Here is a 72,089-nt window from a genome sequence, read left to right as displayed (position 1 = left end):
ATAAATGTTTTTCAAAGAGAAAATAAATCTCAAAATACAGGGGAAAAGTTCTTTTGGCTGTAATTCTTATTTTCTCCTGTCTGCACTGTTGAAAAGACCTGTTTTTCAGGAACATACTGACCAGTATGTGGATTAACATAGCAAAGAAAGAGCAACCCCTGCCAAGTTAGCTCTGGCAGAAAGCTGCCACCATGCCTCTGCTACAAGGGTGAGCCAAAGGGCCCCACAGGTGTCTTATTCCACTTGGGGCTCCAGGGGGTGAAGGCTTGAGTCTGTCCACTTAGGAGATGGATTTGATAGAGGTCCTGTTGAATTTCTCTTTGCCTGGCAGTTGAGATCAATTAGGATCTGTTCAATAGAGATAGTCCTTGGGTAACAAACAGTGTGGGGAGTGCAGCAGGGAATTTGTAGGTGACCCATTAACAAACCCCTATTGTGTCCTGTTGGGAGAAAGCACTAGTTTTCTAACATGCAAAGGGCACTGACAGCCTTCGATAGTCAGATTTATTTGAAGGAAGTGGTGTGATTAGCTATTTAATTTGGAGGAGAGTTCTTGAGGAGATAGCTTGCAAATTGTTGAATCAATTAACTTTTCATAAGAAAACTGAGCTTTGTAAATTTAATGAAATCAATGGGCAGCTACAATGTTTTTTTTCAAAAAGACTTTCTTCTAAGTAAAAACCAATTTCTAAAAATCATTATACATACTTAATATTCCAATAAGAGCTCCACTGACATGCAACTGTTTGAAATCGACGTGTTTGCCTCTTGGCTACTTTATCATCTAGTGAAATACTGGGAAAGGTATTTCTTTACTTTCCTTAGGGTGTCTGCCTCACATATTTTGAAATGGATTCAAAGGCTAGGGAGAAATTTGTTTTCCACTGAAAACAGAAAAAGAATGTAATGCTCTGCCTAGTAGGATTGGAGCCAAAGAAGATCCTGCTTGAAAAGCTTAGTTACTATTACCTTAGATAGGAAGGTTTAAAAGTGAATTGACAGAAATAATCTATCAATTTAAATTGTTGTCCTTCACTATCACCTCCCTAAAATCTACCTGCTTTCTGCAGGTACTGCTCACTTCTCAGATGCAAATCGTCCAGGAAGCTGGCAGGCAGTGGAAGGCTCAGCTGAAGCCCAATCATAAATTCATGGCACTTTAAATGATTTCAGCAGCATTGCGTCTCCTGTTGTGTTTATTGCACAGTGTAAGCTGTGTTGTGTGGCTAAGACTGAAAATGCTAAATGGAAAAAATTGAGAGCTCAAAACTTCACTATTTTCCGTTTCTTTTTCTGCCACTTCTCTGTTTTCTGCTGAAACTGAGATTTTACAACAAGAATATAACAATAGGACAGTGGAGAAGACTTTTTCATTTTGCATTCCTCAAATGATTCTACTAAGTGAAGACTAAAGAAAATAGTTTCCTGTCTTAAGAGCAGGAACTTGATTGCTGTATCTAGCCTTCTTGAGTTATTCAATTTTTGAGTAAAAAATATGCTAAAATGATTTCTTGCATGGGCTAATTCATAATTATAACAACTATGGAAATAAACAGTTCTGTTTAATTTATGCTAAGAGTAAAGGCCTCAGTGGCAGATAGCTATCAGAAATACACCATCACTCTGGTAGAAACAATTACAGATTTTCTGAAAGTACATGAGAGCAATTTATGTGCATTAGTCCGTCCTTTCTTAATTTAAGGTTTATGATCCTTGTAATATCAAGATATATGAATCTCAAGGATTATGCATGTCCTCAGAGAAAAATTCTCAATAATCAATCAAGTGTAACTATTAATTATAATAAATAATGCAAGTAGAACTTATGGCAAAAGGCTGGGTCAGTAACTGAATAAAATGGACAAGGTTTCTACTTAGTTTATTTAATATGCAGAAATATAATAACAAGGAATTTACTATAAAGAATTCCAAGTCCATCTGATATGAGAATGAGAACAAGAACCTTATTTGCACAATGCCCTTCCTTAAGGAAAAGGTTTGTTTGTTTTAGCTGGGGTAGAGTTAATTTTCTTCTTAGTAGCTACCACAAGGCCAGGTTTTGGAATTGCACTGAAAATAGTGTTGATAAAACAGAGATATTTTTGTTAGTGCTGAGCAGTTCTTGCACAGACCCAAGGCCTTTTCTGCTTTTTGTGGGAAGGCTGGGATGCACAATGAGCTGGGAGGGGACATGGCTGGGGCAGCTGACCTTGACTGTCCCAAGGGATATTCCATACCCTGTGGCATCATGCCCAGCTGTGGGGAGAAGAAGAGGGAAGGACATGTTCAGAGAGATGGCGTTTGTCTTCCCATGTTTCTGTTACATGTGATGAAGCCCAGGTCTCCTAGAACCGTCTCAACAGTTGCCTGCCTGTGGAATGTGGTGAATTAACTCCTTTTTTTGCTTTGCTTCTGCACATGGATTTTGCTTTACCTGTTAAAATGCCTGCATCTCAACCCATGAGTTTTCTCACTTTTGACCTTCTGAATCTCTTCTCAATCTCAGGAGGTGAAGAGTGCAAGTGGCTGTGCCAGCTGAGCTTAAACCATAACAGAGGGTCATAGATAATTGAGATAATTTTGTCCTTAGACTTGGTCTGCCTCTAGCATGTCTGGCATCAAATGATGTCATAACCCTTTGCTTTGCTACTTGGTGTTACTGGTTATAAAGTGAACTTTAACATCTTCTTGTAGCATGTGGTCTGTGTTAGCCCTGAGGTTCATTTTCCTGTGTCATTTAGCTTGCATTCAAATGATGATGATGATGATGATGGGGCTTGTCATATTAGAATGTGTGTCTTCATAATAGAATAACTCTGCACACCATTCATAATGGCAAAAAATTGCAAACTTCATTGTATAATTTGTGTTCTTTGCCAACCACCTCCTGTTTTTGCATGGAATACTTAAAAACTCTTTCAATAGAAGTACATGCTAAAAAGACCCACAGTGCTGCAACATTACAATGTCAATAGTAGTGTGAGCATGAAAGATAGCTCACACCATTGTCTACACACTTTAATTAGAACAAAGCCTCAAGATACCTGTCCAGAATTTCTTGTGCATTAAACAACAATGCCTCATATACCAGTGGCAACAGATGATACACCTGATATATCAGAGCTGGGGGAAGAATCCCTAGATGAAGTCTTTACTGAGACCCATGAATTACAGTTGGTACCTAAATGAAATAATATTTGCCATTATTTTTAGTTTCCTGGTTGATCCCAAAACTAAATTTAGATGGTCTCCTTCTGCATGTAATAACAATTTTCAAGTAAATAAAGATCTGAATGAGAAGTGAGCACATTTTCTAAATATCAAAGGGTGTCTTTCTAGCTTATTAGTAATCTTTCCAACCTCTTTAGTCTCATGTGCCTTCCCTTACATACTGTGACTGGAACAGAGACATTGTCATAGCCATCACGAACTTGCAATGCTAAGTGTGCTTTAAAACACCTGTCGATTCATGGCAGTCACAAATGCCTTTTTATTGTTTTATTTATTTTCTAATAGATTTAAGCAACCTGAATAAAGATTTAAATTCTCTTATTTCTTGCTTTTCACTGAATGACCTGTAAACCACATCCCACCAAGGATAACGCATTTAGAGGCAAAATCACCTAGTACAGTAATATAAAAGCATGATGTCACCTTCCTTCTCCATGTGCTATGCTCTAAGGAGGTCACAGTGGAAAGCTTTGCATTAAGACTGAATCTCATGGGAGTCCTTTTATGCTGGCCATTTTAGACAGATTGGGAAATTTATCTCCTTTGTAATGGAGAAGGTTTTTTGGCCATTGGTGCCCTGGAAAGATGGCTTGTCTGGAGACTTTTCTCTCACAGAAGTGCAGCATGTCAGGCAGAGTTTGCACCTAGCACATGGAATTGGCAGATTCTAATTCTGTTTTATCTATGGACATGAAAACTGACTGAATCATGATTATTTCTCTTTTGCTCCCTGTGTCAGTTGTTTAATGGATACTATACTAGTCCCTGTTTTGATGCAGAGTATTTTCATGGCAATTTATATTTTTATGGAATTTTGTTTTCTGGCTATGTGAAATCATCTGTATTATTTCACTGAAGAGCATAACTGACATTTTCGTAATCCATGCAGATATAAATTAATGCTTTTAAAGCTGGCAGTATCATGTATATGCATAAATATTTTAAGTATGTAGAAAGTAAAACCTGGGAGTTCCATCTAAAGATATATATTGGCCTTCTGGGGCTAATATTCCAGGCTTCATCTACAAAATAGCAGTCTATTGATCTTGAGTCCTTTTTGAAATCTGATTTTTCACTTGCCAAAGCAGAACCACTGTTCTGTTTTATTTATAGACTCCTGGGAAGGCCACAAAAACATAACCGGGGGGGGGGGGGGAAAACGAAAAAAGAAAGGAAAACCTTTCTACTTGGAAGTCCCATTTAGTTAGCATTCCCACTTTCCTCCTGTTCAGATACAAATCAGTGTCACTATTTGTTTATTAAAAACATAAGCAAAAAATCACTATTTTGAAACATTGATTTCAAAGTAAGGTTTCTTCATGTCTTCTGGAAATACACAAGCATAGATATGATACTTTCTAAACTGAAAATAAAAACCTGAATTTTCAAACTGTGTTTGAGAAGAAAGAGTAGTCAAAAGTGACCTGAGCTTAAATTTGTTCATATCTATAACTTTTGTGTTACAAAACCAAGAAATGTAGGAGCTTTCATCTTTGTGAGGTACATGTCTTTCATTTTCTTGTGAGGAAATCTAATTGTTGTCTTCAGTTCACAGCCAATCTATTCTTTACTTGTTGCCTAAGTGTATTCTGGATTAATCAAACATTTGGGAGTTAGATTAATTAATTTTTTTGAGGCCCTTTCAGAATTCAATTGGTAAGTAGTGTTTTGTATTCCTTGAAATATTTCGTGCTTTGGGATCTATGTTGAAAGGGTTTAAAATGATCATTCAGCATGCTAAAGAATTATCTTTTTACACACTTTGTCCTTAAGTTTTGTGTATGCACAAATATATGGGTCAGAATCTGCACTCATTATATACATAGACATGACATAGGCATATGCATATGCATATTCATACACATACACATACACATGTAAGTTATTTGCTCAAAATCCTTAATTGAACCAGTAGCAAAACCAAGAAAAGAACTAATGTTTCCTAGTTTTAATAGCACTTCTCTCTTCAGTGAACTACACATAATAACCTCTGACTTAGCTTCAATTTTTGTTATTAAACAGACAGTATTGAACAAGATTACTCAGTCTAAATTAGATCAGATTCTCTAACATGTCCTGTCATTAGATGCTATTGCAGAAATAGTTAGTTGCACTTTTATCCACAAAGATGATTGAAAGTGTACAGATATTAAACACTCATGAATGTTTCATAATGGAAAGAAGAGATAAGTCTTCTTTCAAAACATTTATTGTAGTAAAGCGGTGGTTTTTTAAAAAAATCTGATTCTCTTAATAATTCTTAATCCAGTATGTATCTGACTTGATTTAATATTAAGCAAATTATAGACTCAGTGTTTTAGCTGATAGATTCTACTAGCTCTCTGTTTGGTTTTAAAGCATGTTCCAAGGTTTCTGAAGTGATATGACTGATACACCTTTACTGTTATTTTTAAATCTCCACCCCACTGCAACATCTAAAGCATGTAAGTGAATACATTTACTCTAATAGGCACTTTTAGCAGATAATAGGTTTGACATGATGTCCTTAAGTAGAAAATGTTCAGAGTTGGTTATTCAACAACATGACCTCCTGAGACACAATTTGAAAGCAACATTTTTACCCTAGTTGAACATACATTCATAATTTAGCTTTTTTTTCCCCTACAAATGCTAATGCTATTTTTAAATAATCTGACACAGTAAAATTATTTAGTCTGAATTGCTCTGCATATGTATTAGAGCTAACCCCCAGGTTAGGTTGCTTTAAATGTCTAATAATCCTTATGGAAAGAGCTCTATAAATATTAGTTTTGGAAAATTGATTTTATCATAGTGTCATAGAACGTTTTGGGTTGTAAGGGATCTTAGAAAGCATCTTTTTCCAACCTCTGTACAATGGGTAGAGACACCTTCCACTAGATTGCTTAAAGGCCCACCCTGCCCGGCCTTGTACGCTTCCAGGGATGCTGCATCCACAGCTTCCCTGGGTAACTTGTTCCACAATCTCATAACCCTGACAGAAAAGGATTTCTTACTAACATTAATCTAAACCTACCTTCGATCAGCTTGAAGCTGTTACCCCATCTCCTGCCAGTCCTTGTCCTTCAACTTCAGGCAAAAGCTTTCTTAGCCAGCTTGGCAAGCCTGTCGCTCAAGATATTCTTTCCTTTCTCTTACGGATGGATCCCATCAATCTCCAGTAGAAATGTGGTGTTTTGTAACACTGTTCTCAAAGTGAGTCCCATGGTCTAAGTAGTCAAACTGAGAAAATAAGTAAAAGTTTTCCACAGATTATTTTATAACTACATTGCACTGTGGATTGCTCTTCACTTATTCACAGGCAAAATGTTGCTTTTCCCAGTTTATTCTTTAGGTTTGGTTTAGAGGTAGAAATTTCTGCCACTTCACCCACTGCCAATACAGGGTTTTCATTGAATAATTTGTCCATCAATATGTTTAATTGATTAGAAATCCATCATGACATGTAGAATGCTAGGACTACTGTAATCAAAGTTTGCTAATTCAGTATCTGGCTTAACATACAGTTGAAATAATCATTTGGTTAAATTCTTTGCCTTTCTTAATAGGGATTTTGCTTTTAAAGAAACCTAGAAATCGTGTCCTTGTCCTAGGCATACAGTAGTCTAAATTTGCTTATTCATAGCTAGTGTGAGAAATGATGGCAGAATAGCTACACAGGTATTGAATAATTACCCAAAGGTCATGGGCAGGATTGTGCAGACTACACCACTTTGTGATCATTATACCATTATTGACGATAACTGGTCATAACCTATGGTAACAAAGAAGAGAAAGTCGCCAGATTTTCTCTGTGTGTGTGAGTATGTGGATATGCATCCAAATCTGTACCATAGATCATAACTCTTTAGCGAGAAAAAAAATAGTGCTTTTTCAGTGTTTTCTGTTTCTTTTCACTGATAAAGGTGTAAAAAATTAAATAGAACCTAACAGTTTCTTTTCATATCAATTTAAAACACAGGATAAATTTGCCCTTTAACAATGGCCTTAAGAACAGTAGAAAAACAACACAAAAATAATAATTTGAGAACATTTACCTGACAGAAAATTGATTATTTTTTCTAAAATATGAGAAAAATCTAATGTCAAGGAATTTCCTGAAAAAAATGGTGTTTTGTACCATTTTGTGTGTTAAAAAATCAGTACCAAACATGAAGTGACCAGGTTTTCAAAGGAATAACGAGGATACATGCCAAGAATGGATTTAGTCTGTGGTGTAGGGTTTATCTGGAGGTAGATAGGCTAATGTGGAGGGGTATAAGAAGATGAGTTATGGCATGAGGAATGTATGGGTTTCTCTCATCACCTTCCCTAACCAAGTCCCCACTTCCCTTCAATTTCCCTCCAGTTTAATATTGAAACAAGGTTATTTTAATGAAAGGAATGAACATACAATATATTTTCTAGTTTCCTTTCTTGTTTTAATATATTTATATGATTTGTGTTCCTGTAGCATTTCCTAGTTCAAACTCTTGGCTTTTATTTTTTATTTGGGCTCAGTGGCTTTTTTCCCAGATTTTTATTCCAGTTACTTTGATTTCTCTCTCCTACTTTTTCCAAGTTATCCATCAAAACCTTTCTGAGTAGGTTTGTTTCTCTGTTCTTTTTCATCATAATGTTCCTTCACTGTTCTTTGCTCTTCTTCAGCTTAGCTATGATTTTCATTCCTCATCCACATGCTTGATTTACTTTCCACCTCAAACTTGCAATCACCCACATACGTAGTTTGATTTCATTCACCATTCTATCTCCTTCCTCCTCTTCTCAGGCACCCATTAATTCATGCCTCATTCTGCCTCACACTTCCAGTTAATTATTCAATCCATTTTAAGAATCTGGGGGAAATTCAAAAAGAGTAAATGTAAAAAGTAGGCATAAATAGCAAGAAGAAAGATGCAGGCTGTGAAAAGTGTGGAAGTGAACTGCTGAGAAAGTGATGGTCCAAGAGACAGAAAAGGAAATCTGGATGGAGGAATTCTTGGGGTGTCAGGAAAGCTGTTACTATTTGGGTGAGTGTTTGTGGGGAAACAGATGGTGGAGAGTTTTGGAGAATAGATAGATGGAGTAGAAAATTGCTGTTCTTAAGAAATTCAGTCTTCTCTTACATGACCTTGATGTGTGATCTCTGTGTGGCTGAGCAAGTTCAAAAGCCTTTATTTTAATAGTTATAGAATTCTGGCTTTTACCTCAGAACTTTTAAAGGGGTGATTTTTAGAAAACTGCCACAGCTGCCATGGGGCACACCAGGAGAGCCACCATTCTGTTCATCATCCAATGTAGAGGTTATTTATGAGTGGATGTTCCCTTGGACTGGAACAGAAACTAGTATTATTGTACATCACAGCAAATAACGATGATTTACAAATCTTACTGCAATTTGAGCTCAAAATCTATAATCACCATCACTTATTGCATCCTAAAAGAGTCTTAGCGAAGCTGGCTTGGAAGATTGCATCTTGCATGATAGAAAATCATATATAACAGCAAAATATACATAAAAACAAGGCAAGTATCATGGAAAAAGACTCAATTGTTGAACATTAAATAGATAAAAATTACATATATCATCTAAATATATAAAGAGTAAAGAAAGATACAATTATCTTTATAGGTAACATGATGTGCAAAATTTCACTGAGATAAATGGCAATAGTAAGGATAGGTAGTATTTAAATTTAATAAAAAATCCTGAAGTTGCTAAAGCATAAATTTGTTTTTAATGAGTCTTAGCAAAAGCTGTGCATATTTACATTCAGCATTAATTTGATGAATGGAATCTTGTAGAGAAATCTGGGACCACAAGATGGCAGAATTCCCATTCAAACCTGACCACAGAACTGCACAGGGAATTGTAAAAGTTTACTGTGAACTTTGTTTATTTCTGTAGCTATAATACGGCACTCCTGCTAGAAATTTCCCTTTAATTTTGCATAGCGCAGGAACTTATGAGAAGTCTGGTTTTGTGTATCATCTTTTTAAAATATTTTTGAGCCATGTTACTTTCTCTCATGGGTTATACTGCTATTTTTCTATGACAAGAATTATCCTACAGGAGATAATATTTTAAAAAATAAATTTGGCTCTTCAAAATAAGTGGTATCAGTCCATGTTGTTCCAGTAGACTGAGAAATATCGGGAAGGCATATAAATTTCCTGAAATTTGCAGAAAATATTTCTATGGATGCTGTGCTGCAGACAGTTTGAAGAGTATTTAAGAACTTCCATTTCCATGTGCAGACCTTTTCTTCTCTCCACTGGGGAATTCAAGACACTTTTGTTTGACACTTTTCAAAACATTTCTTTTAAAGCATAGTCCACCAAGGTGGAATTTTTAAGGTTTAGTGTTGGCTGACGTCTCCACCCAGGGAAACAAATATGAAAATTCCATAGATTTTTGGGATGAGAATTAAAGGATTGTGTTTTTCTGTTGTGACTCACATCGATGTTTGATAAAAATATCCAGAAATCTCAATTTTCATTTAAAATAAATTTTTCTAGGCCTGACAACTGTGATGGAAAACACTTGGAAAATAAATTGATAAATTACCTAAGGCAACAAACCAAAAAGATTCACATAGTTTTGTTTTTAAAAAATATTTATTCTAAATTCAGTCGATTTTTTTTTAGTGGCCTGACTCATAAGAATTTACCATAGGCTGTTATAGACATCAATGATGTGTGTTTAAAAAAAGTCTGGATGTGGCACTTGGTGCCATAGTCTAGTTGAGATGTTAGGGCGTGGGATGGACTTGATGATCTTGAAGGTCTCTTCCAACATAGTCATTCTGTGAATTCTGTGAATTTTTCCAGTGATATCCAATGAGTTTAGGCCAAAGCTGGGGTTTTTAAAAAAACTTCGAAGTACATTTTTAGAACACACAGTAATTTTTCTACCTTTTGTTTAAAAACAACTACACTTAAAATAACTACAAATGATAATGCATTGATTATAGATGGAAAAAAAAATCATTATTCATATGAATACATGTATATTCCTCTTAAAAGGAGAAAATTCACTCAATTGCACAATAAAAATACAGATAAAATTACTTTGAAAATCCGTCGTGTGGAGAGATCTAAAATAATGACCTTTAAAAATTTACACTAAATTTTTAACTTATGAAATCAAAGTGTTGGCGTAATTTTTTCTTTCATTTTTAGATTGTGGACATTTATATTACTATATGTAATAACTATAATAATAAGAATGCTGAGTTCTTTGAGCAGTGCATGACTGTCTTTAATATCACCCATACCACATAAAGCACAACTCTAATCTGAGATATTCCAAGTTGATATCTTGATACATTGCTTTAATGTGAGTGCATGGTTATTGCATAATACCCATGCATTTTAATAAACTACAGTGGAAGAGAGTTAAATGCCAGGTTGATTAGGATAAATGACACACCAATACTTTTATAAAAACAAATCCCCCAGTGCAAATTATTCAAGCTGAATTATTTAATTTAATACAATCAATAGAATTTAATACAATTGTTGAGTATTAGGAAGATGGCAATATCTGATTTAGGCATTCTCTTTTTCAGGTAATTTTATTTTATGCTTCACATGTGCAAAACTCAATGCATTTGTAAAGATGCAAAAAGCAACTTAGAAACAAGCTGTGCTCTAACAGCACCTTCAGGGTTCTGATCGGCCACTGGAAGAAGAATCCAACCCAAACTATACTCGAATTTTGGCTCAGGTTTTGAGCCAGGCAGTGATACTGGATCAGAATTTCAGTAAACAAGTGTTATAATTTTGTCCTTTAGTTCTTTCCATGAAAATGGGTATTCCATTAACACTTTGGTTCCAAATGAGTGCCAAGGAGCAAAACAGACAGCTGAGCTATCTTGTAGCTACTGCTGAGTAATCTTTGTACCCACACTATAAAATCATCATTAGTTTCCATTGCTTGTCAGTGGCAGTTTTAGTTCCTGTACAGATGCCAGTGTTTACCACAGTAGTAGCTAAGATACTGGTTTTTTCAAAGTACAAAAAAAAAGCAAAATAAGTTATTTTTCCCAGACAGGTCTCATTAAAACTCCCTGAGTGCCTGGGTGCAATCAGAACACCAAACGCATTGGACTGTGACTGATTAAATCATCTTCAAAATTTTTCATGGTTTTTGAAAATTGTATTCTGGAATATTTACCATAGGCTCATTTCAGTAACTGACATGTATGTTAAGAATCCTCATTAAACTAGGAACTGAACTGCAACAGGTAAGAAAATGGTTTGGCTTAATATCTGTTATCAAATATGATTTCCTGTGATGTACACCTATTTCGTTCACTCACAGAAATATGAAACTGCATTCAGAAACTGTCATAGGTATTAGTGTATATCTGTGTATGTGTTTATGTATGTGCACAAACTACTTTTAAATTGTAGTTATCTTCACTGTACTTCTCAGTATTTCCAGTTAAATCAGAATCAATGTAGGAATGTGACTCTTAGACATACAAAATATCTTTATCATCTTTTACATGATGTGATTTTAAATTAGCATCTCTTTTTCTGCATGCTGATGTGAGATGTTCCTCAAGGAATTAGGTCATTCCTAAGAAAACTAATGGTATGGAAAACCACTTTAAAATAATATTAATTCTTGATTCAGGTATCTACTGAAAAAATTTGTACTTCATTTAACTTAACATGTGAAAATCAAAGGTTTATGAGACTGTGTGTAGGTAGCTCTTGTTTATCTTGTTTACTTACTATTATTCTCTCAATGGAAAAAATATTTACATAATGTGTTCTTTCTGGGAACAGTAAAAATTCCAGGAACACTTGGAAGATTAATCTTAAATTCAATTTCTTTATTTAATACACTATTTCCAAAAGCTGGTCTGGAGGAATACCTGGAGTTTGCACATGACATCTAAGATGAATTATGATTCTCTGCAATAGCTGTTACTGTTTTTCAACCAAATTATGCAAGGATAAGGGAAAGATTTTGCTAATTAAATGGCAATAACTGTGAAATTATCTGCATTGCCTCTTTCAAAATGCAGAGAAAACATACAGGCAGATCAGGGACAAAAGCTTTAGTGTACAAGAGAAGCCATTCCAGATCAGACTAACAGCTTGCTTATGCTATTATTCCATCTGACAATGGCCGTTACCAGATGCTTTAGAGGGAAGTGCAAGAATCCCTGCAGTGAGCACTTATGAAATACTCTGCCTGTAGAGGAAATTTCTTGTTAATCTCTGTCAGTGATGATTGGTTTATATCCTAGAGCATGGTGGCTTGAAGGTTAAGTATAAAATAACTGTAGGACAAGTACGACTTGTACTACTGTAAAAGAGGCTGTGTTTTCCTGAGATACTTCAGTTTTATAATGTGATAACAGGCGCTGGCCAAATGACGTTAAGCAACTTCCTCAGAATGTTTCAGCATTTATTGTGGAGACCGGATAATGAAGGAGATCTGGGATAAACACAAGGGATTAAGTCTGTGTGATTTACAAAGAATTAGTGAAAACAGGCATGTCTTCTTTTTTTTCTTTTTTCTTTTTTTTTTCCTTTTTGTAATCTTGCATACATGTAGTGGTACTATGGAAAATCTCACCAAATTTTGGTAGAATAATCATAAATATTTTAACACTAGATTTTGCATTAATAATATTTTCTGTTCTCAGGTCACATTTCTGCCTTCTGTGAAACGATTCTTTTCCTTATAGCCTTCAGGCAAAGACTGAATGTTCTAATTTTAAAAGAAGAGTGGAAAGAAAAAAATTTCAAACTTTCTTTACCTATCGTAAAGGTGTAAATCCAAACAAATCTCCTTCTCCTGCCTCCTTCCTTTTATGTGACTTGGTGGTAAAAAAAAAAAAAAGCTAAGCTTCTAAATAATTTTGAATGTCTAATCTCCCTAGGTCATGAGAAGATGTCTTCCAGTGAAGAATGAGGATGTTATTGTGCTCAGCTCTCCATACCTCTAATCTACCAGCTGGAAGTTGCCATTCCCACATTACCATTCCCATTCTCTGCTGGTCAAAGGAGTCTGAGAGCTTTGCCTTATCCACTTCAGGCAAAGTCAGTTCTCTTTTCAGGCTGCCTTCATCAGCTGTTTATTACTACTGTGACTCCTTATGGGGTTCTCATATGATGCATTATGCCCAGAAGCTGCAGAACTGGCAGGCTCTCAGGAACAGACAGGAGGAAACTCTTAGGGCTGTTCATAACTTCAATTATCACTGTTCTTTGCTAGATGAACATCTGTCTGCAGCCTACAAATGAGCTCTGTATAATCACTCTGCTAAGAACACAGCTATTTTTATGCTTGTGTTTTTGTGCGCTGCTCATGAACTTTTCATCTCCTTGCTAGCCTGGTTATCTTAATGCTACTGGATATCTTGAACTTGGCCCACTTTTGTACAGTTCAGATTTTGCGTAACTTCACTGGAGATCTCAGCTCAGTCCAACATTTAAGAGCTCTGGGTGTTACTCAAGCAAGGCATTTTATAATATCCTTCTGGGACGAAATAGCCTCAAAGCAGCTGGATATAAATACCTGTATGAATCATGTGACTGAATATAAAAGCATGATTTCTAACAGTAAGACTAATGACTGAGTTACATCCTCTCTAAGTGCCAATGATGTAGTTCGTATAACGTGAATTATTCCTGCAGCAACTGAAATATTGGCCCACATTGTGTAATGTTTCTCTGATAGAACTCTGGTCTAACATCTGGGAAAAAAAACCCTTAAAATCCTGCTTTTTAACAATGTTTGTTGCTAAACAATACTGGTGAAATGGCTATAAATTTATATCAAACTTGTGATTTTTTGTGAAATGTATGGAAATATCATTAGTGTGTAAGCCTAACAATACCAGGTGACATTAACTGTTTTATTAAAGGCCGGGCATTGAGCTTTATGGCTTTATTTTTTAATGCCAAAATGATAATTCATTGTGCTCTAGAGAGAAATGCCTAATAAGGTCCTGATAATTCTCAACTATTTACTGTCATCTCAGAAAGCACATCAACCCAGTATTCATGAAAGTTCTTCAGGAACTGGGGGCCAATCCCTCAGAGCATCTGTATTAATTTAAACTCAAACTTGCCAGCTGAAGTTCCTAGACTGATCAAACTACTTTGTTGTAAAACAGAGCCAGTGCCTGGAGATGCACTTAGAAACAGATTGCAGAAAAGCATAGGTCATAGGATGCATGAGCAATGATCCTTATTTGGTACAGATTGCTAGATAAAGCTACCTTGAGACTGCCAGAAATAATAAGGGTGTTCCCTGTGAATTAGGATAGATATTTAATTTGGGTAGGAGATGACTTCACCAAGTATCTCTAGCAAAAACACCTTTGCAGAGTAATCATTGCTCTTACTTTTGTGAGTTTACTTCTTATCGAGTAATCTCGAATATCAAAGGAAAGCCCTTTGTGAAACAAAGTGATGAGCATAAATATAGGAACAAATACAAAGATTTAAGTAGACCACTATACTGTCAGTGACCAATAGATAAAGCTTTGAGAGAGAATAACAGAACAGGCCAAGCAGAAAGTAAAATCTCCCTGCTACTGTTTCTGACTTTTGTCAAACCATAACTCCAAGACTTCGTGAGCGAGAAACAGGCTTTTTTGGTTACACAGAACAGCCTTGGATGAATTTTTTCTTCCATTTGACATTTTCTACAGTTTAATTATGTGCTTTGTGAAAAGTGTTTCCTTTTGTTTGTTTTAAACCTGACACTTGATAACTAAGTCACCTAAGTTCCTTCATGATGGGAACAAGGGAACAGTTTTCTGTATACTTTATTCAAGTCAATATTTTATAAGTATTCATCATATTAATCTCATGGGTGTTTCTTTTCATCTCTCTACTTTAAATAAAAACTTTTAATCCTCCTAGGTACACTTTTCTGTATCTTCTTTAGTTCTCCAGAGTCCATTTTCAGATGTGGGGAAGTAGGACTACGTTCAATATTCAGTAGCACTTATTTTGGATTCCTTATCCAACTATGTCTACCATTCTGCTGCTTTCATGATCTCTTATGAGTATTGAGCTGAAGCTTGTATAGATGAGTTAAAGACTCCCAAAACTGTTTTGAGTGAACATGGCTAATTTAGACTCATCATAGTAATAGCTGATTTGTACTAATGGCTGTTGATAATCCTTGGATATTTTCCAAGTCCAAACAGTCTTTATGATAACCTTCCATAGCTTGTTGCAGCTGGCTTTTGTTTTCATAATGCTAAATAATTTAGCATTTTCAGCAAAATTGGTCATCTTTTCATCAGTATCCCCAGAGCCTGCTACAAACTCTGAATAAAACAAATATCTGTATGTTTGCTGATGTTTTCTAGAAAATTCCCTTTGCAGAATAATTTTTTTAAAACTTCTTTTTCTTTATGTCCTTACATTCCTCAAGAAATCAAGTATCTTACAAAATATTTTTCCTATTATTTCAAGTACCTTGCTGTCTATAAGAACCCTTGCTGAGGAATTTTGTTAAAACCGTTTTGAAAATTCAAGTAAATAATGTCACCCACTTCTCCCATGTTATTATGCTCTTCAATTTCTCAAAGAGCTCCAGTAAATTTGTTAGGCATGATAATACACTACAAAAGCTGAGTTAATTCTTCTCATTATACCACATTTATTTGTCTACTCCTTTTTTTTAATATTTAGTTTCCTTTTTTTAAGAGGTCAGATTAACTCATGCATATTTTCTTCTATTCCAACTGAAGCCTCTCAGAAGAACTGAAGAACTGACTTCTTTAACTATTAATTCTCTCAGCACTGAGGTCACTTTCAGTAGTATTAACCATCTGACAGCTTCATATTTGATATTTTTAGCTCATAGGTGAATATCATCTTGTTGTGGTGATTTGTTACTATTAATTTTATTGATTTGTTCTAAGGTTTTTTTTCACTGAGAGTCCAATTGCAAATCATTCCTATAATTCTCCCTCTGCAAAAAAGTTTCCCCTGTGGAAACCAGTCTAACCTCATCTGTAGAGAACATCAATACAAAAAATTTATTTAACCCATTCAGCTTTGGCCATATCTTCTTTTACAGCTCTTCAATCACTTGTTGGTCCTATAGAGTCTTTGTCAGGATACTTCTTTTTATATATTCATAAAGAGTTCCCTGAATATTTTTACATGTTTTTATGATTATGTCTTTATTTTTCATTCTTTATTTTTATTTCTTTTATTTCTATATTTTTATTTTACATTCTTTCTACTTTCTACACTTTCACAAAAATTTAAATTTCTGAAAGTTTTCCTTATACTAGCAACAATTTCATAGAACAGCTTTTAAAATCTGATTTGTCTTGTTTTTGGTTTTTGTTTTTGCTTTTCTTTTAATTGATGTCTTCCATTGTTTTTATGAACACGTTATTTATTTAAATTTCACTTTCTTATGACAAAATGCATTCTTTTGTGTCATAGCAAATCTTATTACAAATATATTCATGGTGTATATATAGTTGTACCAATAGACCTTAACATCAATATCAGTGAATTTTAATTTAAGGTTTTTTGTTTTTTTTTTCTGCTGGAACTAGAGAGTCTTATTTCTGCATTTTCTCCAAATCTTCAGAGGCATGAAATTAAGATCTGAGGTATGATGCCAGAACTGTTGATTTAGAGATACAATCCAATTTTATAATAATTGTTGCAATACTACCAAAACTAGATTTGTTTTATAGGAAATGTGCTTCTAAGTTTTTATATTTAACCATATGCCAAGTGAATGTTCTTCATTTTAAGGTGTCATTTTAATCCAATGAAGTAAAATCAAGCATATGATTTAAATGCTTTGGAGACCTGTTTCTGTCCTGACTTGTTTCTGTCCTGACCTGTTTCTGTCCTGTACTCTGTTCCGTTGTCCTATAGGAAAGATTAATACTAACATAAGCAAGTCAACATAGAGAAACTAAATATTCTGATGTAATACGACAAACCTCAGTGGATTCCACTATACCTGGGACCTCAAGGAGCAAACCACGTGTCTTATGTTGCGCAATTATGTGTTTGCGTAATCTTTTCCCCAGTTTTGACAAAGATAGAATGGATTTTTATTTTTATTTTTTCCCCAAAATTATTTGCTTAATTTGCTAGGAGTCATGCAGATAGTATATGAGACTGACTTTCTCATGCTGATTTAGTTTCTCTCCTGGAGAAAAATATTTTAAAGAAATCAGGATTTTGACATAAAATTTTCTGCTTGCTTATCTGTCGGGTGTTATTCATGGAATCTCTGGTAACATGGAATGGAAAGGACTTTGCCACTGCCATAGTGATGAATATCTTCAAATGTTCTGATGATTTCCTATTCATTATTTAAATGAATATGTAAGGGAGATGTTGTTCCACTGATGCTCAGACTGTTTCTTAATACCATCACAGCCCCCTCACCCAGCCACGGAAAATCATTCTCCAGCAGTCATTACGGACTGCAGGTACTTTTCCCATTACGTTATTGGAGACTCCTCATAGACCAAGTCTGGCAAATCACCTCTTGGAGATGGAGAAAACCCCACTTTTGGTATTGAAATCATCATTCAATTTCAGAGAAATCTGTGATGATTTAAGTGTCAAGCATTGCCCAGGGGGATGCAGGCACTGCACCAAGAGGTGTGCAGATCTTTCTACTACTATGAACTAGGACAAAGGCAATTATTCATGTTGCATTTTAGTAGCATAACTCAGAAAAATAGCAGAATTTGTTTGATAAGAACAAAGTTCACTGGAATTTAAATGGGCAGCTATTTTCAATCTGCAGAACTAAATTCAATTTGAGATGTGGAGAATTTATCTGTGCACCCAAATCTAGGACATGAACATACAGCTAGATGCTTAAGCTCCAGAGTACTGTCTACTTACTGCAAAACTCTCTTCCATCTTTACTGTCCCCTGCTTTCCTGCACTGAAAGCCAGGGTGGCTTTGAAGAACAAAAGGTCTCATGACAGGCACAGGGCAATTAAAAAAGGGAGGTGCCAGTGCCATTTGTTCTCAGGGTGCCCACCCAAGGCCAGTGTTAACAGGGCTGTTACTACAGGCTGAACGAGGATTTGTCTGCTTTCAGAGTGTCTACTCTAGTAGCTGCACAGTGCAAAATAGGATCTGCTTTGTGTATCTAAATTATTGAAACTTACTTGCTGGGGTGTGTTCCTTCCTTTTCTCTTTCTTGCTCTCTGCATTTGTCCATGGAATTTCAGTTTCCTACTTGCCTATTCTTACATTCAATATCAGCATCTGCCTTTTTTAAAAATATCAGATTCCTTCTATTCAGATAAGAGAATACCAGTTTTTTTATTAGTTGAAATGTTGAGTGGAATTTTCACTGGGTGGAGGGGAGTGTGGTGCTTTATTCTAGCTCTCTTTCCATCCATTATAAAAAAAAAGGATATTTTTAGTTGTCTTACCTAAATATCTTGGGCAATTTGAAAAGAAATTGGATTTTGGTCTTGAGGTCAGATAATAATGAATCAAAACCTGCCTATTGATGATCCACTTTGGACATATTTCAGGTCCCTCCCACATTATTTTCGATCTGCCTAACCTACCTGGGTTACTTCACTCTTGAAGAGAAAGATATATAGTGGTGCTTAAATCAAACAGTCAATGCAGCAACATTATTATTTAAAGTGCACCATAAATTTCCAAAAAATATTTAAAGCATCTGTATCTGTCATTATTTTATCATAACTATATCATTACAGTTATGGGCCCTAGAGACATTTAGTTCAGTTAGAAGAAAAGTGTGACGTTTGTGGATAGCCAGAAATGAAGCATTTTCTATTTTCATGAACAATAAACATTCCTAATCATGACTTAGAGCAGTTCAGGTTGTTGGCGTATCTGTAATAGGGTTCTATGCAAGTTGTTTTAACCAAACTCTTGCCTGAACTGAAGTATGACTCAAACTTATTTTTCTCGGCATTAGAACCTGAGTTCTGTGAATTCTATATTTTCTGCTTTTTACAAATTATCAACCCTCCTACTGCTGCTCCTTATCTGGAGGACTGTTTTCGTCCATATGCAGGAAGATGCAGTGAGGATTTATCAGAAAACCTGAACTGATTAACAAAGCAGGTATTAATTTTAAAATCTGGTACTTCTCTTGGACTTTTCATCAAAGTTTTGATGAAGATCCTTGGTGCCATTACAACACTTTACTTCAATATTCCTTTTCTTTTGTCCTTATACCCTTTTGGATTGACCTTTCCTCCAGACTTTCACATTCCATTCACTGGATCACATTCCAATGTCTCCTTAAGGCATTCTGTCTTGTGTTGTTTCATTGGAAACTTGGAAAAACCTCTTCCATACCATAGCACTTCCTTTTCACTTCTGTCAGCTGTTGTGAGTGAGCAGTAGAAGACATTTTGGGGTAAGCCTAATAGTAGTTTAAAATATCACAGCAGAGGTTTATAACCTGCCTTGAAAGTTTGGGTTTTTTTATTTGTAGTTTCATCTATCAGTGAGATAATGAGGAAATCCTCTTTGGAAAAAATTATATGTAATTTATTGTCCTATAAGGCCTAACAATGCCTTCTATTGATACTCATTTCAGTACAATATTCAGGTTCTCTGATAACACTGTAAACTTTATACAAGCTATTGGATTGTCCTGGCCAAGAACCATGTAAACATATTTTCTCCAGTCTTATTTGGCTTGGAGTTGACTTGCAGTTTGTGGGGTGACAAATGGAAAGAGGCAAGTGTGAACACTTGCCAGAATAAGCTGAAAAAACAGGAGAAAGAGGCTGTTTAAGGTCTTTATAGAAGGTCTTGAGGGAATTGAATTGATCGTTCAAATTTTCTGTGTCTTTCAGACACAGGAGAAAAGCAGAAGACCTGGAGCATAAAGGAGCGGCTCTATAGATAATTCTGAGCTATACAATGACCAGGAGTGCTGGAAGGTCTGGGCCAATGCATTAACAAATATATCTTCAGAGTGCTGTTTTCTGGTCATAAACGAAGTCATACATAATCAGTTGTGAAATAATATGACTGTAATCAGTCTTTCACTTAATGAATTGAGAGGGAGATTCTTGCAAAGATTGACACCTTAGATATTTTATTTACACAAAGCATTTTTTAAATATGGAAGACGTTTATTGCTACTGAAATACTGGGAATCTATAAACTTCTGTAAATGTATTTTTCCAAATATAGTGGTTTCCAATTCACATTTTTAGTAAATCATATGATAGGAGCATTGATTCAATACTATAGAATGTGTCTGTGGTTTTGCCAAAAATGCCAAAAGTAGTTTTTCTTTAGAATACTGAATATTTATTATGTGTTGGAAACATAACCTTTCCCCTTCTTTCATGTACAGTTAAAGTGCAGTAATTTCACTATTACAAACTGCACCATTTTGACCAAAATTTAGCTCCCAACCTGGAAGAGCGGCGCACACTCAGGAACAGCTAATATATTAACAAATTTAGGAAATTTCCAAACCCAGAAGTGAGAGCCTGCAAGCGTGGTGGCGCTGCCCGCCCCCGACAAGCGCGGTGGCAGTGGCGGCCAGGCACGCCGCTCTCCCGCTTCCTGGCAGCTGCGGCGAGCGGGGTCGGGGATGCTCCCTGGCGGCCGCCCCGAGCAGGGCCGAGCCAGTAAACCCCGCCATGCTGCAATTCTATTACTATTTGGCAACTTTGTGAAAGTTGCACACAGATCCTCGCTGTGAATGAAAGTATGGCTTACAGTCCGATACGTCTTATATATGGACAAAGACCTCAATGTTGCCGACACCCCTTAAGTGCGGTTTATACTCAGTGCAGCTTGTAATCGTGAAATTACTGTAATAAGTCTCTATAGAAGACAAACTAATTTAAAGTTTTGGAGACCCCTACTCACCTTTCCAAATATAGTTTTTCTAACACTTTTTGTTTTGATATCTGATTATGCAGTAGCATCTCACAGACAAGATTTTTGTGTTTACAGTGTGTGTAACTAAATTTTAATGCTCACTTGACTTTTAATGGTAACTCATTTCTTCCAGGCTTTTCTGTTTTAAACTATTAAGGTCTGTAAACTGATCATGTCTGAATATTTGTTTCATTTTGGTGGTGTTGGTGGATTTACTATCTCTGAGAAGCAAATGTGACATAAAGTTATTATATACTAGCATAATACATTTACTAATATTACTGTCTATTGATATTTCCCATGATTGTTGATTTAAATTTGAAAAATAAAGCTCTTTGCATGCAGGGTAAGACCTAAACAGCTGTGACTGTGTTAAGTGTTTCTAAAAACGGTCACAGTGCATAGTGCACTGTATTTTTTTGGTGTTTAAAATTGTATTAGGCCTATAAAACCCAGTATGTCAAATTTATCATGAAATAATTTGGAACTTAAGGGGCTGTGTGGGTCAGGGTTATGTGTTATAGAAATGAAAATTTTATTAACATTGGAAGGTTGCCACACTGCTTTAGAAAGCTGCATTATCTTTCTCAATTTGAAATTACTTAAAATATTTTGCCTGCATTCCACTTCAAATTGCTCAGAACGGCATGCAACCACTGCGAATGCAGGCACAAGCAAAAGAGTACCTGGCTCCAAATATTACAGTCTTGGATGTTTGTGCATTTTCTTGGTGCTCTGGGACTTGTGAAAACATTGATTAGAGTGAATATAACATTGCAAAGAGGTGAAGTTCATTTAATGTTTTTCCAGTTTTTTTAATGTGTAAATGCTTATACATGATTATTAAAAATAGTGAATGCACCCTGTGGTATTTTATCTATCTGTGTGTCACATAAGATACTAGGAGCTCCAGAGAGCTAAAAATTAATTCAACCAAGTTACTTTTATTATAATTGCTACAGGCATGCTTGTAACAGGCAGCATACAAAGCTTGAATCAATATCTACTATAAACTGATACAAGAACAGATAAGAAATGCATGATATTTTCATGGAAATGGACAATGCCATGGCATCTCCAAGAGCATGGCAATGAAGAAGGCAAAACATACTTCTCTCATTTAGATTTATTAGAGAATTTTTAGCAAATACCAATGGAATTCCTGATTGGAAGAGCCTTTTTATGCACTCTTATTTGTTTCTGAGCACACAAAATATTTAAATATTTTTCTGACTTACCTCTCTAAGGAGGATTGCTGCAGTTTTGTGCAAAGACATGTATGTACAATGCTGATTGCATTGTCTCCTGCTTAGGAGTCTGTTCAGCTGTGCTCCTTTTTGGATTTCCTGCTCTGGTCTCATCCTAAACCAGGACAGGGATATGGCTGAGTGTGCACCTTGGCTGGAAGTTTAGTAAAAATCTTGAATCCTGTAGGATTGGTATACTCTAATTTCCTACATTTTTGATCACTTTGATTTTAAAATATATTCTTAAGGGCAGCTAATTACATTTTTATTTAAGTATTTTTCATAATTATTTCAGGTTAAAGTGGTTAAATGTTCCAGCAAGATACAGGCAAATAATGCTGACAGAGTTAACAAAAAACAGCTCTAAACCTGAGTTGGAACCCTCTGTTGGTACAGCTCAAGTGTAGCTTGCTCTCATCCACAATGGCTAGTTAAACATTGTAATACTCATTTTCTCCTGAAGACACCTCTTAGAACATGTTTTAATGTATGGATATTTGGCCTGCAGTATTGCTCAGAAAGCAAGTGCTGCTGGCAGTTATTTCATTTCTAATGTGCACTAACCCAGCAGAAGCAATTCAGTGAATCACAGAAGTAGCTTCAGGGAACCCATAGGCCACAGAACTAATTTCAGCCTGTGAATAAATAAAAGATGGGAAAGTACAATTCCTGCTTTCTTGGTGGAATCAGAATGACAAGGTCAATAGATAGAGATAAGTGAACTTTACACATTTAAAATATTGGCACTTATATATCACGCAGAGTATAAATATACAAATCCTTCCCACTCTGTCAGTATAATGAGAATTATCTTATTTACAGAACAGCAATACAATACTTCAGAGGAAATCAACAATATTTTCCTTTGGTTTAGTATGCAAATAATTTTCAATGTTCAAATGACCTAAGTTTGGAATATATTCTTGTAAAGGTAATAGAAATTGCCTTTTGTTTCAGCCTGAGAAATATCAGGATTTTTGGTAAAGTTACCAGTATAAAAGTGAGAAATGAAATATTCTACCAATATCTCCATTTTTACTATGCTTCAGTGGTTGCTGATATGCCAAAAAAATTGACAAGTTTAGAAAAAAATGGGGGGGGAAAAAATAAGAAATTAAATGAGTGTTCTGATGCCAGTGGCTGTCTGAGTGATGAGACTTAGCTGGCATATGTAGTAATATTTTCTTTGTGGGCCATTATCCTGGTAAATGAGATTAGAATATCTTTCTTTTCTGCTAACCTAAGAATCATAACATTCCTAGGATGTAGTTTGTAACAGTGCATCTAATACAACACAGCTGAAGCCACAAGATTTGCAGTTGGGCTGGATTTTGTATTGGTTTATCAATTTATTCCATTCCTACATCAATGAGTCTATTCTCTTGGTGAGAGAACAATTCTTTCATCTTCTTCACTGCTCCCAAACAAAAAGAAAACCTTTCTGTGCAGCAAAAAGAGCACTCAAAATACATCCAGAAAAATCATCTCATACAACCCCTGCATATTCACTGGTAGTGATTTCTGTTACTAATTTATCTAGATAATGAACAGACACAACCTACAGTCTCCTCCCTTACCCACCTATCTTGCTATCTGTGTAGAGACTATAACCTGTGCAAAGTCAAACAGCAATGAATTCAAGAAATTAGACTGTAATAAATTACAACCCCTACACTTGACCTATATTGCCTTAGTGCTTGATAAAGTCATTTAATTGCATTTCTCTGATTAAATCTTGTGGCAGGACAACTGATTAGCATTGACTATTTTGGAAATCAATCTTTAGAGCTAATGAGACACCTTTTGATGCAACTGAAATGAAAATCTATGCCATTACAGTGCCTATCATACAGTTCTGTCACTGTCCAGACTTTTACATATGTTGTGCACTTTGTCTCATCATCAAATGACTTCATTAATATTTTCCTCCTGCTTCACTGGATAAAGATTCTCTACAGCTTAGTAAGAGGAGCTGTTGCTTGTATACTGTCTGTCTGATTTGCTGCAGAAATGGGTAGATTTGCCGTGGCTGAAGGAGAAATCCATCTGGAACAGAAAGAAATCTCCACAGTTGAAGAAAATGAATATGCTGCTGTGAAAAAAATTAATTCATTCTAACTATCTCTGAAGTTTTACAATGGCAAGTGAGCCAATTAATCCATAAGAATTTTCTTTTTCTAGAACATACCATTTTTGTTTTGAAAACATTTACTCTTGTACTCTTAACTACAGCTAAATCCAAGAAACTCCTACCTTGAAAGTATATAATGCTATCTAAAGTTCAGTACTGTGAGAAAAACAGATAAAAGTATACTGGAATAGGCATTTGGTGTAATGGAGGCTTTTACCTTACATTTTCTCATTTCCCTGTTTGTTAATTGACAGTATAATCCTCTTTTCTCACAGGACTCTGCAACAATACATTAATTAAGGTTTGGAAAGTATTCAGATTCTAGAGTACTGAGACCCTGACTGAAGAGCCCCTGAGAAAATGAGTGATTGGGCCCACAGTGAGGTTTTGAATACTGTCCAATAAATAAGGCCCATAGATACATATTCAAAAGCACAGAGAAAGTATTGAAAAGCTGCATGTCAAGTAACCATTGTCTCCCTCTCCTTCTGAGCAAAAGTACAGTATGTTATTTCAATCCATATACGACACAGTGGATTTTTAACTTCCAAACTGGGATCTCTATGGATGAGTTTATGTGACAATGTAAACTCATAATAGTTGGATTATTGGTAAAAAGAATTTTTTGAAAACAAGCAAACAAAAGAGCAGAAACTTTGAGCTTTTAGACCTAGAAAGGCAGAAACCAACTGAAATAGTTTCAGTAAAAAACTGTGAATAAATAAAACAAACAACCAAAACCAAAATGCAAAACAAACTCAAACTGAATTTCTATGGTTCCTAGATTTCTGTGGTTATATGATGATTACTTTCTGCTTTTTTTGTTGTTGTTTTGATTTGATTCTTTTGTTTTGTTTTGTTTTGTTTTGTATCTGTGTGGAAGACCATCAGATATAAAAAAAAGAAAATGGATTCTTTTGGCTTCCCACAAATGAAGCTGTTAGACAGTTAGTTAAGTTTAAATGTGAGTGATTTGGAAGGCTTAATCAGAACCACATGCATGTTTAAGGTTAAAGATTTTTTTTTTTTGTGGTTTAGTATTGCCCTGTAGATGAAATCCAGGAAACCCATGTGCTCAAGGAATGATTTAAGCTAATAAGGTATTCTGCAAAGTGGTTTGAGTTTCTGTCTATGGCTTTTATGGAGGAAAAGAGCCCATTACACTGTTTGTGAGAGCTGCACTGCACAGGTGGACTAAAGCAGTTCCCAAACTGCATTGCAATGCCATAAACTTCCTCTCAGTTTCCACTGCAGCCCAAGGAAAAGTCACTTGGATTTCACACACAAGTAGGATTGCTTTACATCTGTGTATATAGATTTAAAACAACAGACACAAATATACAAGACATTGAAGTAATTAGTTTATTCAATAAGTTAATATGTGATCTACAAGTAACCAGGTATATATGTGAGCTGATATTACTATTTTCCCGCATATTAACAATGTTGCATTTTAAAAATACTGGACTTGATTCTTTTGTCATTGATTTTGACAGAAAAGCTTCCAAGTATTAAGATTACAAAGCATCAAATAGGATACCTAGATGCAGTTATGGTGTATGTTGTTCACCTGTATCTAATATAGTCCTTGATTGACTACTATGGGGAGTGATAGGAGCTCTACTGTTATTGACCATTTACAATTATTTGAGAAATGATAGGAGAAATGATAGTGAGGTTTTGTGAGGAAGGCAATTGCCTAATAGGAGTCATTTGAGTAATTCAGTACACATAACCTAGTTTGAATAAGTCACACATGAAATCAAGGCTTGTAAGATAATAATAAACCTTATTGTGCTATTTGCCTATGGTATACACTAGACAGAAAAAACACAGAACATTGTTAGAATTGAAAGAGAAAATTAATAGTGCTTTGTCCAAGTGTTCCTGAACTCTTAGGAGGGAATGGTGGTGTCAGTACCTTTACTGGAATTGCAGGATGGATTTTCAGTGCAGCATAGCTAAAAATGAAAGCATATATGTATTGTAGATAGAGACATATCCAAAGTCCTTCAGAGCTTCCCCAAGATGATGGGATAAAAAAAAGAAGGGGGCATCCCCTGCCCTTAAGCATAAATGGAGTGAAGATGTCAGCTTACATTCTGCCTTTGCTATGACTCCAGATACAGAACAACAGCACTGTGGCTAAGCTTTCAGTCTCTGTTTTTACAAAAGTGTCAACTTTTGTTTCAAATGCACTGGTTCTTATTTTTGCTTTCCCATTCACCCGTGATGGTTCACCAGTCAGATAAGAAAAAACAGTTTTAAGAATTCATGCCCTGGTGATATGAACACCTGAGCTCCCTTGTGTGTTTCAGTGCGGGAGCTAACGAGTGAGGACGGGTGATTTGTAGTGTAGATAATACACAGTTGGGTACCTCAGACTGTGTCTATTCCTTTGTCAATGATGCTAACAAAAGGCAGGCGTGCTGAGTAGTCAACCAGTGAGACAAAATATTTGTTGAATGGAGAGGTTTACTGGAAAAAAAATCCTATCTTTGCTCTTCTAATTTATTAGCAAAATGAACAGATGAATAAAAATCACAGTTAAATGGCACATTTTCAATTAAATTCAAAAATTAATTGTTTGTAATTGAAAATGAAAGGCCTAATTTTTCTTTCATTCATGTTATGTTAACTTTCTCTTGAAATGTCTGTGGATCTAAATTGGTCATGGGTTTTTTTGTCTTTTTAATGGGAGTGAGAATCAAGCTCCAAATTGTGGAGATTAGTGGATTTGTATGGAGTGAATGGAATGGAAAAAGATTTTTGTCAATATCTGGAGAGTTTATTGACAGGTCATATTTTGATGTGAGGATCATTTCTCAATTAAAGCACAAGGAAAGCATTAATATGTTTGACTTGTAAATCAGAGGTAGAAAGTATTAAAGATGTTAAACACTTAATTTCAAATTATTTCTATTCCATCTGTCCTCCCTTTTGAAGTTTAAGAAATTATGTATAACACAAAGGCAATGTTCCATCACTGGCCACAGAGGAGAGAACAAAGGAAAATTAAGGAATGACTACAAACATGTAAGAAGAGAAAACCCCATGAATGCCACATACACTGACATGTAGTGTAGTACACGTGTAGTCCAAGAGCAGTGATGCTGAAAGAGCAATTCAAAAGATAAAAAACTCATCCCTGTTTCAAATCTTGATATTCAGAAGAGAAATTCAATCTTTTTTCAGACTGAATACTTCATTGGCATTTTTTCCATCTCTTTATCATTCAGGCAGCATTTGTTTCCTTGTGTTTCTAATAAAATGAAAGTCCATGGAAACCAGAAACATCACTGTGTCAGACTAAAAATTGTTGAATAAAAGAGTGTGTGCCTTTCATAAGATAAGAACCAGGAATGAATCAGCTAACAGCAGGTGAGACTTAAACTGCCATAAATTAATCTCCTAAGATTTTCCTTATTTTTAATATTTAGGATAACATTTTTCTTCTAATTTTCAATAAAATATTTGTTTAACACAGAACATGATGCATTACTCATCCTGCATTTCCAGTCATACACTAATTATAATTACCATGTGATTAGAGTGCATGGCTTGTTAGGCTTTTGTGAGGATAGAGGAAAGAAAACAAATTGTTGTAACAACCAATTTAGGAGTCTAATAGGACTAGCTCTCTAGGTAGGAATAATTTTCTGCTCAATAGACAGTTGGGACACTTATGCAAAGAAGGGATAGTGGAAAAAAAAACAAGCCTGACAATTCCTGCAGAAATTTTAGTGCATCTATCACCACTATTTCATTCATGCTGCTTCTTTGTGGTTTAGGAAAAGAGCACTTTAGGAAGCTGAAAAGGAAAGACTTTATTACCAATGTTCTGTAAGCCACACTCATCACTGCTTTGCAGGGCTAACTGCCTTTAGCAGTAGTTACAAAACAATGATAGATCACCTAGGAAAACATTTACAGTATATACATATGTCTTTAAGAGATGAATGCAGTGTCCATGAATGGATATGGCTAGGCTAGTGAATTGCTAATGATGAGTTGTTAAAACCATATTAAAAGTGGTTTCAGACTAAAGATGGGTGATATGAGTAAGACAAAAGAGCATTGGAAATGGAATGGAATAACTTGAATAGAAATATGGTAATTCTACTAGAGAATAGTTACTGTTAGCACCAGATTATTTTATTTAAGGAAACTAACATTTTCCATTTTCTGCAAGATTCCTGTGCCTTCAGACTTGCACATTGTGTATGAAGTCCCATCAGATGTGCATAAATATCCACTCATTAAATCTGTTCCCTAACGTGGAAAATGTTAAAAACTAGTTCCTGTACTCTGCTGACAGCCCCTAGATATTTTAAAGCTGTACCTTTAGGGAGGGGCACTAGCCACAGATCCTGATTCCCATTGAATCTGAAAGACAGGATTCTTGACAGCATCCCTCGCACCACGTTGGGCAATGGAATCTTCAGCTCAGCTGTGACTTGGAGGCAAGCACATCAATTACTGGGCTGCCAGCACCACCTCCTGTACTGTCTGGTTTTGCTTTGAAGAGGTCTCCTCTCCAATGCCTGGTCTTGCTCACCTTATGAAATCTGACAGGATCACAGCCTAAGATAGTGCAGCTACAGGCCTGTTTTGCATTATTAAAATGGTGCAGTGGACATAAAGTTTCCGGCCTCTGTGGGGGATTTTCAAATGTAATTTGAACTCAGCTCTCATGGAAAATCAAGAAGACTGATCAGAGTCAATTTTGTATTTTAACTTATATAATGCCAATGAGTGCTATTTCTGTGAGTAGGTGTAGTCTTCAAATACCATTAGAGGGTTTTCTTTCAAAAAAGTTCACCTACATCAATGTAGTCCCATTACAGCAAATAGGAAAATCTCTTGAATTAGTGTATGGTTATGATTTTGCTGAATTAGCTCAATTCCTTACAGTTCTTCTGATTCAAATTTCTCTTGAGATAGCATCTAATCTCATAGCTGATTGTCTAAGACAATAAAACTTCCCAAATTCATCTTCTTCTGTGCCATAGCATTGCTATGAAATTTTGTTACAGTGTTCATGCCTCATCAGAAAGTAGAGCCCTTTAAATAAAAATATTATGTTATCCAGAAGAATGTAAAGCAATGCATGTGGATTATTTTAAACCATTTGATCAAAGAAAAGGCCAGGAAGAAACTAAAAAATATTAAATTCTGCTTGCACTGATGGCTCAGTATGAGTGTAAGTATTTCAACAGCAAGTGTGGCACCCCGCAAATGATTGCAATACCTCTTTTGGAGTGCTAAGCTTTGATTTTGAAAGATGCAAGGCCTAAAAGATTAAATTCATATGGTATATTGATATTTCTCCTTTGCTAGTTAGTAAACTTACAAAGCTCTGTATTGCTGGTCATGGCAATACAGAGAATTTAATCAGACGCCTGTGAAATACACAAAATTAGAAGGTCAAACAGTTCATTTATGTCACAGCTGCATGTTTATGATGTATAAATGAACATATTATAGATGTACACTTGCAAAAAGATTTGTATAAAAAGGAAGAAAATGTAACTTTGAACCCTTTGCTCTCAGTATTTGTAGTTCCACTCTGTTCTCATTGATGCTGAAGATGCTTTGCTGCTCAGTCAAGCCAGAGGTTGTGAGGCATGCCTTCAGTTTGGATTTCTAGGAGTAGCACTTCAGTGTGACAACTCTACTGCATAGAATAATATATTTTTACCAATTTTCTGAACACATGTTAGGTGGGTTTTCATTAAAAATGTCTTACTCAGTACAAGTACTGACAAGTGACAGCTCTAGGTCAATACTGAGGGGAGGGGGAATGTTACCTGCCTCAGTTGTTGTACTATTGAAGTAAATAGGAGGCAGAGCACCTCTAAAAATAGTCCTTTTGAACTGTATTTGTTTTTCTATGATTATAGGGAATTATGGAAGAACTGCCATGCAATTTCAACTTTGCTATAATTTTAGGTTCTTTATTCTCCAGCCTGCATTTAGATAAATTTTTTTTGTGCTCTATTTGACATTCTGTTTCCCTGCTTCACTACTGTCTGATCTAGATACTTGTCTATTTACTGCAAATATTCACTAGAATAAACCATGATTTTTTAGGTTCTATCATGGTTCCTGCAGGAAGAAAAAAAGGTAGTGACAGACATTATCTCCACACTTTATACTAAATTTCATCTTTATTTTGCCATTCTAGACACTCACAGATTTTTGCAAAGAAATAGGATTAATGTCTATTTTAGTTTTCAATACCTCTTGTCAATAAGGTTACCATTTTACCAGGAGCACAGCAGAATTTACAAACCAGACCCACTGCAGGGATTGCTTTTTTTCTCTGCTTTCTAGTTACCTCCTTTTAAAATTTTTTTTCCTTCTTCTTATATTTTTTTCCCCCAGTATCATTCTCTGCAGGTGTATATAACACTAAAATATGGGTTGTCTCCATATCTTAGCTCCTGAGTACATCTTCCTTTGCATAAGCCCATTAGTGACTGCCCACAGCTTAGAGTCCACAATGTGCATGTTTTTATAGTCTTATATATTTGTGAAATATTGATCTCTGTGAAATATCTGTCTAATGTCTGTCTGTGTCAAAAGAACTAGGCAAATTTAATTCTCAGAAAACTTCAGTAACTTTAGTCAAGTTAGCACCAATCTAATTCAACTAACACTATGCATATTAAATATTCAAAATTTCCCTTCTATATTTTCAGGAATGAGTCTAGAATGCCATTTTGCCTCCTATCGTGTTACAACAACTTCATAAACCCTGCTATGAAGTGCTTGTTTTCATTTCCCTGGCCTCTCCTCCTCATTGACCTTTCACGGGAGTTTTCCACATTCTTCGGCAAATGTGGACCACAAAACTAAGCATAAAGGTAGTGTGGTTTGCTAAAATGTATCAGGGGTAAAACTTTCCCTGATTCTACTTGATGTTCTTCAGGTTATGCTCATAAGTGCTACATGAGCTTTCTTTGCTGGAGATTGCTGACAGTTCTGCTGATGTACAGTAATTTCACAAGTATAGGCCGTACTGAGTATAAGCCGCACTTTGGGTGCCAGCAACTTTTTGTTCTTTGTCCATGCATAAGCCGCACCTGATTATAAACCACATGTTACAATACAGAGTGTGATAAAAAGTATCTATTCTATCACCATCTGTTGAGGGTGGGGGCAGTGATGCTTATCTCAACAGCAGATATTCTGCTAATGGGCCATCCATTGAAACCAGGCGGGGCATTGTTCTTTATCTTTTCACAACCCATCCTTCCTCCAGCCAGTCATTTTCTGCTAATGGCCCATTGAGTCCCACTGTGGGACTGATAAAATTACTTCATCCCATTGGAAGTTGCTCCAGCCAGGGGGAAGAGTCCAACATTTCTTACCAAGATAAAAACAGAGGTTTTGGGACACTAAGGGAACCCCATTCTCCACTGGACTCCAGAGGAAAACCGGATTTCTCCACATCACCACTGGACCCCCAGAGGGAAACTGCACCTTCTACAGGAGTACTGCTTCAACTGAACCACATCTGTCACTGCAGGAGGATGCAGCCACCATGGAATGGGACTGCTACCAACACCCTGCCTGATGGGGTGTCAGGTTGTACTCTGACTTTGTCAGGGTTTGGGGTTTGTGCTTTGTAGTACTGTATTTCTGTTTTAATTTCCCTAGTAAAGAACTGTTCTTCCTAATTCCCATATTTTTGCCTGAAAGCCCCTTGATTTCAAAATGATAATAATTTGGAGGGAGGGGGTTTGCATTCTCTATTTCAAAGAGAAGCTTCTGCCTTTCTCAGCAGACACCTGTCCTCCAAACTAGAACAGCAACTTTTCGTTCTTTGTCCATATATAAGCTGCACCTGATTATAAGCCGCACTTGGGGTTCGGACCAAAATTTTAGTTAAAATGGTGCGGCTTATAATCGTGAAATTACTGTAATTATCCACAGTGACCTATGTGTCACTGCTTTCTGAGCATCTGACATTGCCCGCATGATTTCCTTGTCTCTAGGCTGGGGAGACAGAGGTTTGATAGCCTGGTCAGTCAGTGGGTGTGGAATTGGCTGCTGAGTGGCCGTACTCAAGGGCCACACTCGTACATGCTGTGGTTGTCAGCACAAGGTCCAGGTGGAGACCACTGACCAGCACTCTTCCTCTGAGGTTGGTACTGGGACCAGCACTGTTTAACATCCTTGTCATTAGCAAAGTGGGAAAAACTGGAGAGGGATGTACAAAGGCATGGCCAAGGGGGAATGGCTTTAAACTGAAAGAAAGTAGGATTACATCAGATATTAGAAAGAAATTCTTCACTGTGAGGGTGGTGAGGTGCTGGAACAGGTCGCCCAGAGAAGTTGTGGATGAGCCATTCCTGGAGGGGTTCAAGACCAGTTTGAATGTAGCCCTGAGCAACCTGGGGTAGTGAAAGGTATTTGTTCTCATGGCTGGGGGTTGGAACTACATGCTCTTTAAGGTCTCTAAAATATAATAATAAAGCCATATGTACTGTTAACGATTGTGTGTCAATGGAACCTAAATAATTATAATATCGTGTGACACAGTAAAGCTAATAGCTTTTAATTACTATATTGTTGTGGCAAATACAAAATTTGTGTGTGAATAATTAGCTGGAAAATAAAGATGCTGATTTTGGTAAAGTTTCACCAAGTTACAATGGAAAAAGTGAGGAACATGGTTAATATAAAATTAGCAAATAGAAACAACTCATTACAAAGTCTACATGCATGCTATATGAAAAAGAACTTCCCTTATGTGACAACAGGGGTGATTCCAATTATTAATAATTCTACAACTGAACTACATGAATTGATACACACACAATATTCTCACCCAAGTTGTCCATTGTACTTTTAATGCAAGAAACACAGAGTCAATATTATGTCTTATTATCTGTATTGGATCATTCAATAGTTAATCTCTGTCACTGTACTTTCCTTTTTCCATTCTCTCTTCCAAGTTAACTTGTCGAGACTACTTCATCTTCCTTTGTTCAGAATGTTAAAAGTTCGGGGTGGGGGGGCAGGTGGGGTGGTGGTATTGCACTGCAGTTTTCTTCACATTGTTTTTTCTCTCTTTTTGTTTTTCACCTATTTTTATCCTTTGCTACTGCTACAAGTCTTCAATACGCACTTTAAATCTCTCTTCCTTCTACAGTACTCCTTTTGTTATGATATATATAATGGGTCAAAATGATCTTGGGCACAGAGCCACAGTATTAAACTAGGAATTAATATGAGCTAGTACTCTTAGATTGAAAAAATGCTTGCAGTCATTTGAACACCAAAGATAAGAAAGAGAGAGGCATATTTCTAAATTCTTTGCAAATGAAAGAGACAGGATTGCTGTTTAAGGGAGTTTCAGCTGAGCACAGAAACAGACTGAATGCAATCAATCAAAAAAGATTTATTCAAGAGTCATAAATTAGGCTCTACCTTAGATTCCTTCTGTCTCCCTTTCTTATATATCATCTCTTGTCCTGACATTGAGTCTGAAGTATTTCCTCCAGCCAGTAAAGAAAGATTTTCCAAACTCAAGAGTCCAATTAGGAAAAATGTTCCCCTGCCTTTCAGCATTGCATTATCTGAACCAGTTCCCTCCAGAGCACCATCTACAATGGAGGCATTTATAACTGAAAGTATCTCAGTAGGAAGGGGTACTCACTTATTGTATGAAAAATTGAAAACTACAGACTGAAAACAGGCACAGCTTGAGTGCTGCAGTATACCTGCTTTGTGTCTGTTTTATGACTGAGGCAGCATTCAGCAATTGTGAGGGAAAGGCATGGTAAAGATGGCCTGAAAAGTTTGATAAAAAGTACGAAAAGTAGTTCCAAACCAGCTGCTATGAGAAGGGTCCGCAGTTACAAGTGCTCATTCCAATTTTCAGAAAGGAATTATTTCAGCAGCTTTTGTTTTAAGAATTCCCTTGGCTTTTGAAACTGCCTCCTTCACTGGCAATTCCAGTTCCTGCAACAACCCCTGTCCTGTGAGTTAGCTGGCATCTCCTCATCTGTAAGGGAAAGATTTAAAAAATAACAAACTTGAGCCTCTTTGCCTCCATTGTCAAGGTTTTGTAAACAATCACAAGAGGTAGAAACATTCTCAATTGCTAGTTCATCATGCCTTGATGAATGGGTCTCTTAGTTGTGCTGGCACAAAGGTCTGTGCACCCACAGTCAGCTTGCAGTGAACTGATTTGGCTCTGAAACACTTTTCTCTCTCTCCCTCTTCTCTTTCCCCCCAAGTATACTTTAAGCCAGAGCAATTGCTCACATTTGCTCTCAGCAGATGCATAAAAGTGGCTTTGCTGTGAGGACTGAAAGGCTAATATGGTGCACAGAGAGGAGTGGGTAACATCAGAGGAGCCTCTATTTAATCACCCTGAAGAACTGGTGCTTTATAAATGTCAGCAGGGGCTGGAAACACAGACCCCATGTATTTTAATTACATTACATATAATTTAAGCATATGTTGGATGTTAGCAGATGCTGGAGAGATATCACTATATATTTACTCTGTCTTCAGAGGTGGATTTCTAAGCTGTGGTTGCTCCTGAATGCCTTATACATCCTTCTGTCTAATTATCAATTAAAACAACCAGGCAAGATCTGACTGTTATTTCCTTTCAGTTTGTGTGTGCTATCGGTATTCTCCAGCTTTTCCATCAGTGTGAGTTCATTTGTTTTCCTTGTGACAGCTGATGTCAAGCTGATCTGTATTTATCATCTCACCTTCAATATTTACTGGGATGTGCCACAATTAGAGCAGCTGACATTTTGCTGTAGGCAGAACCAGAATTATATTGTGTGTGTTCTCTGTGGGTGACTCGGCTGGCTACCCTTTACAAATACACAGTTATTTAGATTTGTTGTTAGGCAGTTCTATGTTCTGTGTTTATACAATATGCCATTCATTTTGGATTCTGGGTTGGATTCCTGCTCCTCTGTGTTGCCAGGAGTTGACGTTCATTGGGGTAGTAGAGAAAGAGCAGGGGTGGAAGTTAGCATGGTCAAGAGGATGGAAATCTAAATCAGGAACTTAGCAATGACTAAGGCAATTAGTCATTGCTGAGTTTCACCAAAATGTTGTGATTTTGAATTGTCTCTGAAGCAGTGAGAGGTTGATGGTTGTAGGAGTGTCTAAAAAATACATCCCTGAGCTAAGCAGACCCCAAAGATATGAGTACAGCTGGCTTACACTGTTGAGGACAGAGCAGAGGAGTGTATCAGCAAACTGTGGTTCAGGGAAGAAAAAATGACTTGTGAAAGGATAAAATTGGTGAAGATTCAAATCTGTTTATATTTAGCAAAAATGACTTACAAATTATTTCTATTGCTTCAGGGTAAGAATTTGACTATTTTGAAGACTAATTTAAATGAAATATTGCAGGCCCATGATCTGGAGAAGAAGAACAAGACCAAAATCACATTTATGTGACTTTCAAGTAGCTTTGGACAAGCATCTGAACTCAAAGTTCACCTAAAATTTTAGTGTTTACCTTTTATTGGTTTAAAAGGATTGTCAGTGTATTTGCCACGTTGTTGGGCCCAGAGACAGTGTCAACCTGCTGTGTCACACGGAGTTTTGTGATATCAGACATGATAGATAGAGCTATGCCATGTCCACGCCTGATGGGACCTGGCAGAATGTGGGACAGTAATAATAAAAATACTCAGCATCTTTGTGAACCCAGTAAAAATCAAGATACAGATGCCTAAGGTTCTTACATGAAATATTTTGTTGAAAAAACAGGTGTCTTTCCATGTTTCATTTCTTTACAATATTTGGAAGCACTTTGGTTTTGTTTGTACTGCTTCACTAGTTATCTACTGACGATTTGATGAGGTGGTAGGGAATCAGTTGACATCATGGGTGTTAATAAAGTGGCAGTCAACAAAGTCTTCTGCTCAGCAGGTTAGAGAATGGAGACCACAACCTCAACCCTCAAAAACTGGTTACCATAATAATTTCAGGCTTAAGGGTGCAATGCTCTGGATGCTCTGCTCACCTTGCAGTTGCTTTTATTCCTTTAGCTTGGCTAAGCACTTAGTCACATTTTCTTCCTCGATTGTTTCTCCAGAATATTTGAAACATCTTCCCTTCCTTGAAAACATAAAAAGACTCCTAATTTTACTTCAGGCTGTTTTCAAGCCAAGTTGTGCTCCCTGCATAAAATGAGACAATTCAAGTATTTACTCTCTGTATATACTATGCAGGAAGGATAAAAGTTACACGTGAAACCTCTTTATGTATATGGGAAACATTTTTCAAGAAGTAGGCTAAAATCTTGAACTCTAGCTGTCTTAGTTAGGCACCAATATTTGCTCTCTGAAATTATATCTCCAGTTTGCTTTGAAAAGGGGAAATTCAGGTGCAAAGCAAAAATGCAGTAAAGCTGTTGCTGGCCACATCTAGGGAGAAGTTAGGAACAGAAAATGAAGTCAGCACTGCTCATTTTCATCTGTCTCTTAACATTTAGAATTCTTTGTAGGTTTTATTTATTTTATTTTATTTCATTATTCTCTCGCTTTTAAAGCAAATAATGGCAAAGAAGACATTAATAGTTAGAGAAAAAAAATATCATCTGTTGGAATAATTTTTAGAATGTTTCTCAAATCACAGTGTGGCCTGTGGAGAGGGGAGAATGCACCACCACGATTATGCACACTAGTACTTCCTATCTGCAACAGAAGCAGCAAATTTAAAATGTGTACAGGTTCAGAAAAACTGCTCAAAATTTAATTAAATTATGATAATTCACTGCTTTGTTTAGTGCTTATGTGACATGCAAAGACTTGTTAAATGGAAAACAAATGGGTAAAATGGAAGGTGCATTGTGCCATTGTGGAACAGAGCAAGTCAAGAATCATGCATTCTTCAAATACTTCACAAAAAGATGAGATAAACTGGAGTGTCCAAGGTTAGTTAATTCCCACTGCACATAGACTCAACCTCAGCATCTCAGGTCATTTACTCTAGAGGGGGCAGGAAGACTTCAGTGGGTTCAGTGGACTTAAACTCTAGATTTGGTCATAATCTTAGCTTTTAGGGTAAATATCATTCATTAAGTTTTCTCATGCTTTTTAACCTTAACCAAGAAAAAAATTCCTACTTTCCTTTCCCAGTGCACATGTTTAATAGACTTCTAATTAATAATCTTCAGGATGCAACTCCTTGTACCTTTTAGTTTTTCATTTTGGTGACTTTGCTAGTTGTCTTGTTAATTTTCCACTCCAACAATCAGCAAAAATTGGTTTTTGTTTTCTGACCATTTCAGATTTATTGGTACATGTTCAGAGAATTTTGTTCCTTGAAAAAAAGTAAGATTTCAAAAATTGGTTCATTCATTATCAAGACGAAAACTAGATTTCTTGACAAAATGAACCATTCTATGGTTGCCAAGGTGTTAATGCCTAGGAGTATTCTGAAAATATATTGGAGACTCAAAACAGTTGCATGGTCTAAAGATATACATGGGGCAAGTTTTCTCAGAACTATTACCTTGCATTAAGCCAGCTGATTTATTCATAGTAGCACTCACCATAGCATCACTGTTGCTGGCCTGCTGCCTAACGCCAGTCTGTAAATTCTTGCTGGATCATCATTGTCCCTATGCAGGCAAGTGCCCTCCTGGCCATTCTGGCCTGTTTATCACTCTCCAGCTGTGTGAGTTGTGTCTGTGATCCTAATGAGCCTGTTGCTCTGCAAGAGCAAGCAGACCTCTGATTCCTCCTGTTCACTCACCATTCTGTGAGTGCATTATTGTACAAGCACTACAGATAGTGATTTCCCAGGGAAAGTGTGAGCACATTCCCCGTCAGGCCCTCATTTGTGTGCATGCTTTTAGGGATACCCTGCTTTCTTGATTATGAGGTCTCTTTTGTCTACAGCACCTTGTACACTCTTCTTGCCAATCTATGTATTTTCCTGTGTGTTTTTATTGAATTCTCCTATGGATTCTGGTCACTGTGGGCGCAAACTGACAGCAAGACAAAAATTGATATTAATTTATGCAGTGCATAGCTTGCAGTATTGGCAAAATACATGTGCTTGCATTATTAGACAAACAATTTAGGATCTGAAAGACTAATAATGATCATGTTTCAAGGCTGTCTTGGATATTTTATGAAAACTCTGTGTTATTTTACACTGCTTCATCCAACAGTACATGAGAAACAACAATATTTTAAAATAGGAAAATCCAATAACTTATTCCGTGTGAACTTACAGAGAAAAAAGTTACTGTGTGTTCGGTATAAGTAATCATTTAGCTTCATTTCATATTGCAGTCCTAGTGCAGAGAACTAATGTTTGTCTCATGTCTTCATTTGTGCCTTACACAGTTTACTACTCTTTAATTCATTACCTGAAAGGTTTAAGATATTGGACAATGATACTTTAAACCTTTGGGTCTTTATCTTAGATAATATGCTCTTCCTGACTGTTCAGCCATGGACTGATCTGAAATAACAATTTAGACTTGCCTTCAAGGTAGACTGTCTTGCATCATAATACAGGATATGATCAAAAGTATCTATTCTATCACCACCTGATGAGACCAGGCGGGGCAGTGATCCTTATCTCAATGGCAGATAATCTGCTAATGGGCCACCCATTGAAACCAGGCAGGGCATTGTTCTTTATCTTTTCACAACCCGTCCTTCCTCCAGCCAGTCATTTTCTGCTAATGGCCCATTGAGTCCCACTGTGGGACTGATAAAATTACTTCATCCCATTGGAAGTTGCTCCAGCCAGGGGGAAGAGCCCAACATTTCTTACCAAAATAAAAACAGAGGTTTTGGGACACTAAGGGAGCCTCTTTCTCCACTGGACTCCAGAGGAAAACCGGATTTCTCCACATTACCACTGGACCTCCAGAGGGAAACTGCACCTTCTGCAGGAGCACTGCTTCAACTGAATCACATCTGTCACTGCAGGAGGATGCAGCCACCATTTAATGGGACTGCTACCAACACCCTGCCTGATGGGGTGTCAGGTTGTACTCTGACTTTGTCAGGGTTTGGGGTTTGTGCTTTGTAGTACTGTATTTTTATTTTAATTTTCTTGGTAAAGAACTGTTATTCCTAATTCCCATATCTTTGCCTGCAAGCCCCTTGATTTCAAAATGATAATAATTTGGAGGGAGGGGGTTTACATTCTCCATTTCAAAGAGAGGCTCCTGCCTTTCTTAGCAGACACCTGTCCTCCAAACCAGGACATAGACATTATATCTAAGTACTCAAAAAATGCTAAGCAATTCATCATAGCTGAATATGCATATTAGGTATAAAACAATATCCATTCAAAGAAGTTATCTTAGTTCCACATAATATACCTGTCACCAACAGTGATGAAAGAGATAAGCCACTTCCTAGATTATTTGTTTTTTTTTCCTTTCCTGCCATTTATTAAAATAGCCAGCTGGCATTTCCTGGATTTCTAGCCTCAAGAGATCTTCTAAGACAGATGATGGTTAATATCAGACACGCTGTGAAGTGATAGACTTTGTTTGAGGGATATTGTATATGTACCTTTTCATTATTTATTCAGTACTCTGACAATAAAAAAAGGATACTGGCTAAGTTTAGTTATATTGTGAGTGGTTTTTTGGCAGACATTTTCCTACTTGGACCATTCTGAAGTAGAATGTATCATAAAAGGTAGTCAAGATAATTTTAAGTGAGCTGCTAAAGTCTGAAAGAAGTCTATTAAATATTTCCTTTCATTTCTTCAGGGCATATTTTGAGTATATATAATATTTGTATTGTTCTCTTGCAGCTAATGGGCATCTAGTAGCTTAATTAATTTCCCAAATTACTGTGCATTTAGACCAGGAAGCAGCAAACAAGAAAACTATTTTCCTCAGAGCAGTGTGATTCTTCCAAGGAACCAGAAATGTTTGCCATGGCAACTTTGGAGGGATGCTTTTTTTACGTTCAAAAAGGCTTGAGAGGTATGATGTCTTGGCAATACACCTTAGAACAGGAAATTTCCCAGCTAATTATTTTCTTCCCAAGCAAAAGAATAGAAGTTCCATTTTCCACTGGTACATGAATTTCAGTATTTGACAGCATTGTTTTTAGAGTTTGACAAGTATCTAAGTAGTGATAAGGCTAGACACTGAGGAGGCTAAAGGCTGATCTGAGAGCTCACAGCTGCTTAAAAAGCAGTCACAGCTGATACAGTCATACTCCTCTTGGTAGCAAGGGATGACATAAAGGGCAACAGCTGCAGACTGCACTTTGAGAATTTAGGTTGCCTTCCTGTGACAAAGAGGGCTACCACAGGTCACTTCAGACTATTGTTTCTGGCTTCTAAGAAGAAAAAATGAATGATACTAAATTAATGATAATGAATTTTAATTAAATTCAGTTTTACCTTATTTTATTTTACCAGATGGCTGTATTAAAAATCTGATCTTTAACATACTGATGACAAGTTTCTTATCCTCTCAACATTCCACATAGTAATGTCATAATAAGGAGAAAACTTCTCATTTGTTGTCAACTACAGCTCTAAAATGGGAAGAAATAAATGTATTAGATTAAGAGATTAATTGATTGTGATTCTGCAAAGGACAACTGTCAGCACTTAGTCCAACCTCCTGACTGCAGGGCCTTTCCAAGTTATTACTTGTGTAACTAGACACATCATTTAGGAAAAAAACAACTTCCAAATGCGATATGACATTTCCAGTGAACTCGTAAGCCTGGTAATCGCAGCAGTGCCTATGTCTCTTCAGTCTTTGCATTTTCTCACTCATTTTTTTTTTCCAGACATTATCAACAGTGCTGAGATGGTTCTCTTTATTGTTCGTTGATAAAGATATAAATCAAGATAAATCTGAGAGGCTTTACCATACATCTGTCAATAGGAATATAATTGTTTGATAATTATTCACTGCTCACATTTCTGTGTAGACCTATTCACCAATCGTTTAAAATATTTTTTTTTACTTAATTAAGGGATTCCTTTTCGCATTTCAGTTTAAAATACAACAATCAGTTTTTCCATGTATCTTTTGCCCTTTTCTTTCCCTTGGTGAGGTTCCCACAAATTTTATATATGGGGATTTCTTTTTTATCTTAAAAAAGTGAGGACATTAGCTCAGGATCACCCATGAGCTCATCTTCTCATGTCTCCCCAAACTGATGAACATTGTTAAATCTGATGTCCTTTGAACACACATCAAACCTCAGACTAATTTTTCTGAACCTTTTTCCATATATCTCATTATATCTAAAATAGATCATTCAAATTCTATTTCTACCAACAAAAAAGAGACCAAATCTCCTCCTTCTCCCCCAGTATATAGGTTTAAAAACCATACAGATGTTTGAAGAGAATGTAAAGAAGTAGACAAATTTCAATAGCATTATGAGAAAACAAGATACAGTTAGCTATGAACAAAAATAGTTAAGAACTGGCTTAACAAACTGCCTTCAGATAATTGTGTGAATGAGATTCTTCTGCCTTCTTTTAATTCATATTTGACTTTTCCTGAAACAGTGCTGTTAGTTTCCATTTGAAACATATAATCTGGTCGTCTCTAGCTCTCCTTTCTTCACTGTAATGGAAAGCTTTCTGTTTATCACTTCATCTTTTGAAGTATGCCCAAATCATGGGTGGTGCATTTTCAAAAAAGGGTCCTGAATGCACCACAATTTCATTAAGTGGTGAAGTTTCTCCTTAAAGATGACTGAAGTTATTTGATGACAGAGATTTAGCTTGACTATTCCAGGATTATTTAAAAAATATTTTCACTTATTCCTAATTGTTTTTGCATAAATATTCCAATATATTCATTCTAGAAATATGAGGAAAATGTACAGAAAATTATCTCAACTGTACTATGCAAAGAAAATAAATTAATGCAATTAGTTGTTTAATTCTGTGTTTGTATTCCTCAGGCAGAGTGTGCAGCTCTTCTTGGTTAGTAACTCATAAAATCATGCACAGCTATTTATTGCATTTTATATTTTCTTGAAGTTTGAGACCTGTAATGAAGTGATTTAGAAAACAATGTGTGAAGGAAGCATCATGGGCTCATTCTTTATTGCCACATCATATAATACCAGGTCGTTAATCATTAGTGAAAGAGTAAAGGTCCAATTTAGTGCCCGGGGGAGACATCTCCATTAATCGCTTGCCAATTGGAGGGGACACAATTGACTTTAACCTGCTGGCTATGGTCCATAGGAAAAGCTCTGACCCATTTAATCAGCCTGGAATGTGTTCCATAACCTTTCAAGTTGGATCATTGAATGTCAAGTTCTGTCGAAGGCTTTATTTAGTCAACCATGACTGGTAACCTCCTTATCTTCTGCTTTTTGTGTCAGAGGTACAATAGTTTTATCAACATATGTGCAGTTATTTTGTTTTAAAGTTCCCAGACTGCGTTCTGTCCAAATGGTTTAGAAAGATTTACCCTGACTGGGATGGCATCATATGTTTTGCACAAACTGAATGAAAAAGTGAAATTTGTAATTGGTTTCTTTTTCCTGTTGTTTAATCTGTGAATACTAACCATATTTAGAGAGCTTCAGTCCCCAGTAGCCTCATCAGAGACCTGAGAAATATTAACAAAATATCCACCTCAATTGTGATATTAAATATTTTTTCCTTTTTTGTATCAACCATAGTATATGTTATCAAGCTGCCATTATTACTGTGTCATTGTTAGGAATGGATAAGTTCGAAAGTTCTGATGACATTGAATGATGTTGTGAATCAAGACGTCTCTCTCATCAGTTGTATTTATTTCTTTTATTTCTGTACACTTTTTGTCATTGGCCAGTTCAGGTCACCTAATTATTTTTTATGTTTTATGAAATTATCCAGTATTATCTGCTGTTCTGGAAGGAGTAAATCAGGAACTTCCTTCTGAGGGAAGTACTCACTTTGTATCTTGGTGTATTCAGAAGTAGAAAAGCAAGTGAAACTGCAAAACCATGGTAGGCTCAACAAAAAAACCTCTGTGTTTATTTTGTCTGATGAAAGAGCTATCTGACTTCTACAGCTACCTCACTAAATGGGACCAGATTGATGAGCTTAAGTTATTCAGTGTTTCTTGGTTCTGTGAACATTTTGTTGTTTACAGATGTGTAGGCAGTTTTCTTTTACCCCTCTGCTGTTTCTCTCATTCTCCATTTTTGCTAGGAAGGGATGCTTTATGTTTTCAACCTTTTCATTTTACAAATTGGTTTTTAAAATGCCTAGCTGCCTGGATGATAATAACAGGGAAATAATTTCTTTTTAACTGTAGTTGCATTCATGAACCTGGAAAAGTGAGTGCAAGGAATAAACTGTACATTTAATTAACGGCATTTCATTTAATTTTCTAAGTTAGTTTCAGCATCATACTGTCATGACCAAAAGGATGTACAGTAATTTCACGATTACAAGCCGCAACGATTTTAAGCTGCACTTCCGGGGGCGTCAGCAACGTTTCGTTTTTTTCCTCCATAGATAAGCCGCATCGGATTATTAGCCGCACTTTCGTTCGCAGCGAGGATCCGCGTGCAACTTTCACAAAGTTGCCAAATAGTAACAGAATCGCGGTATCGCGGGGTTTACTGGCTCAGCTCAGGGCTGGGTGCCCTCAGGCCAGTCGGGGCTGCCAACAGGGCCAGGTGGCCTTGCTCGGCGCTGCTGCTCGGCGGGTCTGCTTGGGGCCGGCCGGGCGGCGCTGCCGCCGCAGCTGGGCTTGCTTGCCCCCACCTGATGCCTGCACCGCTGCTGCCTCTGCCGGCCCGCCTCTGCCGGGCTTCCCCCCCTCTGCCAGGCTTCCCCGCCTCTGCTGGCCCAGCCTGCCTCTGCCGGGCTTCCCTGCCTCTGCCAGGGCCAGCCGGCTCCAGCTTGGGACTGTTGCGGGGTCTCACTTCCGGGTTGGCAATTTTCAGAACATTGTCCATATATAAGCCGCTCCAGATTACAAGCTGCACTTCTGGTTTCGGACCAAAATTTTAGTCAAAATGGTGTGGCTTGTAATCGTGAAATTACTGTATTTAAGAAACAGTATTTCATTTCCTTTAAAAGATCCTTACTAGTTTTGAATAATAACAGCCTAAAAATGCATTAATGATAATGAGTATGCAAAATGTTCTGTACAAAAAAAAAATCTGACAAGCATGAATGGTGACAGATGACGACTAGAATTTTCAAAAATTTATGATCATTACAATGCAAAAAGTAATTATGAATAATAAAAATCTGTTTCAATAATTAGCTGTAATGAATGCTCATAGCAAGGTAAATGAACTGGAACAATTTAAGGCAATAACACACGATTTGCATTTTATACTTTGTCAGAACATTTTATCATCAGCAATACACTCTAATATTATCCCAATTTTCAACATTTAGCCATGCACCTCATGTTCAAGTCTTTGGCTAAGCCGTGATCTATACATAAACACAAAATGTTAATAAGAATTAATTATTTTACTAAGGCAAGATTTGCTACATTTAAAATGTTACTTTTGTGTGAGTGTTGGTTTTGTATGTATGCTAATAAATCTGTATTTTAGGACTTCTCTATATAATATGAAAACATTTACAGTGTGGGAAAGACTCTGTCTAAGGTGTCAGTGTTTATTTTGCACAAAGTAGGACACATCTGTGATGGTCTTGTGGAATTTTCTATGTGCGTTTATTCATGCTGTTTAACCCAAAAGCAAGAGCTCTTTAAAACAGTCAGATTTCACTTCTCTGAAATTGTGTTTTAGCATGTGAGAATGCACAAGTGCTCAGGGAACCCAGAGCCAGGGGACAGATTTGGAAGTACTTTAAAGTTTGCAGGTCTGTCTCTTTCAAATTCTTCCCAGCAGTGAGCCATGAATTTCAGGGTGATAAAAGTTACAACTGACTGACTTTCATTGTTGGACCAGAGTAGTCACTCCTGGGTGGATTGTCATCACCACTGTTCCCTTTTTTTCATTGAGTGAACCTTTCCAAAAAGCTGTAATTCATCATTCCTTGGACATGTGATGTATAAGATCTAGGGGCATCTCCATTATTTACTTCAGTTCCAAGTCTGCTTTACTTGTACCACCATTCTGCCAAAAGACAAAATTGGAGAGCTTGCTGAAGCCCAAGAGACAATTTGGATTTCCTTTTGCTGTTATGCTATTTTAAGAAAATTATTCTGAAATCCTTGAACTGGTAATATTTCTTAGCCTTGACTAATTGCTGGTTTGCCAAAAATGCTGTTCACTCTTGCATAGCCAAACTATTTTTCTGAAAAGTTTATTGCTAGCTCCCTGCTATGAATCTAGTTGCTGCCAGTTTTATCCTTAAGTTTTTGAGTTTTGCTGCACTTTGCTATAACACTCATGCTCTTTCTTTCCCGAAGAAAATTATGCCAGTCAGCAAGTGTGATTTCTAAATAAAATTGTAACCCAACTTATGTTGAAGTCTGTGGAAGATGGTCTGCTAGATATGAGGAGAACTTAACAAGGACTTCCAGAAACATATGACAAATAACTTCTTCTTCTGTTAGGACACAGAAGCTGTCCTGGAAGCTGCTCTCAAGTTTGTTTTTGGTCTGTGCTTTCAACAAATACTCTGAAGCTGAGGGAAGCATTTCTCAGCTTGCATTTTATAAGAAGTCTTTGGAGTAAACACCTCAGCCAGAGACATGAGTAATTTAAAATTTTATTTTATTAAAAGTACAAATAGATTTTATTTAACATCAAAGAATTAATAGATCGTATCATATAAGCTTAGAGAGGCTAGTATCATTGCATTTGGTGCAACCTTTTTTTTCTGTTATCTGAATCATGTGTTAGAGGCTATATTTTCATACCAAAGAAGTATATATATCCATATATATCCTTCCTTTAGACCTCTTTTATGCTCCATTAAAATAGTTTTCCAGGTGTACTGTCACCTGGGAAGGTTGTGCCATATGAATAAAACTTCAGGTAGACACCTGAAGAAACTAATTCAAAACATCTGGGAGTCAGAGTAATTCGCTGTGGGTTTGGGATATTTTTGTTACAGAAGTGTTTGGACAGTAGTACAGGCCCAATGGGACACATTTAATTACTTGTTACTGTTTCTTCTTAATCTACTTCAAACAGAGTGAAGTGCAATAGTGAGGGTATCACAGTCCCAGCCCTTGTTCTGTGTGTGGAGTTTTTTCCCTGTTAACTCTGAACAATTTGTTTTTCTGGGTCAAATGAATTTCTAGATAGACCAAATACTTTCATGTATGACAAGGACAGTAGGACATCAAAACATATATACCCCAGGGAAAGGCTTTAAACTTCTCCTTTTGATAATACTCTTCCTGACATGTTCAATGCATCCATCACATCAAAGCTTTAACTTTTTTAAAATAAACTACTTAAGTATGTTTTGCTTAGAGAATGCATGGAGGTTGTTTAAATAATAATAATAATAAAAAGAGAATTAAACACTTTCAGAACAGGACTTACAATCTGCTTGAGCAGATACATCTGTTTTTTTTTTTTCCAATGCCCCGGGAATAAGTTTCTTGCGGATAATAGTAATTTAATGTGAAAGCCTACAGAATGCTAAACATTTAAAACCAGTGGGATAGATATATAAGAACCATTAAACTGATCTGGGCCTGAAGTTCATTCTGGATTAAAGCATGCAAGAACCTGGAAGAGGTTTACCCAGAACTAAGCTTTGAAGTGGTGCTTACTCGGGTGTCCTACCTGTGCTGGGCATGACTCCAGCCACACTTCTTCCTTCTCATCGTTTTATTTTGAAGTAGAAGTCCTTGCTTATGATTGAATAGAGCTTATACATATACAGTGCTCAAATTGGGAAGAGGGGTTGCAGATAAAGGGATAATTACTTTGTAAAGAAACTTATAACTTCCTCAGGATTGCCCTTTTTTTACTCTGAGTTGCCACAAGCCTGCTTTTTCAAACCAGTGAGAAACCAATTAACCCACTGTGAGGCTAATGCACAGGTGCAGAAACTCTGTAAGCTGTTGAAGCACTTGTGAAAGCAAATGCCTGGGGAAACTTTTTACATGGCATAATGACCTTTTTTATTTTTTCATTTTCTTTCTGATTTTCAATGCTTAAAGAATTATCAGACTCATCTTTGTATTGTCTTATTTTAATGAATTACACTGGTTCTTATTTTGTTCTCTTACACTGCTGATGCCATTTACTGTAACTGCATGTAACTGTTAAGAGAGATGAATAAATAAAGATTTTAGTGAGGTTTCTAAAGCTCTGGTGGGAATGGACCCTCTGTTCCCCAGGTGAGAGGGTGAGAGTCAACCCCGCCTACAAGAAAGTCGGTATTGACTGTTCAGCTTGTTCAGCTGAGTCACAAGGCCATTTCCACTGGAGTGTCTGGCACCAGCCCTTGAGCTTCCTCAGGCATGACGGGAGTGCTGCCTGCTCAGAGGAGCAGGACCTGTACCACAGCTCTGAGCTCGGTATGGGCAGCATCTGCCCATTCAGGGATGCAGGGCTTTCTTTGTGTGCACTTTGGGATCCCTCAGTTGCTGCTCCACTGAACACCCAGAGGGACTGAAGAAGCAGGTTGTCTTCCCTCTCATGGAGGGATTGCTTGACCTTCATGGGAAGCAGCTGCCGCTGGATCCCAGTCCCTGCCAAGTTCAGCAGTAGCTCCTAATTCAGGGCTGAGAATTGCACGCCCACGCTTTCCCATGCTCCATGCTGAACACGGTCAGGGGCGCATTGCTCCGTAGAAAAGAGGCCAAGGCACATTGCAAATAGTGGTTTTCTCTGCAGGTTTTCCACAGTATTGATTACAAGTGACCAGTGACTGTGACAAAATTAGAAAAGTCAAATTCAATGCTATAAATAAACTATCTCTCATGAGTAATTTATGTTGAGAACACTTGCTACAGGGTTACTTATGAATGTCTTCATTGAATCTATGCTGCAATATTTGCAAACACATTTGGAATATAATAGCATTTTAATAGCTCTGTCTAGATTCAGAAATGCAGGTTATAGTCCTCTTCAGCCTAATATAAGTTGCTGCCTACAGAATCACAGTGTTTTGACCAGCATTTCTCTTTACACAGATTTGTGTTGCTTAGATGTACAAAAATATTTAAACTAGACAAATTTCATATTGTTTAGAGCAGAAATGCAGCTTGAATAAACAGAGGAGTTCTGCTACATTTACCTCTGTGATGTTATACTTAACAGCCCTTTTTGTTGTTGTTGTTTTAGCTTTGTGTCTGATCTGAAAAGATGTACAGACTTCACAAGATACTTTCAATGCAAACCACTAATTTAGATGCAGTCCTTAGTTCTATATGACGACTCTATGGTTTGTGCAATCATTTGTGCTTCCATCACATCTTCTTTTCAGTAATGTTTCATATACTGTGTTGTGAAGGTGACAGGGAATGATTGCTGCTTTGGTGCATGTTATGACATCAAAGGTATGCAACTGCTGTATAAACACTGAAATATTAAGAATCACAGTCTCAAATCTTACCTAGCTGACAGATATTATATTTTTTATTTAATTGCATTTTTTTGGCACAAAATGTAAGGCTTTGCTTTATCAGTTTGAACGAAGTAGCAGCTATTCAAGCTGTTTGGTGTTAAGAAAGACAGGAAGGAGATGATGAGAACTGACTCAGCACCAGCAGTCTGTCTAGGACAGTGTATAAAACAGCAATTTACTGTCACTCACTTTTTAAAGTGAGAATTCTGGGTCCCTGCAGGCCAGTGTGGGATTTACTACCTCCTACACAGGAAAGGAAAATCATTTGCTTCTTGCAAGATTGTGATTCATGCTGACCGTGCTGGCTTTGGTGGGAACAGCTGAAGGGCAATATTTTTCCTCTGTAGCTGGCAGGAGTGCCCACCTTCCTCTTCACAGTCTGCACTACAAGTTGTATATTTTATCTCTGTGAATTGAGATACTTTTGTTGATAATCATTGTTTTTGCCTGCACTAACATGACTAAAATCTTTTCTGATGATCAAGATAAAGAGCTTACAGCTTCCAGACAGCATAATATCTATTTTGTTCCCTGACTGACCCAAATCATAAATTTGCAGTGAAAGAGAAGTATATAAATATTTTAGCCACTACCTAATGCCTCTTTGCAGTCCTGATAGCAAATCTGTAGAAAAAGAGTGTGGTGTTACTTTTTAATATGACAAATTCTTTGAAATATAAAGCAGTAAGATTAATTTTACCATAGATTACAACATTTCATCCCATTACGTGCCTTTTACAAGACACCTGGCTGTTGAAAACAGCCTGGTCACAAGTACATTCTGCAAAACTTTCTGGTAATGGACTCATCTTTTCAAAATGTCTAACAGTGCTTTCTCTCCCTTCTTGCCTTAGACCTACATAAATGTTTTACAATGGATATAACTTCTCTTTCCATGCACAAAAGATGAAAATACATAAGAGAGAAGGAAAAAAGGAAATACACATTGTTAATGTTATACTTCATGAAGCACTGGAAATTTATTTGACACTGAAGCACTCTCTGTGAGCTTGCAAGCTTAGTCCTTATTCCTGCAGGCCTGGAGCCCCTGGGCTCTGTGAGAGCTTGGAGTCTGACTGCACACAACAGTTTTGCTTGGGACTTTCTGTTCCCTTTGTGTTATTCATTGATACATCTATGGGAAGCCAAGGAGATCCAGAATCCCATTGGCCCAACAGTACTGTATTTTCTAGTTTAACCTGTGCTTTAATCCACATAACGCCTCATTAGTCAGGCTTTATGGGTGTAATCCAGAGCCCATTGATCTCAGTGGAAAATTGCCCACCAATTCCACTGGGCTTTTGATCACTGCCTGTACATGTGAAGCTAATTTCACCTCTAAATCTTGTGCAAACCAAGTTTGTGACCAGGCTAATTTTTCAAGGTTATACATAACCAAAAGTTAAGTGAAAACCATGTTTCCCCTGTGTACCTGAGGCAAAATCCTGCCAAATCCAGCACAAAGTGGGAAGAAAAGCAGGAAAAGCAGGATGTGAATCTTCCCCCTGCCCTGCCCCACTTCTGAGTCTAGAGGGCCACTGTGCCATGGAGGTTCACAGACTTGGCTTCAACACCTGGCTGTGTTTTCTAGCTCCAAACTTGGCCTGGCCTCAGGAGTGTTTTTCCTCAGGACCATGGGTGCCTCCCACAGAGCTGAAGGGGATGGAAAGCTTAAGCAATCCCACAGGGAACTTAAATCCTAATTCAGGAGTAACAAAAATTGATTCTTTGCAGCTGTGGAACAATTTTTTCTCCTGAACAGAGGGAAGAAAAGCTCAGGGAGTTCCAATATATTTCTAGGAGCCAAAGTTTTTATTGTACTTGGAAATTTTTATTTGATCAGCAGCCTTGAGATATGAAGAGGATTATTCACCTCCCTTCCTTGTTTTGAGGACTAGCATAAATAATCCATTTAGCAATAATGCTGTGCCTCCCAGTGTGCTTGTTTATCGTTAGACTTCCCCAGCTTTCAGTGGACTAGTGCACTCTGATTCCTGGCTGGATTTACAATGCAAATGTCAGACAGGAACTCTGTCCCTCTGTTTTCAAGCCAAATCTCTTTATTTTGTCATTGGATTTGAATTATACATTTATAGAATCACTGGGAAATATTTGAAAATATTAAAATTCTCTGGACACTTAAAACCAGGTTGTAGGTTAACTCCAGACTGAAAGTTAACTATAAGTCCATAGGAATGCCATTCATGAATTGTTACTTTCACTGAATTTTCTCTAAGGATCATCATGTGGGTTTTTGGCATGCATTTCAAACACACAGCCATTTTTTCCTCACTCTGTAATGTCTTTTCACTTATTTTATTCATATATTGTATCTTTCTTGAGAAGAATCTGGGAATTTTTTAAGGGTTCTTTGTAGGTAAGAAGGCCCTCTTACAGGAATAAGTACATTGAAACAAGGAATCCAAGTGGAAAAGACTGCAGGAGCCAGAAGAAAGAAGCCTGTTTTCATCAATAAGACCTGTAGGAATAAATAAAGAATGAGCTTGTCCCAAAAACTTTCACACATTACTAGTGTAGTCCAACTCACTTGATCAAAATTAATATGCCAGACACTGAACAGATTACAAATTAACAGATAATTCTTTGGATGCAGTTATTGCTGGGGACTCAAAAGCAACTGTGTGATTTCAGGATTACAGTGAAATACAGGCTTCTAGTACATCATGACAGTTGAAGAAGGGGTACTTTTTCCTTGGAAGCTGTTTATCAATTGAAATGATTGAACCAAACAATTTAGTTTAAACTACTACTTGCTATTGTTTAAAGCTTTTATGTAAATTCAATTTTTTTTTAAAGAGAGATATGAAGTAGGGTCATATTGTTTCTATACTCACACTGAGGTATGACCACTTCCAAAGTTATTGTCCCACTTCATAAGGAACCAATAAACATCTTCTGAAGGTCGAGATCCTTTAGATAAGATGTACAGAAATGACATAAGATTTGAAAGATGTACCTGGTAGTGAGAACTGAGAAACTAGACCTGTTGAGTTCAGTGACAGTTAAATAGGACCCTCATGGTAATTGGGGTAGGGGAATCTGCAGTCCTGGTGCAGGAGGTGCATAGACAAAACCACATTGCAGGAGATGGATCTGTGCATCTTATCTGCAGTGGTAATGTCAGAGATAAAGTTGTACAGCTTCTCCAGTAAAGGAGAGCACAAGCTTGCTAGAAGGAGCTGAATGGGCTAACAATAAAGATGGGAAGAAACTGGTTGTTGAAAAGACCATTGTAGGCATTGCAACTATCAATTCAGACCTGAAATGAGATATTGGAGGGTAGCCCAATTAAATAATTCACCAGAATTGATGTGAATTTTCCCTTATTTCAAGTCTTTTTTTTACCTCCCCCCACACCCTGGCCAACCAATTTGGATATTTTTAGGAGTTTTCTTCATCAACATGAACTAGTTTAAAAAAGCCCAGTATTCAGGACATCACACTGGGGGAGTGCAGCAGACATTCTGGAATTATTGTTTGTGGAAACATACTACTCATGTTTCTTGCATTTCTGTTTTCACAAACCTTTGATTTAATGACCATTTTAATGTCTGTCAGAAGTACACATTTGTGCTTACAATGCATATTTACAGATAGGAAAGACTCGAACAAATTAATAGTTTTAATTTTTATATGGCATTTTGAGATTTCACAGATAGAATATCAGCTTTTATGTGGGCAGGATGTTCCCAAGTACCATTAATTTCAATGAGGGTTGTAACTGTTCAGTGTTGCTAAATTTGAAGTGAGGGTGGATTTATCTTTTGAATCATGACAAATGAATCATTGCACCTGAATAATAATGAATAATAATGTTGTACAAGAAGGTGAATGCAGTTCCAAAACAAGAAGGGCACAGGCCCAGAGCATATTCTGTGACCCCTTATTTTTAAAAGGAATTGCCCACTGTCTCTATATATATATATATCTCAGAAAAAAGATTAATCTAAGAAAGGTATCTGAACAACAGAACATAAAATTTTCTTTGACTTAAAAAATGTCAATTTTTTTGAATGTTATGCAAAGTAAAAATACATTTTAGGATGAGGTTGGATAAATTGAGTAATTGGAAGACTTTTTGTGAAACACTACATAATTTGGAGATAAAATACTACTTTTTGCTCTAATCTAATGTTTTGTACTGCTGTATTTTCCAGTTTGTCATTTATGTGACAGAGACATAATGAAATATCTCTGGAGAAGACTATTCATATAATATTTCAAGATGGAGAGAAAAAGGGAAAGTGAAATCCTCTCATTAAAGATTGAATGAATATTTTCTACCTAATTGCGTACAATTACATGGGTTTAAAAATAAAATAAAAATCAAGGTTTGTGTCCAAAGTCAAATTGCTATAATCATGTGCACCTAAATCTGTCCCCAGTTACCATGATGAAATCTATATTCATAATTACATAGCAACATCTGAATGGATCCTTTCTGTAAGTAAAAATATTCCTGAATACTTCTGGAAAGGAAAACTTGAAATCCTTATTTTATTTCAGCCTTCATCTTTCAATCTTTTGACTTTTAAGGATCACCAAAAAATGAAGAGATGGAATTATACATGTGACATTTAAGTTCGCACTTAGATAGGCACTTATTAAGAACAGGTATAATCTTTGTAAATAATGCCTGGGGACAGATAACTATCAGTTACACTGGTTTCCTTTCTCAGGAATTAAGTCACTGACATTTTCATTCAGTCTCTGACATAAATCAGAGATTTATAAAGGAATAAACAGGTCTGTATCAATAGATTCTGTGGGTTTTTATATGAAAGTTTAATTTCAGGATAAAGGGAGCTTTGGACTGCATTGTGCTGCTATGCTCTTTGCATGAAATCTTTACATATGTTGCTAATTTCAGTCCTGAGACAAATGATAAATGATCTTCAAGCACTAGATTACTTTTCTGTTTTCTTTCCAAGTACAGACTGAAAATTTGTGAGGACCTCAGGTGATTTGGTCTCTACAGATCTCCACTTACTATTTTCATCATGGACATCCAAAGCCTGTGATACTTACAGCACTTCCACACATATGTGTGTGTAGTTACAGTTAGACAATTGGTCCTTACTTCCACTGGAAAGACATTGGGAATGGTTTGAGAAACTGCTTCCACAGTGAGCTCAGCAGAATTGTATTCAAGGCTCCAAGGAGTGCATGGTTTGTACTGCCCTCTGTATTCCATAGCTTAGAGGAGTCTAAATAAAATCTGGAGCTTCTTTCAGGAATGGGATTTGAACCTATGTCTCCTTTGAGGGTGAAGTTCACTGCTGGAGGACAATATGGTGCTATAAAATTGTATTAGCTATTAGGTGACACTACAGCTGTACATTTCTGTGCAGGAAATGGCATCCGTACTCAGGGCTAAGACAAGAAAAGGTCAAGAGCTTTGTAATGTCCCTACCCTGAAACAGATCAAGTGCCATCAAGAAACTTCCTTCCTTGTCTGTGCTATACCCTTAAAACATGGAAAAGTGACTCCAGGCTTCTCAGAGAATGTTTCTCCCTTCCTTCCTCCCTCTGTGTGCTGAGTTGAACTTCAGTGAACACCACACTTGAAAAGTCTTCTTATAAAAATGTGTCTTCTCTTGTAACCTCTCCTGGGTGGGTTCCACTCCTTATATACTGTTTAAACAAAGCCAACGACACCTTCAAGCCCCTGGTAGGTAACAATAATTTGAGGTGAATATCTGAAGGCTTTTTTTACTAAAAGTTAGTCTTTTTCTCTCTTTCTTTCTTTCTTTCTTTCTTTCTTTCTTTCTTTCTTTCTTTCTTTCTTTCTTTCTTTCTTTCTTTCTTTCTTTCTTTCTTTCTTTCTTTCTTTCTTTCTTTCTTTCCTTTCTTTCCTTTCTTTCTTTCTTTCTTTCTTTCTTTCTTTCTTTCTTTCTTTCTTTCTTTCTTTCTTTCTTTCTTTCTTTCTTTCTTTCTTTCTTTCTTTCTTTTCTTTCTTCTTCCTTCCTTCCTTCCTTCCTTCCTTCCTTCCTTCCTTCCTTCCTTCCTTCCTTCCTTCCTTCCTTCCTTCCTTCCTTCCTTCCTTCCTTCCTTCCTTCCTTCCTTCCTTCCTTCCTTTCCCCTGGTCTGCAGAGATTTATCTTTGAGTGCGTTAGTTTTGGGGCTTTGGAATCTTTTTGCCTCTTGCAGTCTGAAGTCTGCAGTGTTTGACCCTCACCAAAATATAAGCCACCATTAACATTATACTTCCATCTCAATTAATTTTATTTATCAGACAATGCCTCTCATTGAAGGACAAGTCACAGCCCTTTGTTGTGGTTTAACCCGAGCTGGCAACTCAGTAAAACAGGGCTCAGACCCCAACCCCCATTGTGATGGGGAGGAGAACCAGGAAAAGGTAAAATTCATACGCTGAGATAAGAACAATATAATAGTTAAATAAATAAATTATGATGATGATGGCCATGATCGTGATGGGAAAGGAGGGAAAAGAAGGGAAAGGAAAAAAGAAAAAAGAAAAAAGAAAAAAGAAAAAAGAAAAAAGAAAAAAGAAAAAAGAAAAAAGAAAGAAAAAAGAAAAAAGAAAATGAAAGAAGAAAAAAGAGAGAAATAAACCTGAGAGAAACAAATGATGCAATTGCTCACCACCCACTGATGAATACACAGCCTGTCCCCAAGTAGCGAGTCGCCTCTTTTGGCCAACTTTCCCCAGTTTATATGTACTGGGCATGACATCTTATGGAATAGAATTCCACTCTGCTCAGTTTAGGTCAGCTCTCCTGGTCATGCTCCCTCCCAGCTTCTTGTGCACCTGCTATCTGGCAGAGCAGGAAAAAAGGCAAAGTCCTTGATTAGGAGTTAACAGCACTGAGCAACATCCAGAACATCAGTGTGATATCAACCTGATTCTCACACTGAATTAAACCACAGCTCTATACCAGTTACTAGGAAGAAAATTAACTCTATCCCAGCCAAATCCAGGACAACCTTCTTCTCTAATACAACCTGCATTTCAAGCATAGCTTTGATGCAACCTTAAATCCCTGTGAAATCAATATTCCATGACTTTATCAAAATAAGAACAGACTGAGTTGGAATGGCATTGTCTCTTTTTATACGAGGTTGGTCAAAAGAGAATCAGCAAAACCTGTAAAAGAGAAAAGTATTTTTCTCAAGAAATTAATTTTCTAAAACATTATTTTTCCAAGATACAAGATTAGTTACAAATACATTAAATTGAAATGATGACTAATCAACTTTCTCAGCTATAGTGATTTGTCTCTCTTGTTGATGGATGGAGTTTAGTAAATTCTGATCTGGAGTGAGACACAACTTCACATAATCCAGCAAAATCTGGAATACTTCTATGTGGTGTTTCCAGTGAACTGAAACAAGATTATTGCCTGATCACTGCATCTTCAGTAGAAGTCAGTTTGCTGTTAATCTTATTTAGCATAGAGTTGCAACTGGATTTTGGGGAGCATGTAAGGAAATGTTATAAGTATTTACGTGTAAAACTGTTTTTAATTTTCTGTTGAAATGCTATGATGGAGATCATGGGATAAATACTTGCTTTTCATTAAGTTAGGATATTGGAGCACCACAGGATAAAGAATAATTACTGGGGATATTTAATTCTTTTCCATCCTTACTATAATTGCTCTTACTTGACTGAAGTTTTGAATTATATTGTAGTCTTACATTTCCTATATATATACACACAGGGAATTGTTATGTTTAAGGGACTTTTATGTGGACTAGTATTACAGCTGTGAAGTAACATGAAAAGATGAGGTAGGGTATATCACCAAGGAATACTTAGCCTTACTACAAAGGCTTATCATATCACACAAATTGACACACCTTACATGTCCCAAAGAGGAAGTTAATAAGCTGAAGCCATGCAGCTGAACAAAACTAAGAAATAATATAATTACACCAACTGCTTTTCCCTTTCATCACACCTGTCTGTCACGGTTATTAACTTGTTCCTTATATAGCTAAGCTTTGCTTTACAAGAAAATAAAGGAAGTAGGAAAATAGATCTTATAATCAAAAAATGTATATTTTAGTACATTTCTCATAATATATACATGAGAGATACATAAGGTCTGTGATAGAAACATATCTGACGTGACATCTGTTAACATACAGTTTTGTCCATAATAAAATTACTTAGTCAATGCCATTTTCAATGTTAATTTCTAAGCAGATGAGAATGACATCCAGACAGAATAGCAATGAAAAAGGTAATCTAATTCATTTGAAGAACTATTCTATTAAAGTAATTGCCCCAAGGCAGTGAGAGATGAAGAGCAGAGGTAAGGAAAAAAAGATAGCATGATTCCATAGTAATGTGTAATTTTCCTTTCCAGAAGGAAAAAAAAGGAGTTATATTGACAAGATGTGGGAAAGAAAGTTACATACTCCAATACTATGTAGGCTGAAATTTAAGAAGATCCAAAAAGACACAACAAACCACACAACGGGTTGTAAATAAAATAAAAAGATTGAAATATGCCATGGGAAATACCTATGTACAGCTGGTATTAAATGCATGGCCAGATTGTTCAGTTTTTCCATTTTGAACCATGGCAAAGGATGAGCTACAGGGATTAAGTGATCTTTTATTACTTTTGCCAAAGTGGGAAATTAAAAGGGCAATGTATTCATTGTTCAGAAGCCTCCAGACTCTTAAATTAGAAAAGATGCCTATGCAGAATGTTGGTGGTAGGCCATGTCAAAGCAATCACAAGAAAAACTATTTCACTAACAACAGAGGTTGTTTTCTCTTTTTTGCAGTGTTCATCACAATTGCCTCCAGCTGTTTTCCTTGGGATAGAGCCCTATGGCTCTGGGGCATTCAGCCTCTGGGGTACAAAGTGTAGTAATTTTTAATTTCAATCTCCGACACCTGCATGAGGGAGGAAGCTCTGGTCTTTGATATCGTTTAGTCACTGACTTGCCTGAAAATAGGATTGAGCCAGAGTACATCCCTGGGCAGCTAGAATCCATTAGGGGCTAATAAGTCTTATGATATACACACACTATTGATTTACCATGCTAGCTTTTAGAATCTGAATACCAATAGCATTTACCCAAGGATACACATTAAACACGTCCATATGGAAATATTTTCTGTGCATCAAAACCATGTACTCAGGGCTTTTGCATTGCATGCTTTGTCTAGATCACTCAGATTGTTCTCAAAACTTCTATATAAATGGAGACAAAGACATATTGGACTAAAAAGCTTTAAATAAAAATCAAGTGTTCTTAACTCTTTGCCTCTGTTACATTCTCAAAGTGAAATTTCACTTTGTAATAGCAAATAGGTTTAGCAGAAGAGGGAACTAAAGATCTGATCTGGAGATAAGACAAATGCCTGCTTTGTGCTGCACTTGAAAAGACAGGCCTCTCATCACACAGACACTTAACCTTGTGAGGAAAGATTTGCAGGAATATGAAATCTAGAAGTTTTTGTTGAGCTTGTACACATTATGCTATCCCAGTAGAGCTGTTCTTCTAACTCTTACAGCCAAGGCCTGCGGCTCACTATTTCCTAAAGTGCATTTTAATTTCCGTTGAATGGACTTGCACTTTGTGATGTGGCCCTGCTGTCCCATCCTTTCAGATGTATGCAATTTACTTATGTAAATGCTGTGCTTTGATTTCCAAGCCTGTCTTACAACCACAGAAAATTACATTAAGGTGTTCTCCTCTGGATCACTGAAGCCATGAAGGCATCAGGAGTATGTCTGAAGATAATACCTTTTAGTGAAAAGGCTCTCCAACACGTGGGCACTGATCCAACTGAAGAAAGGACAGCCCCTGTTATATATAATGCTGCTTCTGTTGGTATCAAGGATTTTCTTAGACTGCAAAATGTATATCCCAGCAGGGAATACCCAACCAAGCATCTAACATTAGAAAAAATATTTTTTTATATAATCAGATTAGTTAAACAGATTTTTCTGCAAGGGAAAGAACCATTAAAAGATGTATTTTTTATGAATGGTAAGAAGAAGAATGAATGTTTCACATAAAACATATTTTCCTTTTGGGACACAATTTATTCCTGATCTTCCTCCTTAGCGGATCTGTTTCCAAGGAGGCTAAAAATAAATAGTCTCCTTTGAAAACAAAATGGGGACTGAGTTAGTATGCCTCTGTGAAGCAGCAATTATTTCTGACAGGTGAAAAGGCCATTAGACATGAATTGATTTTTAGAGGTACAGTGAACTCTTAGTCGACAGGAGCTGTGTGTGCTCAGCACCTCTGAACATCAGGGTCAGTCTCGCAAGGTGCTGAATGACCTCAACCCACAGAAAGTTTTCTACACATTTCAGGAACTGGCCTTTAGAAATGAGACAAGAAATCTGTAAGCCCAAATACACACTGTGAAAATGCTGAAATGCAGCCCCTGAGCTGTCATGTTGTCTGCCTTAAACAGCATTGAACTTGGCACCATGAGATCTTGAGAAAGTCACTTAACTTCCTTGTATTCTTTCCACTTTTATTCCTTCTGTGTCTTGTCCTTATAAACAGTAGCAAGGCTTGAATTATCTTCTGCTCATAAGTTGTAGACTTTGCTATGACATTGCTATGACATATAGACATTGCTATGAAATGGCTGTTTCTAAATATGAAACAATGAAATAAAACTGTTTATAAAAGGTGTGTGATTTCAGAACCTTGCAATGAGAGCATCTCTCATTTTGTCATGATTGCCTTTTCTTTCATCCTTTGCATATCTTATATGTTATAAGTGCTACATCCAGTTAATTTTATAATAGAAAAAAAAAAGCCATGGAATTAATATAAATAGGCTGGATATTTTTATAGGTCAAGTTTTTTACTTTAAAAGGGTTTAGAAAATTGGCTCTGTTCTGGATGATGCCAAAGATTCTCTTAATTTGTGCTTCATTTCCTGACTGTATGAAAGGAGGCTAACAGGATTTGATTAAAAAAATAAACAAAAAACCAACCAAACAAAAAACCAAAACAAAGCTCCAAAACCTGAAAACTGAAAACCAAATCTAACCAAACAAAAAAACCAAAAAACCCCCAAACCAAAACAAAAACCAACCCAAAACCACCTCAACCCACAAATTATGGTGGGGTAGAGTTAATTATTGTAGACAGCTTTGGCATTCTTAGGCAGCAGGTGGCTTAAACAGTGAGATGTACAGCTTATTTACATGTCTCCATCTACAAGGATTTTGTGTGCAGTCATCCAGTGATGCTCATTGACCTTTTTAATGTTCTGATAATATAAATGTATCTGGGAAACAGCAGTGTTTAGGTGTTTAGGATTATGATTGCAATAGTATGGATTTTGTTTGGTATGGTGTATTAGATTTTATTTCTTTTTTCCATCAGATAGGGAATATATACATTTCTGGTAAGGTATTTAATAAAACAGTGACCAGAATTGTATGGCAAAATGATGAATTTTTCCTAGATTTATGCTTCCTGGATTTTAAGGGAAAAATTTGGTACTATGCTTGTGTTTTGGCTATTGCAACATTCCTCAATAGTCTAGACTAGAAGTTTGTCTTCTTCCAAGTACTGATGTTTGGAAATTATCCTAAAGTGAAACTCTTTTATCAAATCCTTTGCACCACAGCCCCCAGACAGGAAATACCAACGTGAAAAACCTTGATCTGAAAACTTTGAATGGCTTGACTAAATTCATACTTTGACTCTTTGAAAAGGACCCTTGAGAGTGAAATGTGTGCAGTGAGTGTTTAAGAACTATAGCTCACAAAATGAAACTTGACTCCAGACAGGTTTCATTAATTGGGAGAAGTTATGATGATAAGCATTGCTTTACTTTTCTTTCTTCCTAGCAATAGAGTTTACTAAGATTACATTGTGCTCTATCTTAACTGTCAGAGTTAAAAGACTTCATGTTACCAAAGTTGTTACTTTGTATAGTCATAATGAAACCGCATTTAAAAATTCCTGTAAGTCTTCTGTAAGTTTTCTCACAGCTTTCACCCAGTATAATAGGCCACATAAAGCAGTAAAGGCTTGAGATCAGCCCAGCCACCTACACTTCTGTTAACCCATGCAGAGCTTTTACAATGAAACGAGGCCTCCATTGTAGGGAAGGTCACAGAAATGGTTTTGTTATTGCTGTCTATGATACTCGTGTTTCAGGGTTTCTATAGAATTGAATTTTGAAAACAGTAAACCTTATACTTTAAAGACCTGATATAAAAACATATATATAGCAAGGATCAGTGTTCAAGAAAAAAATTGGTTTTATTTATTGACTTGGTTTATTATCCTGCATACTATTTTGAATTAACACTTGTTTAGAACATGACTTTCTGGAAAGCAGAGACCCTCCAGCTGTTTTCTTTCCACAATCTAAACCTTCCTCAGTATCCTGTGTCCATTTCCTTAGGTCTTTGCTATATCAGATTCTGAGAAGCTGATGTTTTCTTCAGTCAGTTCCTCAAAGGACTGGATAGATAGTTAATGGGTGTCAACCAATGACCATAAACAAAAAGTTTCACTCCAACAAAATGAGGGTGGCAGAGCACTGGAAGAGGCTACCCAGGGAGGTTGTGGAGTCTGTTTCTCTGGAGACATTCCAAACCCACTTGGGTGGTTCCTGTGTAACCTTCTCTAGGTTAGGATGACTAGACAGGGTTAGCTCCAGAGGTCCCTTCCAACCTTAATGATTTTGTGAGTCTGTGTAAAAAAATAAATTTAGGAAAAAATATCTCATGCAATCAATATATCAATGATATCTCAATATCTCAGTTGATATCAATATCTTATGTCCTTCATAATGGATATGTTTTATCCTAGCTGGATATTACAGAAATGATGTTTTTGTGTGTACTGTTTTCCTTAGTAATGATGTATTGGTCAAAAGTTTAAACTATGATAAGATGTCAGAAACTAAGTCTCAAAGACAAGTATTTCCTCATCCTCATCAAAGGAAATGGCAGGATACAATTCCCAGAGACCTAAGAGCAAAGGCTCTTTTAGAAGAAACAGGTTACAGTAATTTCACGATTACAAGCCGCATCGATTATAAGCCGCACTTCTGGGGTGTCAGCAACGTTTCATTTTTCCTCCATATATAAGCCGCACCAGATCATTAGCCACACTTTCGTTCACAGCGAGGACCCACGTGCAACTTTCACAAAGTTGCCAATTAGTAACAGAATCGCGTGATCATGGGGTTTACTAGCTCAGCCCTGCCTGGGGCGGCCGCCAGGGAGCGGCGCCAGCCCCGATCACTGCTGCTGCCGGCAGGCAGGGGAGCGGCGTGCCCGCCGGTGTTGCTGGGAAGCGGGAGAGGGGTGTGCCTGGCCATTGCCGCCAGGAGGAGGGAGAGGGGCGTGCCCGGTCAGTGCCATTGCCGCGCCCCTGGAGCCGGGCAGTGCTGCCGCTGCGCCACCATTGCCCCGCCACCCGGGGCTGGGCAGGCTCCACCTCGGCTCAGGGCTGCTGCTGACTCAGACTTCTGGGTTGGGAAATTTCCAAATTTTGTTCATATATAAGCCGTTCCTGAATGTAATCTGTATTTCCAGTTTGGGAGCAAAATTTTAGTCAAAATGGTGCAGTTTATAATCATGAAATTACTGGTACTTGTTATATTAGAGCTCTGAGGAAGTTTAGTGAATAAAATTCTCAAAATAAATAAATAAATAGACTACCTTAATTTATCTGGAAATAGAAGATTTGTGTCATGTAGGCAAAAATCTTTAATCATTGGAAATAATCAGAGGAGTAATGAAGCTAATTATCTGTGGTAGGCATCAGAGTATTTTTCACAAACATTCACCACCTTTGTCCCTTTCATCTCCCTAGAAACTGACTCATCAAATACACATGAAGTCATACAAACAGTGAAGTCAGACGTCATACATTTGTTTTAGCAGAAAAAAAATGTATGTTTATGCAGGTCCTAGTCTTGTTTATTTAAACGAATGTAATTTTGTACCAGGAAGATAAGGGATCTTTATGAAATGAGAAAAACTGCCTGCTTATGGCACAAAGGTACTCCCTGGCTGGAGTATGGATTTGACAAATCCTTCCAGTTGGAAAATTTCTGCTCTCCAGAATGATTGGGAAAAAAAGGAATGTAGATGAGGTGGGGTAGGCTATCCTACTTCCTGGTTATTGCCAACTGTGGAGGACCCATAAGGGGCTCCAGAAACCAAAATACAAGTACAAGCAACTGTGAGATGCTGATCTGAGTATGAATATGAGAGAGTTATTTAAAATATGCTGGTTCCTCCTTTCCAGCTTTCCAGATCAAAGATAGGAATCATTGGAATTTAAGCTTTTTATATTTCATCTTGAGTTTTCTGAAGTTCAGTCCTCACTAAAATGGAGATATTCTATGAGAGCTTTCATTCCATGTATTCACCTTCCTGCATTGATCATGCTTCTTTTATAGAACTCTAGAGCAGGAGTACATGGGAAGAGAAATCTTTCTTTTGAGGTAAATTAGATAGGGGGAAACAGAAAGACATGCTTATTAAATCAGGATTCATTTGAAACTGGTTAAAAAAGTATGAAAGTAAAGGAAAAAGATATTACAGTGTTTGAGGTAAAAACCTGTACATGAAGAAAATGCACAGGTCTGTACCTCTACTGCAGGGAAATAAGGCAAAAAGAGATCTACTTGAAGCTGGTTGTCTAATTAAGAAAAGATTGCTACAGAATCCTTTTTCCAGAAGAAACATCAGACAAGTAACATGACTACCAAAATTTGTGCCTTTTTTTGATGGTTGACCTACAGGGCCCAGGTGCCCACTTACATCTGGGTGGACAGTCTGTGTTAGCCTTGGCAGGTAGGTAGAACCAGACACATTCTCATCAGTCTGTGGAACCACACTGAGTCCCCTTAAATACTTTATCATTGTTTCTCCTTTTCCATCAAGTAATAATCTAGTTTCAGACTAATAAGAAGTAGGAAAAAAAAAAGATGTATTTCTCTTTTGATTAGAGTGTTCTGTAGAAACTGCTTTGGGGTTTGCATTTACATTAATTCAAGTCTGACACAAGCTTGCATCACAACAGAGTACAGATCTAGAGGAAGCAATGGCCATCAGAAAAAAGCAGATATTTTCCTTTTGTCTGGAAGAAAAGAGACAAAAATTGTGTTACTGTGCCTTTGGTTATAAATTCATTCATGATAGTTCAGTGTGTGTTCTGGTGCTATAAAAACTTCAGTTAGGATGAATTTGTGAGATGTCTGATTAAAATCACTCTGTATTAGCCTTTTGTCTCAACTTTACTAGTTAGAGATATAACCTGTCTTGAACATGGGCCAAATTCACTTATATCAACAGAAAGAGCACTTAAAATTTCAATGTGTGTATTTCAAACTGTACTGTTCACCATACATTTGTGTATCTTTGGTGTATATGAAATTTTATTGTCCTTTTCTGTTTCCCTGACAATGCTTTTCTATTAAACCTCCTTCAGTAGGTTTAATTTAGGTGGTAGATACCTCTATAGCCCAGATATATCACAATGAAGTGCTCATATGGTGTGTTTTATCCTACCCTAATTACAGGAGAAATGTATGTCATAGCATATATAACATACATAATGCAGAAATAATTGTAGTAAATCTGTTAAGATGCAATTCTACACATTTAGCCTTTACTATAAATGGAAATAATGTTGTAGCACAAATTATTGTGAGTTAGGACGGCAAGTTCTTCTAATGGTACCAGAAACCAGAGAAGAAATTTCCAGAATACTGCTTTGAACATTTACCACATAGCATGTACTATCCTATATTTTCAGGGATGCATTTGAGGTTTCACCTGGCATAAGGAATAGGAGGACTGGAAGAGAATAAAATATCGATAATTTATAACAGGATTTTCTATTTTTACATAATAGTAATTTAATCCTAGATTAAATTCAATAAGTGCACAATACTGTTTTAGTGCATTCCATTACATCAGGATATATACAATTAATTTCCACTTTAGGCATCCTGCATAAAAGGAGAGATTGGTTTTACCAGTTCATGCAGCAGTAAAAAAAAAATGTTTATCTTTTTCTCGCTAGTATTCTTGGTTGATTTGAAGGAAGAATGCTTCAGAAAAAAGACGAAAATGCAACTAATGTAAAAGTTATTCAGGTAAGACTGTCATTTGTTCATAATATAATAATAAAGTAATACTTCTGATCTGCTTATCAGCACACTGTTATCTGACATAGATACTGGAATAGTGTGACCTTAGAGGTTAGCAATGACACTGCTTTCTGTACATGACAGTCCTTCCCATGGCTGTCTGAGCTGTCTGAAACATTTTCATTTACATAAGTGGCACAGTGGTTGAAATATGACAAAATGAAGCTTGATAGTCTTTAGGAATCTGAAGTCTTACCTGCCATCTGAAAGAGAATTTACCTATTCTGCCTGCAAAGAACTTGCATCCAGGACTCTGGACTTGCCCTTTTACAGCTGTGACATGAGAGTTTTGCCAAAATGAACACTGAAAAAAAAACCAGAAAAAAAAGAAAGAAGAATGTCAAATATATATTATTATTATTGTTGTTATTATGATTACAAATATATATATTATAATGTCAAAATCCATTCCTTAAAAAAGGGGCTTATTTGATTAAGTAAACATTTTTTATTTTTCTTTGTTGAAATAAACTTTTCTATGATGAAAAACTTGGAAAAATCCAGCACATAATTAGAATTTTAACATGTTAATTGTAAATAGGTGTTTTATTTTCCTCACCAGTAGATGAGTGTCTAGAATTTACTCTGGGAGTGGATTTTTCAAAGCAGATAAACAAAAATTTAAAAGTACAGTTGAAACAGATTGTTATAGGTTTTATAGGCAATTATGATCAGAGTATAAATCTCTTGAGATTTTCAAAAAGAAAAATCTCTTACAATCAATAAGTTTTAGTTGTCTAACCCAAATAAATGCTTTTGACAATCTTAATAGATACTTATTCATATCCCTCAGCACTTACAAGCATTGGCAAATGTGATTTTCAGATGTAAAAATATTTAAAGTGGAACTTAGAACCCAAAGTTACTTTATTCTTATCTATCAAAGATAAAGCACCTGTTAAGTTACTAGTGCTATATATTTTAAGCTAATGCTGGAAAATTCTCATGCATTTTATTGAGGAAAAATAATTTTTCACTAAAAGTCATCCTAAGAATTTCTGTTTTTAAAAACTATCAAGTTTCTAAACTATTCAGAAATATAATTTTGTTTGAGGGAGCAATTAAAATGAAGTTTAGACACTTCAAAAACAACTATTTCGAATACTTTTATCTCAAATTCAAATTTCCTATATATACTTTGACTGTTGGTGTAGAAAATTGATCTATGCTGTTTTCTTTGTATCTTGCTAAATACCCTTTTTAGTTCATTTTTTGAGTTTTGAATGTCTAGACAAATTCTCGTTCTAAAAACCCTCTCACTGTTGGCAAAATATTTGGTTCTTTGGAATCTGAATTTTGAACACAACTTAACATTTTTCTAGCAGTTTGCAAAACATAGAATTCATTAATTTATTATACTTGAAATTTCTGGTTATATTTCTAATTTTCTCTTCCATCTCTTCAACAGTTTTTCTTATAACCCTTTTAAAAAATACTTGCATTTCAAACTCTCTTTGTTATACCTTGCCACTGAATTCCAGCTTTAGATTTCATATAAAAGGTTCTGTTCTTTTTATGTTCACGTTGGTTCTTAGTTAATCCTATTATTTCTCATCCTATAATTATATCTTTCTATTCTCCTTTTACTTTCTATTCTCCTTTTACTCCTCTGCATGACAGTTTAGAGCTTTAAACAAATGACAGCCCTTGTCTCCTGCAGGAGAGGAATGTGAAGTAAATGAGCTCATGATAGCTGTCCCCAGTGAGAGATCCTACATCACAATTTTGGTTGTGGGTCTGAGAGAGGCAATGTCTTGTGTTTTGCACCCAGACTGGTGACTCGTGGCTTTTTGGAGGGTGGCACAACATCCGACTAGTGACCCTTCTATGATAAAAACTAGTCAGCAAGTAATATCAGAGAGGAGAATTTCTGCTGCAATACTGTGTGGAGAAGATGTATACTGACTTGAAAAGATCAAACACAGGATCTGATGCTTGTTCTGTGACACCTTTGAGAGCGTCTGGTTTGAGACATCATCAGAAACAAACTTGATTGTCATCTCAGAAGTAGCTCGTGTTCTCACTGGGCGCTGACAGGCAGTGACAGCTGTGCCTCTGGGGCCCTTGTGTGTGTGCCTCATCCAGCCACCTCCTGGCAAGCCTGGCAAACACCAAACCACTGTCCTGTTCTCAAAGGGAACAACTTCTGTGTCATCTGCTACAGCTTCTGCTCAGAAGATGATGACTCAAATGTCATAAATATTTTTCCCACCAAGGCCCAGTATGTAGTGTCCAATGGGCAGGGTAGATAATACCAGTGAAAAAGAGGAGTCCTCTTGCCTCAAACATGGTCCTTTATCCACAGATATGAGTGAAACTGATGCTGGTAGAAATACATAGAAATCAGAATGACTGAGCTCTGGACACACAGATTGAATTGGTGAATATCTGTAACTACTTTTTTTTCTATTTCTGATTCTTCCACGTGTGATAGAAAAATATCCCATGTCTGATGTGTTTATGCCCACTTCCTTTTCTTTTCCTGTAGAACATTCAACTCTTATGGTACAGTAAGATTATACTTCAGCAATGAATAGCACTGAGAAGCAATATTCAACCAACAAAGTCTCCAGGTCACATCCAATTTTGATAGAGTTACATAAGCATTGGTCTGAGACACATGAGGCATAGTGGCCTAAATTTCTTCCCAAGGAATTACATTTACCTGGCTGAAGTGTGACTGGTTCTACAGAATGTATGTACTTAGAGAAAACTGATGAATTTTATTATGTTTTGAAGAATTTATTGGAAAGTAAATTGTTGATAAATGGTATGGGCTACACTGTCCATGTGAATCAAAGTAGTTGTAGTGAATTAAGAAACTGGTTCTACAAATGCATTTGTTAACAGGAGTACTGGTCTGACCGATTATAATAATTTTACAGCAAAACCATATCAAGTTATAACTCCTGTTCACAGAAGTCTGGACTGATCAGGTTCAGTCCTGAAAAAGTTACAAATTTAGCTGCTTTTCAGAGGAGGTACAGCTGCCTTCCTATAGCTTTGTCGTGGCTTGGAGCAGTGGTAGAATTGCTGGAAACTATTAAAATAGAAATATTGTTTCATTGTCAAACTCAAACTTTACCTAGCAAGCGTTGATGACAATTCTTTGATGTGACAAAGACTAAACCTCTCAAACATCTTGCTTTGTTTGCACTATACTTTACTCTGACTGTGCACTGATCACTTTTGTCAAATATACTTTTCAGATTTATTGCTCTGATTTTTAGGCTAAGTCAGATAAATGAATTTAATCATGCCACTCTTCATAATCTTTGCAATTACCAAAGATATATTTTAACTGCATCCTGCAAACTACTATTGCTTTTTTATCTTAAGGTTATGAGAGGATTCATGCTCAAGAGCTGATGATGAATTAAGTTAATGAATACCTATGCTAGTATATTAATATTACTTTGTTTGAGTTTGATAGACCAGGTAAGTTGAATGGAGCTCATAATGCTGATATATAAAAATATATAAAAACATGTTTCCACCCGTTGTATTAAGAAAGAACCTAAAGGTACCTTAAAATAGCAGTGGATATTTATGCCTTCCTTTCACACCAAAATTGCCCTCTGCTTTCTTCATAGATTTCTTCCAGTAGTTGAATATTGAACAGGAGATGTATCTGATCTGTGTCTGCATTTGAATGTTAAAAACTACCGCTGAGCTATGAATTTAAAAAATCTGTTACTGGAGAAAACTGAAATAGATTACTTCTTACTTTCAGTAGATAGATTTCTGGCATTTTTAAACAGAAGAAATCTCTATAAAAATGTAATATTCATTGCTGATCCTAAAATTGGAAAATGAGGGTTCCAACTGTAGGTTCTATACCTATTAACAAACATTAACTTAGCAGGTATACATTTTAGGATCAGAAATGAAATCAGTCCTCATTTAAGCCAGTGTGCTATCCTGAGGTACTTGGTGCATGCACCTTCAGATTAATAATGATTCTGTGCAAGAGATGTGATAAGTTTAAACTCTTAAATGTCCTTGATGGAGAATTGAAAGATGATTCTGTAAGAAAACCTAAAGAAAAATATAAAATGGAAACCTTTTTGTGCCTTACATGAGCATTGGTTTTAAAGTGAAGTTAAAGAGACAAGAGAGTAGTAACTTGGCCTCCACTTTCCCTTGAGGATCATCAGAACCCTGATCCACCCAGAGAATGAAAATCTCTTCAGCTTGGCTGATCCTTTCCCTGAGCAGGTCAACCATTTATGGAGCTGAGTGCAATAACTTTGCAAGAATTATTAAAAATATATATAACTGATAATGGTTAGTTAAATCATTTTTTCTCTATGTCTAATGAGCTATCAGGTTAAAAATGTTGACTTTACAACGAAAAAGGACTTTGCTTTATGATGTTAATTGCTGGCTAATGCCTATCATGACACTTGCTGCCTCATAGCACCTCTTTGCCTTTTCAGATTTGGAGATTTGACACTGCTTTACTTTTCACTGAAGAATGAACTTCAATGAAACTGAACAAGTGCAGGGGTGATCAGCTCAGAATTCTCTTCAGCACACAACCATCCAGCACCACACATTGCCTTTCCTACCTTGAAAGACTGATGAAAGATGGAGCTCAAAGTCATGGACTTAATGAACTCAGCAGACTTCTATATGGTGGTCCATAGATTAGGGAATGTCTGTGTATATCTGAAAGGACAGGAGAGGTGATGGTATAGTGGTTGGTGTGGGGCCTGGCAAGATGTAAATTGTATGGAATAAGGCATGGACACTGCCCTGGTTCCAGCTGGAATAGACTCAATTTTCTTCATCACGATAGGACCATGTTTTGGATTCAGTATGAGAATAATGTTGGTTGTTACTGAGCAGTGCTTACCCCAAATCAAGGAATTTTGGGTGTCTCATGCTCTGCCAGAAAGCAGGTGCACAAGATGCTGTGAGGGATCATGACCAGGAGAGCTGACCCACACTGACCAAAAAACACCATAGAATGTCATGCCCACTATATAAAATGGGGAAGTTGACCAGGATGGGCCAGTTCCTGCGTAGGGATTGTATGGTCATTGGTCAGTGGCTGATGAATTATTGCATTCTGGATCAATTGTCTCTTGGGTTTTATTTCTTCCTCTCTTCTTTTCCTTTTTCATTATTATTTAACTTTTTTATTAATCAACTCTTGTTATGTCAGCCAATGGTTTTTACCCTTTTCCTGGTTCTTCTTCCCATCCCACTGTGGTGATGCATGGGTAGTAAATGAACTCTGTTGATGGCCACAACAGCAATACTACTCAGGCAGTATTATTTAGCATATTTTAAAAATTACTGAATATAGACTGAATAATTGGTAGGAATAATGCATTTCCTACTTATTCTTGGGGGTGACTGCTGTAATGCTATGAAATAATTGTCAAATCAGCAAACTTTGTTGGGTTATGTAAATACTGAGGAAGATTATAAATCTCTTAATATAAATCTCTCTTGGATAGAACAATCTTAGGCCAATTCAGATGAAATTAAATGAAACCTAAAAGTGTTCCTCTAACATTCCTTCACAACATCGTAAAAATAAATTTGACAGTTTGACAATTTGATAGTTCCTGAAATCAATTCATTTGAAAAACTTGGGGCAAAAGCTGACTGAAAAAATTGTCATTTTCTCAATGCAGAATGGACTCCAAAGAAAGGGAAATAAAAGACTATGAGATGCAGATCTACTTGGAACACCTCATAGTCTCAAAATGGATATTGACACTATAATGAGTGGAAAAATAATGGATTGAAGAGCAAAAAAAATTATGTATTTTAAGTGTTTGGAGATAAAGTGAAAAGAATTCAAACTGAGGTAGACTTTGCGTAAGGATGTAAAACTACCATTCAAATGTTCTATGAACACATGGATAAAAGAAAAAAAAAGAAAAAAATCTTTTTGTTTTGGATAAGATAGTGATCTAAACAGGGAAAATACAATGGAACTGGATTGTCTGGACCTCCATGAAGCATATGATGCAGTCATACACAATAGAAAATAATTTGAGAAGAACTGAATGGGTTTATAGATTAGCAATATTGGAATAAATCAAATACAGGAAATACAAATAAATTATTAAAGTAGGCTTTGATCTCACCACTGGTGTTCTACTTACTTCTGAATGAAATCTGGATTCTGAAATCAGAGTCTTGAATAGTAAAATTATAGTAAGACTATTAATGTTAAAGTGTAAGATGGAGATTTGCATCTCTATGACATGAGAGAAGGACCTCAGTGTGAGTGAACAGTGGCTGCTGCAGCAAAGCATGCCAGTGGGATGTCAGTAGCATCAAGTGCATGACCAGCAGAGACAAAGAAGCCACTATCCCACTATACTCAGCACTTGCCTGGCCACACCTGGAACATTGTGTTAAGTTTTACTTTACAAAAACTGCTTTGCGAAAATATGTGGGCAGGCTGAGAGAACTGTGTTTGTTCAGAGTTGAGAAAGGAAGGCATAGGAGAAACCTTATCATCATCTTTCACCATTCATAGGGTGGTTACCAGGAAGATGGTGACTCCCTTTTTACAGGAAATCACATGGAACAAACAAGGGGTAATGGGTATAAGTTACTCCAGAAAGGGTTCTGACTGGACAGAAAAATAAAAAATTTTCACAAGGAAAACAATCAGCTACTGGAATCATCTTCCCATTGAAGTGGTGGATTTCCGGACATTTTTAATGTTCAGTAGGACAGGCTATTGGGCCATCTTGTCTGGGCCATGCTTTTGCCAAAAAAGATTGTACTGGAAGATCCTTGAGGTCCCTTCTAACTCTGTTCAATGGTTCTATATTTTATGGTATTAATAGGAAATATGATATAAGTGGCTTGTACAGATATCTTGGAAGGCAATCCCAACAACTGTGTTAACGCCATTATATATTGACCTTATAGAGAGAAGAAAATCTAGTTTGTATTTTCTTAGGTATTTTATGAAGATGAATATAGAAA

This window comes from Catharus ustulatus, chromosome 5 (assembly GCF_009819885.2).
Source record: "Catharus ustulatus isolate bCatUst1 chromosome 5, bCatUst1.pri.v2, whole genome shotgun sequence".
Taxonomy (NCBI): Eukaryota; Metazoa; Chordata; class Aves; order Passeriformes; family Turdidae; genus Catharus; species Catharus ustulatus.
This window is presented reverse-complemented; position numbering follows the sequence as displayed.